This window comes from Mauremys mutica, chromosome 3 (assembly GCF_020497125.1).
Source record: "Mauremys mutica isolate MM-2020 ecotype Southern chromosome 3, ASM2049712v1, whole genome shotgun sequence".
NCBI classification, from domain to species: Eukaryota; Metazoa; Chordata; order Testudines; family Geoemydidae; genus Mauremys; species Mauremys mutica.
In genome coordinates this window covers 144,033,679-144,105,767 of record NC_059074.1, presented here as the reverse complement: position 1 = coordinate 144,105,767, position 72,089 = coordinate 144,033,679, and the positions used below count along the sequence as shown (strand labels likewise).

General features: G+C 41.9%; 1 long non-coding RNA gene across 1 annotated transcript; it reads right to left on the bottom strand.

Moving 5' to 3' along the window:
* Positions 1-44,200: 44,200 nt before the first annotated feature.
* LOC123367696 lies at positions 44,201-45,238 on the bottom strand. The gene is made up of 2 exons (XR_006578596.1): positions 44,816-45,238; positions 44,201-44,699 (listed from the first exon to the last, which is right to left on the bottom strand). It is a non-coding gene; the product is annotated as an uncharacterized LOC123367696 (long non-coding RNA).
* Positions 45,239-72,089: the final 26,851 nt, after the last annotated feature.

Below are 72,089 nucleotides of genomic sequence, written 5' to 3'. Positions count from 1 at the left end.
ACTATACCTGAAGAAGACCTACAGCAGCAATGCAGGGCACTAGAGAGAGTGCTGACACATGATGACATGCGCGATATTGATGCGAGTGATTTAGGTGATGAACAGAAAGCACTTTCAAGATCCATTTCAGCAGGATCAACTCCAAAGGCTGCTCTGGAATATATGTGCGCAAATAAGATGACCACCCTCTTTTCAAATGCTTTTGTTGCTCTGTGCATACTTCTAACACTTCCTGTAACAGTTGCCAGTGGAGAATGCAGCTTCTCCAAGCTGAAGTTAATAAAAATACATCTACGCTCCACAATGACACAGGAGAGGCCGGTCAGCTTTGCAAATATCTCAATAAAGCATGAGCTAGCCCAGACTGTGGACCTTCAGGAAGCAGTTCAAATCTTTGCAACCAAGAAGTCACGGAAAGCACCACTTTGATTATTCAAACAGATAAAAATGCCAGTGTTTACTATGCAGACAAGAAAAGTTACATTTGCTGGTCAGGCATTTGAAAGTTAAGTGTTACTTAAAATTTTTGAACAAGGCATTTTAAGTTGTTAGTTCTCCTTTATTGGGGTAGGTAGCAGAGCAGTACCATGAGAGGAGCAGAACAGGAAGAAGGCAGAATTGAGACCTTTCAAAGTTTTGGCCCAAGCGAGGGGACATGGGGGCGTCATTTGAGCTCCACGCCTCAGGTACCAAAAATGTTGTGGGCCGGCCCTGATGCTCATGACTGGTGAAATATTGAGATGTACTCTCTGGGCCTGCCAATCAGAGAGACCCATAACTATTAGGAAAATGGGCTGAGTTTGATGGTGTCAAATGGCTTGAAGTTGAGCTAAATGTTTATTCATGGAGGGACCCTGTAGGAGGTGCAAGTGGGAGAAGCAACAGATCTTCACTGAGAATGACTGACTGCTTCCATCCCCCAAAACATTGCATCTGAAACCAGAATTCTAGGATCTGGTGGACAGCCACACTAGTGCTTTTGAGCCGAATAATACTTGAGTTTGAGAGAAAGAAATTGGAGATAGGATATAAAAGTCTGGCCAACTTGTAAGGACAAAACAATCTATGAAGCGTTTAACATTCCATCTCTCAGAGGTCTGTTTCAAGAGAACCCCCCTGCCAAGATCCAGGAACAACAAAACAGCACCACAGAGTTATACATATCATTGTGGAAGAAACCTGAACTGTCCTTCCCTATCTGAAAACCTCGTACCTGCCAGCTGTGAAATTGAGCTGGGGAATCCAGCTCCGTGAGACATCTACCTACTAAGTACCAGAGACTTTAATTCATTTTCTTTTGAGTAATGGCTCAATTAATTGAAGTTAATTGAACTTTGAGATGTATTCCTGTGCATATTTACAGGAAAGATTTATTTAGATCACCAATGCCATAACTGGACTTTGGTGTATGATAAGTGTCAGCAATGACTATTGTACTCTGGAAGAGGTAGTTTTGAATTGAATGGGTATCTTCAGTAAATAAGTTATTGGCTGGAGACCTCAATTCTTCAACTTGTTGCCTGTGGGCAGACTCTGGAGCCCACATGGAGCCCCACTGATGTCAGTGGGGCACAGGTCAGCCCAGGTGCACCAAATTGCAGAATTGAGACCTAAGCTTCTTTGGAGTTATTTGGCTGATTTGGCGCAATAAGGCCCATAGCTTGGAACTGGCATATTAAACTGGAGTGGCAAATTAGAAAAGGACTTGTATTAAGGATCCATGATTTTCATTGATATTGACATTATTTACCTGAATAGGTTAAGTTTTAGCTGGGATAAGGCACTGCTATCTCAAAAGATTTGTGATAAAATGTTTATGGAGTCTACATAAAGACCTAGTACTTCATATTCAATTCATTATTTTAAAACTCTATATACACTCATTTAACTATTTTTATTTTCCATTCTTCAACTTAGCACCATAATATTTTGTATAACAAGATTTACAAATTTAGAAGAATTCTTGCGTCTGTACCTTAGATTGGATTAACCAAACAGCCATGAAAACTATGATATGGATAATTCATTAATTCAGATTACTTAACCAATGTGTGTCTAATCCCATATGTAGTCTATTGTTCTTATCTGGGTAAAATGTAATTTAAAACAGTTACCGCTAGTCACTTTCAAACTGTAAGAGTGTTTGTGACAGCTGTTAAATTTCTGTATTTATAGAAAAAAACTATCACTTGATAAATATCAAACTATACAATTATTTATAAATATGCCTCTTACAGAACAATAGAAATATAGCAAATGCCACTAAAACTATTCATTAAAGTTCAAAAATAAATAATGAATAGGCATATCCTGTCACCAAAATTGAGTGACAGATTAACGAATCCAGCCAAACAGCTCAATATATTTAAAATACTGTATATTTTCACTGAACACCTACTCACGACACATCTGTGTAGGATGCATTTTTGAAGACATGAGTCTAGCAAAGAATAACTTGCAGAGTAATAAACCTTTTGGATTGACCACTGATCCATCTAGTCTTGTATCCTGTCTCTAGCAAAGTCTAGAACTTCTGAGTAAGCTGCAAAAAATCCCATAGTGGACATTTATGGGATAAGCTACCTACTGAAATTTCATCATAAGACCCATCAGTTAGAGGTTGTTTTATTCTCAGAGGTAGAGGGGTTTATCTCTTTTAAAAATAACCTTACATAATGCAATTATAGATGCTTTCATTACCAATATAGTTTTATTAGTTTCATATAAGATGATAAAAAGTACATATCTAAGACTCTAGGCACCTTAACACATTAACTACATAATACAGTAATCCCAGCATCATCAAAATAACCATTCCAACAGGAACTCAGCCATCCAGAGCTTACAGGGAATGGGACTCCTCTCTACCCCTTGAGTATTATGGGATAACATATACCTCTCTGAATGTTATGGAAACTCTTGGCCTCGTGATATCTAGTGGCAATAAATTTTACAGTTTAGTTATGCATGGTGTAAAAAAATATTTCCTTTGATAAAGTTACATTTATCCCCTTACAATTTCATTGAGTACCCTTGTTCTGTTATTGAGATGAGGCAAATAAAAGCACTCAACCTATTTTCTCTGTACATTTAAAATTATTTTATACCTCTATCATATCCACTTATCCATGTAAAATAATTTTTAATTTAAATCCAGGTTTTCAATCTTTCTTCCTGTGGAAATCTTTCTAAGCTTCTAAGCATTTATGTTGTGCATCTCTGAACCTCCCCACTCTATTTCTGATTATTTTTTTAGGACATGGTGATCAGAAGTGAACACAATGGGTGAAATCCTGGCAGAGCAGCGGGGTGTGATGTACTCGCGGAGGAGGGGGAAGGAGGAGAGGGGGTATCAGGAGGGTTGTGGGAGAAGAGGTGCAGGGGAAGGGGGAGGTGCGGGAGGAGAGGGCTGGGGGAGGGCACGAGGGGAGAGGTGCGGGTGAAGGGAGAGTACAAGGGGAAGGGGTTTGGCGAAGGAGCGATGGGGGGAGGTACAAGTGAAGAGGCTGTGAGCAGAATGGGGGGGTGCAAGGGCTGAGGGGGCAGGCGCTGACAGCTGCTTCCCCACCCCCGTGCAGACAGAGCTGAGAGGATGGACACTGACCCCCTGGTGCCCGAGCCGCAGAGGTCCCCCGGTGGGGCAGTATCCCCAGCTGCCCCGCTCGGAGCCGGGCTCTGCCTCTCCCCGCCCCTAGCACTGTGGGGGCCCGGGGCAAGCAGCGCGGGGCTGAGGCGGGGGAGGTGTGCGGCGAGCGGTGTCCGGGGGGCGGAGAGGGCAGTGGCAGCTCCCTGGCAGCTCGGCAGGGCCGGCTCCAGGGCTTTTGCCACCCCAAGTGAAGGAAAAAAAAAAAAGCCGCAGTCGGCATCTGTTCCACCGCGCCGCTTTCTTCTTTGGTGGCAATTCGGCAGCTGGTCCTTCCCTCCAAGAGGGACCAAGGGACCCGCCGCCGAATTGCCGCCGAAGAGCCCGACGTGCTGCCCCTTCTCCTTGGCTGCCCCAAGCACCTGCTTGCTGAGCTGGTGCCTAGAGCCGGCCCTGCTGGTCTTAAATCTAGTGATATCTTTTCCTCTCAGAGTCTCTTGTGTCAGAGCCTCCAACTTAGACAGTACCTCATCTTCATTACCTGCTAAGAATAGGTTTGAGGAAGGTATTCCCCACCAACAGCAGCCTCTCTTGTGAAAATGGATACAAATAAATCCTTTATCTTCCTGCAATGCCGTTATTCTCCCTAATTATGTTAACTTGCACACTTGAACCATCCCATACAATATTAGAGATCTGATCAAGGGTCTTGTCTCTCTGATGGGGGAGCCTTCCAGTCAAAGGTCAGAGAAGGAGGTAAGGGCTGCTTTAAAAGTGTATCCCCCACAATCCTTATATGCCAGTAGCAATAGCAACTTGAGCCCAGGAGCTACTGCTCTGCTGCTGTTCTATTTCATTGATAACTGTAGCAGGTTTTTAAATAACTTGCTATTTATCTAACAACCAAAAATAATATAACCACAGTCCTCATACTGATTTTGCTCCACTGTATCCACATCCTAGTTCTAGGACTTTATCATCAGTGCTGATATATAGGACTATTGAATAATAAATAATTTGATGTATATATTTTGCTCCCACAGTAATGGATTATTTATCACAACCTACAAGATTCTGAGCAGAATAAAATAATATTATTGAGTATTTAGAGGTTGTTCTGCTGATCAACTTGATTGAGAACAAAGAAAGTTAATCAGCTAACACTCAGCAGACCACAGCTTAAAATCTTTTAAAAAAAGACTTCACCATATGCCACCTGATCATCACTGTTGTGACTAAACATATTTAGCTATTTTTATCTAACACCTGGCAGCAACTTGTGCATCACTACTGAAGTCATCAATTGAGCTATTAAGAATGAAGACACATTTAGTAACCACTGCAGTTCTCATAAAAAGCAGGGCAAAGGGTAATGGTGATGTAGTTCTTAGCACCAGCACTGAATTCTGATATAGTTTATTATCTTGTCCATTATTTTCCGATAGCTAGAATCTGCATCAGACTTACAAAACATACACTTACCACTACAAATATGAGAGGTTTCCCAGTTAGCAGGAGTGGTCATAAGTCAGTATAATAATCTTCTCAGGGAGTACAGAAAGAAAAAAAAATCTGAGGTTGTAAAACATGAGGTGGCTACAGGACCTACAGAGAAAATAATGGAGGCAGTCTCTTCCACTGAGCCTGACAATGGAATCTCACAGTGGCATGAGACATCTTCTCAGTGGTGTTGGAACAACTTTTATAGTGAACAAAACTAAAACCCTCTATATGATGGAAGGCACTTAATGCCAAGGGGTGCTGCCATGACCCCAGTATTCCTAGTTCCAACACCCCTGCAACTTCTTCCCCTGGTGTAAGCAGCTGGAGAGGATTGGCATGTTCAAAACAAAAGTCTTTTGATGAGGGAGTCTTTTATCCAAGGTTTTATTCTGGCTCTGTTATGTATAGAAACAACAAAAGATTCTTACTTAAAAAAATTCAACCCAGGGTTACGCACAACTGCCAGGTTATCAGGAGCACCTGGAATCATTGTTCACAGAGGAAAAGCAAGTGAGCAAGATTTTACTAGGGAAAAATAATGTGCCTCAAGGGACAAAACCATGAGTTTGGTCCCACCTCTTTCTCCCACTTCCAGATGCCCTCACTTACTTGATGATCCCTACCCTTGATGGGACCCAATGTGTTAAGCCAATGTATCTGTCAACTTTTCCAAAGATGATGGTAAGACAAAGGTTCACACAGTACATTGGCTCTTTACAAGAGCCTGAAGGTCAGGCATGTATTGCTGGTGCAGCTCAGATGCTTGGGCATCTTGGGGGATGCTGTCCGCAGGGACTGATGGAAATTGTTATGCGGGGAGCATGTGACTGAGATCAGGTGGTTGCAGACTATATAATGCAAGCTGTTTGGTCAATTGGCAGTATTGCCAACCCCAAGCATTTAAAAATCATGACTCAAGCCCTGAAAAAAAACAAAAATCCAACCCTCCCACCCCAACTCCCACAGGATTGGCTTAAAATTGAGCTTTTTTTTTTTTTTTAAAAAAAGGTTTGGGTGGGTTTTATTTTCTATCTGGTTCCTGAGTCTTTGAGTACACTTGATTCACATTAAAACTTCTCTGCCACCATAAGGGCTAGAAACTTATTTTTTAAGAAAGGTTCTCACAGAATCATTTGGCCTTAGGAGCTGAAAAAATAAAGTTGTTGGTGTGGCAACACTGATTTTAGAGATATCAGGGATAAGGCAAGACCAGGAAAAGGGCTCTCCTCCAAAGGAAAGCAGCCTGTGGGGTCAGGCCTTTGGTGAAAAGGCCTATAAAGAAACCCAGGAGGAGGTTTACAGATAAGCAGGGGAAGAAAAAGGACCTCCAAGGAAGAGTAAAACACTTGATGGAAAAATCCTGGGGCATCACAATAATGGTGCTCACTTGAAGCCTGGTGTTAGCGTGTATGCTCGTTTAAGGCACCAGGCTGGAGTTTCCAGAGTTCTGTTGGCAGCTCAGCTATAGACAAAGATGTGAGGATACTTTTTATCCAGAGAGTTTGGAAGAAGTCCTTTGTCACCCCACCTGCAACTATTGCAGTAAAAGCTGTAGCCTGGGATGGGACAAGGAAGGTTTAGCAGTGCTTTAATAGGGCAAGAGACTAGCCTGTGAGGGAATTGCTTAGCTTTGTGTCAGTGGTGTAAGAGACTGTTGAGCCTGGAGAGAGCTGAAGGACTATTGAGCTGAGGGAAGAGAAAATTTGAAACAGTCTCAAGGTTACGAACATTTACATTTTGCAATTGCCATTCTTTTAAATATCAGCTGAAACCTAGAATGTTGAAGGCTGTGAAATGTCTTAGGTTTGAATGAGTCTTACTTTAGCTGCTGGATGCTTCAGAATTAAGTGCAAAAGAGGAGAAAAGATTGACTTTTGGTGAAGACATGGCACTCAGCTAGGAAATGAGAGTTCCATTGCCAGCTCAGCTATAAACAAGGGGATGAGCATACTTTGCTTGTAAAATTATTGATATAGGGTAGAGAGAAATGTGTACCTTCAATGACTTTTCAAAGTCCATCATGGAGCAAAGAAAGAGCAGTGCCTCCCAGGCCCAATATAAAACTATATTCTCCACTTCAGTAAAAGTAACAAAAATACCATTGTTACTCAAAAAAATATTCTCTCTCTCCAAACACAAATGTTCTAATTAAAAATTTAATCAAACTCAGGAAGAAGCTTCTGCTTAGTCTCAGAGAATGTCAGCGGAACAGTGTTCCTCTTGCAAAGAAAAGAATACATTTTAAAAAATATCTTTCACACGTTATCTTTAACTTTCACTATGTTTACTTCTATAGTTATCAAATTCCTTGTTCCACATCAAACACGGTGTGAGAACCAAGACTAATTAGGGGAAGTTGATCAAGCTTTTACATTGATTGGCTGTTATGCATCCAACTCTTCCAAGGTTGTGACCCTACATTGATTATTGAAAGAAATGAGATTCATAGTGGGATTTTCAAGAGCACCTACATACCTATCTCATAGAACTGGAAGGGACCCTGAAAGGTCATCAAGTCCAGCCCCCTGCCTTCACTAGCAGGACCAACTACTGATTTTTGCCCCAGATCCCTAAGTGGCCCCCTCAACGATTGAACTCACAACCCTGGGTTTATTGGGCGTGAGGTGCCCAGGCACTTTTGAAAACCCCACTAACAGTATCAGTTTTATAAAAAAACACTTGATATGTTTTTTTCTTGATTTTTATATTTGTTCACCAAAACCAAGCTATTATTAATGTTAAACTAATGTAAAAATGGAACAATACGAAAACTGAATTAAAATCAAATTGGCAAGTTAGTCTTAAGATTTGATTGAAATGAAATAATCAAATAAGTAAAAATCATAAAATTAATCAAATTAATACTAAACATCATCAAATCTAAAGAGGATTTTAAGTAGGTAGCTGTTTAATTATAAAACCCAACTAAAGAATTTTACCAAGGTTAATCAAATCTATGATTTACAGCTGGTCACAGGCTTAATACTGAAACCAAGTTATCTAATGTCTAAGGCCTGGTCTATACTACATGGTTAGGTCAACATCAGCTGCCTTCATGGACCTAGCTGTGGAAGTGTCTTCACTTAAATTTGGCTCCTATTGATGTAAGTGCCTCTCTACACTGCTTTAGTATCACCACCTCCCCGAGTGGGGTAGAGTTCCGGTTGATGTAACTAGGCTGACACAGTGACAGCATAGACACTGTATTGCTTACATTGACTATTATTTGCTTTCAGGAGTTGTCCCACAATGCCCCACTGGCAATACAATCAATACCAGGACTCCTAGTGAGGACACACCACCGACACAAGGAGCCAAGTGTGCACACACAGCTGATTTAATAACCGCAGTGGGTGTATGCTGGTGTAAATTAGGTTGGCATAATTTTGTAGTGTAGACATGGCCTAAGCCACATCCTCAGAGCCAGTTATAAAACTTCCTTAGAATTCTATTCTTGTGTGGTGGGTAACCCTTTCCTCCCTTTTCTCAACAGAGATATTATGGTCTAGACTTTAGCAGACTACTTAAGCAGAAGTTAGACAACTCTTATTACCAGAAATTACAGATGACAATCTCAAGTCTCTCAGGACAAATAACCACAGAACACACTTTAATGAATAATTTTATGAGCCAATATTTTAAGCTACTAAATCTAGAGAACTTTCTGTCACCTTTCCGAGGTAGACTTTATGGGTATTCATACATACCCGTACACAGCCACACGTTCACATCCTAAGGTTAAAAGAATATAAAAAGGCTGCGATGTCTCCCAGCTACAAAAATATTCAGACAAGAAAAACAAAATACTTAAGATAACAGAAGCTTTGCAAATTCTTCAACTGATGTCTGTGACACACATCCCCTCAAAATATAATAAATTCAGTTACATGAGACCACTTTTGAATAAGCTGGCACAGTCTTATCTGTATGAAAGTTCTTAAGAGGACATTGTGTCATCAGTTTATGGAAAGTTCAACATCAAAATTCTTTAAAAATACCTGACTGAAAAAAACAAACAAAAACAAAACACCCTAACAACAGTCACTCAACATTCATCCATTAGTAAAATTAAAAATAAGTTCAAACAAATAATCAATTTCATCCCTTCAGTTTCTCAGACAAAACAGAGTAAATGCCTCGTTTGTATTTTAGAAGTGGGCTATAAGTCAAACAGCTTGTCTTCTGCAATCTTCATCTTGAAGGATAAAAGTTATTGTAAAGCCTCTGAAGATGAAACCCATCTAAAACATAAATACCGTAAATTTCATATAAAGGTAACTATACCCACGAAGCTATTCTTCTCACAACGGTATTCCAGTTCTGTGATTTTTCCATTTTGTAGTTTCAGTAACTCTATTTTTTATGCCCTTGATCAGAAAGTTTGTGTGTGTCAGAGTCATTGTCAGATCTACTATATGGAGAAGACAGGAACAAACAAAAGTAATCCTGATTCTTGTGTGCAGAATAATAATTCTACACACCACTTCAAATATAGATCGATAAAAAATTCTGAGGTGTACAACACTTAATTTTTATATTTCTTTTCTTCTGTGACTGGATGATTTTTTTGTGTATCAACAGGCGGAGGTGTCAACATACTTAAGGTTAGGAGTATGTATCACCCACCCCCACCATGCTTATAGTTATACTTCTGGCCACAAGCTTTCTGTTTGATGTTGGGCAAGTTATTTAGCATATTTGACTCAGTGTCCTCTCACTGTATAACAAATACAACATTTACTTATCCACAGCCATACTTTAAAGCTTACTTTGTTAATATTTGCAAAGCTCTTTGAAATCCTCTGACTGAAGATGCTATACAAGTACAATATTCAAAGTAATGAATTAAAAAATATTAGACGATAAATTTATCCTAGTGAGGATATGTGTAATGTTTCTTTAAAACTGTAGCATGAAGCCAGAAGGGAAGGGCCCTGGAGAAGTTTGTAGGAAAAGCTCTACAGTGAACCAGAAAGACAGAATAGTTTCAGGGACTAATACTCTCATTCTAATAAAGTTCCTTTTTCAGTGTTAAAAAAAGATGTACGTTACCATTTTCACATGACAATACCTCAGTTAAGGTCAAGCCTGTAAAAGGCAAGCCTACCTTAAAGGAAATCATATAAATAACATGAATTATATGGACATTTACATTAAATATTTCAACTTGCTTAGTTTCATTTAAGATTGAATCAGAGCTAGCGTGGGGTAGAACATTGGACAATTTCAAACACTAGCACATCTCAAACTCAGGATTGCCTCAAACTCTGGATTATTTAAATAACTTCTCCAGTGGAAAGCAACTGAAACAGGAACACATGAAAAACCTCTGAGATTATTACAGTCTATGGACCAGCTCAAATTTGGGACCATCTCAAACTCCAGGCGATCAATTTGAAACTTCACTACTTTAAAACTACTGAACTGATTTTCTTCACATTTGGCTTGTTTTGTAGATATCATTGAAAAAACAAGCAAGGCTGAAGCTTATAAGTACTACACTGTGATTTACTGTATGCAAGTATAAGACATTTCAGTTGTGTATCATATTAATTTTAAAATAACTAGAATTCTATAAGGGACAATACTTAAATATAACCTGCGGGGGAAGGAGTTAAATTTGAGCCTTAAGCTCAGCATTTCTTGATTATATTTCTCTAGTTGCAGAATTACAGGTGGTTCAGAGAAGAGTGACAAGTGATAATAAAGCGCCTGGAAAAACTCTCATCTGCTGAGAGATTGAAAGGATTGGGATGGTTTATTTTAGAAAGGAAATATGAGAAAAGTATATAATATAGTGAATGGTTTAGAGAAGGTACATTGGGAGCTTCTGTTCTCCCAATCTCATTACTCAAGAACACAGAGCCATTCAATGCAATTAAAGGACATGAAATTTAGAACTGATAAAGGGAAATACTTTTTCACATAATGTTTGATTAAACAGTGGAACTTTCAAAGATTAAAAAAAGATCTTACAGAAAAATGCATCGTTCTTTCCCTCAAGTGTGGATTCTTCACCCCCTCATCTGCAAAAATTACACTGGTCCATAATCAAGGATGGGCATTACACAACTGTAATTCCCATGGAAGAGGCAGATCAAAGCACAGTCCAGAGGTCAGAGTTCATGCAAGGATCTGATAGCCAGGAGATCCACTCCAAGGGAAAGGTTCAGCAAGGCAGCAGAATGGTCCAACTAGCAACCAGCAGGCAATGGCTTGTTGATCAGACAAGGACAGAAAGGAAGCAGGAAGTTTATATAGAGTCACTAGCCAATCAGGGTCACGACCATGTGGCCAATCAGGGAGAAGGATGTTGACCCACTCAACTCTGTAAAGTCCCTCATAGCCTGGTGCATGGGTGTGGTGTGATGGGTAAGGCTGTTTTCTGAGTTTCTAACGGGCTTCGCTTTGAGACTACATTCCTGACAACAGCCCTGTTCCAGTGATAGATTAAGGTCCAATATCTTACATGTCTTCTTGGATAGAAATGTGAGTTCAGCCCTTAGATAGAGGATATTATGGCTTTTCCAGAGGAACACATAACACTTTCTTCTACTCCTTGAACATCTCTGAACATACCTGGACTTACAAGGTGTATCATTTAAATGCATAGAATAGCTACTTTAGGTTATTTTCAGAGATTTCTAAAATGTATTTAAAAGTTGCATTTACCATTTTTATTAAGGTACATTTCTGCTCTTCCGCTGATCACTGTACAGTTGGATTTGTCATACTAAAGCAATCTGGCTTTTCAGGCAGAGGGATACAAAAAATAATAATTCTTTTTCAAAACAACTTTCTAAAATACTTTTCCTGTTAAGTATGTGGCGCAGAATTCATCGTTATATGCATCTATATTATATCATATGCACACACAAAATAGGATAAAGTTCATATAACATCAACATCTTACTATACCCATCCATATCTTTCCTTTTCCATAAATGTGATTATTCAATTGTAAAAGTGAGATGTGCCTGTATTTGCTTATTTAGCTTTCCTTTTCTGTTTTTGATGTAAAAAACAACCAACCCCTCTACTTTTAGCAGACCTGTTACCCCAAAAAGGTAGACCTGCCAGAGATTCCATGCAGTCCAAGAGGCACTTTACTTGTGCTTCCCATTTATATGGAAGGTGCTCGGATACTACACTGATGGGCAACCATATAAATCCGATGATGGATAGAGAGATTGATGTAATAATTAACTACATCATCTGTCCACCTTCTGGGCAATGTAAAGTTATTATTAGTGCTTTACTCTTTCCCAAAGTGAAATAAAGGGGTTGCTGATTAATAAAAAAGGCAACACATTGAAAAGAAATATATTTTAACATTTTTCATAATCTAACAACAAAAAGCTATCTTGTAAGGGTTTCATTTTCCAAATATTACTGATCTGAGACTCTTTTTTCCTCTAATTACATTTATGTAACCTGTTTTAATAACTGCTGAATCACAATAGCAGCTACCTCCTATGACTGTGAAGACTACTTAGAATGCTTTCATTCCATCAAAACAATAATTCCAATAATTGTAATCACCAGATTTCTGCAGATGTTTATTGCAATACAAATGCCTGATTCATTGAAGTGAATGACAAAACTCCTATTGACTTCTGTAGGAGCAAGATTGGGCCCTTGATTTTCACTAATAGCAACATTATTGTTGAGATATTCCTTGCCCTGTTCAGTTTAAGAAGAATTTGAAGACAAGCTTCCTTTGATCAAACAGTTTTGAAACTTTCCCAGAATCACAAGCAAAGCAAGTCTGGTCATCTCATACTTCATTTTATCCCAAGCTATATAAATGGTCCTCAGATCCTTCTGATCATATTTTAAAGAATGACAAAAGAGTCTCACAACAGTTTTTCTCAATATGCCTTTAAGAAAATGTTACACACCAAATTCATGAACAAGTTCTTGTTTGGATCATAGATGTCAACGAATGCTATTGTCAGTTTATGAACTGCTCCTATTTGTAAAATTACATCTATTGTTACAAACTGACAAACTACTCAAGGCAAAAAATTACTGGGCACACTGGCTAATTCAGCTGCTTTATGTGGCATTTCAACCCCCTCCCCCTCAGTGTGATTATTGGAATTTTTTTCACTGATTGTTAAAATACTGGCTAATTATATATTATCAAAACTGCACATAATAGCTGAGTTTGCCTCACTGCTGATGTCTATAAAAACAAGCTGGCTGAGTCAGAGAGTCAGGTTAGTGATGAATGTGTTGCATGTGTCACTCCACCTGATGCCTGTGCTAGCATTTATTTTTGCCTCCCTTTTGTGTTGCACTCCTATTGCATTGTACTGCTGCACAGCTAGAATGAAAGCATCTACCAAAGGTCATCATGTGTTCTTCTCTGGAAGAAGTGCCCAATACTTCAGAACCTTGTATCTTGGATTATTTGAACTTTAACGATTGTGATAGAGATAACTGGGTGCTAACTCAGTTTTTTATTGGTGCCTGCTCAGTCAGTTATTTCCAAAAAAGAAAATGGAAAATCCCTGCCTATCCCTCCATATTTGAATGGGTTCAACAGACGTGGAATGTCGTGATACAAATCCGCAAAGCTATACTTTGAGAAGTCATATAACTCTGCACACATATGGTGTTCTTTTGCAAATTATTTATCAAAAATGAGAAAAAGACCAAGGCTCACTTCCGAGGAAGCCCAGTTCATTAAACCTAACACCTTAGATTATGAAACCACAGAGTTTTTAAATTGCTGTTTACTTTTTATTATGTACCAGTTGTTTACTTCTTCCATTTCTCTCATCTTAAGGAATGATGACAGACTAAGGCTATGTCTTCACGACGACCTAGGGATTTGATTCGCCTGCTCTTGTGCACATACATGCACTAACGCTCATTAAACTGCCAGGAGTGTAAATAGCAGCGTAGCTGTGGTAGCACTGGTACAGGCGGTGGAGGCACAGCTGAGCCATGTCAATACAAACCTGCCTGAAATCTGTGGGTAGGTACCTGACATGGCTTAGCCGTGCCGCTGCTGTGGCTACTCATGCTCCCATGACTATACTGTCGTTTAGACTCCTGCTACCTCTATGGGAGCTGGTGTGAGTACGTGTACATGAGCAGGGGAATCACATGCCTAGCTTGTAGTGTACAGATAGCCTTATTTTCACTTTTGTGTCTAGTTCGCATCACTCCCCACGTTTTAGTATCTTGCTGCAGCACAGACCAGTTTCAAGACAGTTTCTGTTCCTAGTGAAAGGGTTTATGTACAGAAATATGGTAAGACAATGTCCTACTACTTCCTGGCTGCAACCTGCAACTGCCCAGTCCTGGGTTCCTTTGTTTCTGCTCCCCAGCCGGAAGCTTGTCCCAGGAAACCCAAATACTGAATGAAGAATGTACATCAAGTGTGACATTGCTACACATCCTGGAGGACATATAACACATGTATCTCATGCACCTGCAGAATGCTGCAATGCTTGGGTTGCTGGCGTTGCAAGCAAATTCTTATTTTCCCTTCAAAAGCTGTTTCCATCTTAATTTTTTAATTATAAGGAAACATTTCTCTTGGCCTTCTGTTTTGTACAAGCTGGGTTATACGAACCCTAAAATCAGGAGTTAATTGGACATGACAGTGTTCCTATTAACTGTTTCATTGTATTTATATAATTCTTCATAATGAGAGTAATATGCAAAATCCCAAGAGGGTGGAGATTACCCATTCTCTGGCACCAGGCTGGGAATTGTTCAAACATGTTGCCTTTTATATTCAGCTGTCACTATTCACAGAGAGATATAGTACTTCCAAAAGCGCACAACCTATAATTACCAGACCTGACAGTTTTGTTTTCTGCTTTGAACAAACTGAAAAAAAAAATGTAGAAAAACTAAAAATTCAAAGAGCTCAGGTTATGGATACTCTTTCAAACAATGGCTTATTCCATGTGACAAGGCACTTATTTTACCAACTATAGTATTTGAAACAAATAGTGGATATTTCTTCTGAATCTACTATGAACAGATTTTATACCTGAATCTGAAACTATTGTTAGCTTTTAAGTAAATTAGTGCATCCTTAACTTTAGAAATCTTTATTGCAGCATGTGATAAGTTTTTAGTTGGAATATCACTAACTAGGACTTGTTGAGCTATTGTTTTCCTGAGCATTAGCCACAAACATTTGCCCACAGTGGCAGAGGAAGTTGCATAGGTTTTTCCTTAATATCCTGCCCTAATTCTGTGGACGCCAATTGTTCTCTTTGTGTGTTTAACAGAGATCGGCATCATTTGTGAGTGCAAGTAATGCTCTACACAATTACCAGAAACATGGCCTGGTTGTCAGGCCCCAAGAAATTCACCTTGCAGACAAAGAATTAAAACCTTTGGAATTGTACTTTGTGGTAAATGAAATGGGAGATCTATTTAAACAATCAAGTTTGTCTTTACACAGTCTTCCTGTTAGCTATTAATGTGAAAGAAAAGAATTGATTTTTTTTATCTGTGCCATCCTATTTTCCCTATTATTGCAGATTTGCATTAAAATGGAATATATTATATTCCATATAAAAACTCTATTCAAATGATATTTGTTAAGTGAAGTACTAAAGTAAGGAAATGTCAAATTTAAGGTTACATGTAAAACCGTAACTCTGCCTCCTTGTGTATGAGGATTGCATCACAAACAAAGGAAAATAGGAATTGGCATACCCTATCAGATTAGTGCCTTGCCTTTGAAAGTGGGTAGTACCAGATACTTCAGAGGAAGATGCAAGAAACCTTATAATAGACAATTTTAGAATAACTAATTTATTATTAGTGATTGGCTTGTGCCGTAAGCAAATTGGTCTGTATCCTTAATTATTTTTAATCCTGTGTAATATCATTGTGGATGTTCTCACTGTATGTACAAACATCTAACCTTTTTCCAAATCCTCTACTAAGTTGTTGTTCTCCATGGTGTCTCATGGCAATATCTTCTTGCTTCTGCATTCTGAGAGAAAGTAAACAGAAATTCCTGACTTACCTTCCCCCTACCATTCATTATTGTATAGACTTCTTATGTCTCCTCTTATTCACTCTCCTCTCTAAATTAAACAGATCCAATCTTTAAAAACTCTCTTCATATGGATTTTTCCCCATACTTCCAATCTGTTTTTCAACTCCTCTATCTCTGCTTTATCTTTTTTTTGAGAGATAACATGAGAAGCAGAGCATTCCGGGTTTAACACTGATTTATATAATGACACTGTAACATTGTCAGCTTTATTTTCATCCCATTCTTTATACATCTCACATTTGTTTGCTTTTATGCTTGCCACTGTGCATTAGGCAGAGGTGTTTATTTAACAACATGCGATGACATTGACATCTTTTTCCTGAGTAGTGACAGTTAATTTAGATCCCAGCATTTGCAAATATGAAACTCTACAGCTAGGTCCAGAAATTAAAAATAAAGAAATAAACCTAGGTACATTCATTGACCAGAGAATACTAAAAAATGCATAACAAAAAGAGACTTTTCTGTGATTCATGGCTTTGAAATAAAAGTAAATTAGCACTGGAGGAAAATAGAGCCATAACTTCAGTTGGAATAAATCTGTGTAGCACTGTTGAAGTCAGTGACTGAGCATCCGGACAGTAATGTGCATTCGAAGTAGCCACTTACAGCTCTGTTCATCTGGAAGCAGTCTGGAGAGCAATAGATCTGCACGATAAAAACAAGACACAGTTCATTAATAATAACATCTAGGTCTTCTCTAGTGCTTTTCATCATTAGATCCTAAAGCACTGTACAAAGGACGGTCAATATTTTTATTGCCATTTTTGTCTACAATAATAACACACTGAATACAGTAACTGAGAAAAGTAATGCTCACCTCTATTAACTCTTACATGACTTGACATTTGTATGGTGATGGAGCTTCAGCTAACGGGCTGAACCTAACACTTTAGATTAGAGGCCTGGCCCACACTGCCTTGCACCAAGGAACTTAATTATAATAAACAATAGTCTCAGCATTTCAGCCTGCTAATGGGAAAATTCACATATGAAAACCAACCAACCTCTAATTGATGTTTAAAATACAAACACAGCATGTAATGTTTAATAAAGAGTAAGGTCCCCGTGCAGCAAAGCACTGAAGCACATGCTTGACTTTAAGTACATGAGTAGCCCCACTGAACCCCGGGCAACTGAAGTCAATGGGGCTACCCACATGCTCAAAGATTAGCACACACTTAGGTGCTGTGCTGGCTCAGGCCCTGAAAGAGTATGTAGAAGTGTTTGTAATGGGCTTTACAAGCCCCATGCTGAGCATAGGTAGCAGGGAGAGGAGAGTCTTCCTGGCTTACAGGCTGTCAGGCTGACCACATCCCTGCACAACCGCCAGAACTGACAGGGGTGGAGGCATGTAACCAGAGCTGTGATCAATCAAGAGAATAAGCTCAGCTATAAAGGAGGCAGAAAGGTCTGGGATAGCAGAGGGACAATAGTGCCATGTAAGGCTGCCTCTAAGAAACTGAGAAGGAGAAAAAAGATGACTGTAAGCCCTGGAGTGTAAGGGTTGATAGACTCAATTTAGGTTAAGAATGTATGGACTGGTCTAATTGTAGGCAGATTGAAGGGGACGTGTTAGGAGAAAGCTGGGACCCCTAGAGAGACCGCACCAAGAACAGCTGACAGCATCTTACCTCTCCTGTCAGTGCAACCCAGTGACTTCCCTTTTCTTCCACTTCTATTGTCTGCCTTTGTCAGGTAGATACTTTGTTGTCAGGCAAAGTGGCGTGCCAGTATCCTCTGCAGTCACCACTCACATCTGCTTTGGTGTGAAGGTGTAGTACTGGTGCACAGGAGTGTAGGAGGCTCATGTTGGACCGATAGAAGGGTAGCTGAAACACACTCTCCTAGACCCTGGATTGCAGAGAAAATTTAATTCAGACAATCACCCATTAAAGACATTCCTCCTGGGCCAAACAGAGTGTCAGCAAGTATTACAATAATGGTCTCCATCACTTGTATACACTGTGTGCTTGGGTAACCGTTGACATTATTTCACACTCTCTGTGGGTTTTCCATACCTGATGGGAGTCAAGGAGCTGTTACCCCAGCTGTTGATGGAGAAGTAGCGGAGTAAGTGTACACATATTGCCCATGCAGTGTGGATGTGTTAATGTGCGGTTTTCCCACTTCCCCAGAGCACTGTAGCAAGAGAGGGTGTGGATGTGTTCAGTTACAGTTGTTACTGTTAGTTTTACAGTAATGATCTTTTAATATTTGCTGTTAAACTCTGTCACATAGTTTATTGCATCTTCAACAGATGCTAATCTCTTTTCAGAAACAGCTGAGCATTTGGCTTTGCTCAGCTGTTTCCAATTAGAGCCAAAGACAGTCATGCAGCAACTATAGCATTTCATTTTGAAAATTGGCTATGGATATTTAAAAGGAAATGCTGCAGTTTTTCTACAGCATGGCCAAAAGCATTTCTCCCTCTGCATCAGTAATACCCACAACTCCAGCCTGAGGCCTGTTTGCTAATTTTGCTGTTTAAATACATGCTGAAAACTCAATGGGCCAAGAAGGAAGGAGAGAATAGTCTAGTGAGACTGCTTGTAAATGTGAACTCTTGCAGGGACCTCAGTTAGGTCATGGCTAACTGCAGTGAGGTATGGGGGAAAGGAGCATCTATTTATTTAGTTTTAATTGGTGTTGGTCCTGCTTTGAGCAGGGGATTGGACAAGATGACCTCCTGAGATCTCCTCCAACCCTAATATTCTATGATTCTAAACTAGATCCTGTCAAACTAACTTGACACCTCTTTTTGATGATATTACAAGTTAAAGGTAATAATGCTGCTTTAATATACTTAAACTTCTGTAAGGTGTCGGCACCACACAACATTTTGATTAAAAAACTAGAACAATATAAAATTATCACGGCATATATTAAATAGATTAAAAACTGGCTAACTGATAAGTATCAAAAATTTAACTGTAAATGGGGAATTTGCATCAAACAGGTGTGTTTCTAGTGGCATCCTGCCGGGATCAGTTCTTGGCCCTCTGCTAATTAACATTTTTATCAGTGACCAATAAGAAAACATAAATCATCACTGGTATAGTTTGCAGGTGACACAAAAATTGGAGGAGTGGTAAACAATGGAGAGACCAGGTCACTGATAAGAGAGCGATCTGGACCACTTAGGTCAGGGTTTCTCAAACATGGCTTGCCGTTTGTGTAGGGAAAGCCCCTGGCAGGCCGGGCCGGTGTGTTTACCTGCCCCATCCGCAGGTGCGGCCGATTGCAGCTCCCACTAGCCGCGGATCGCTGCTCCGGGCCAATGGGGGCTGCTGGAAAGTGCAAAAACAGGGGAAACTCGAGTAGGAATAGAGAGGTTATTTGTTTCTGTATTTGGTACTGGTATGACCACTGTGGGGATGGTGTCCAATTCTGGTGTAGACAATTCATGAAGGGTGTGGATAAATTGGAGAATATTCAGAGAAGAGCCATGAGAATGATTAAAGGATTGGAAAACATGCCTTATAGTGAGAGACTCAAGGAGCTCAACTTATTTAGCTTATCAAAGGAAAGGCTAAGTGGTGACTTGATCACAGTCTGTAAGTACTTACATGGGGAACAAATATTTGATAATGGGTTCTTCAATCTAACAGAGAAAGGTAGAACATGATACGATGGCTTGAAGTTGAAGCTAGATAAATTCAGACTAGAAGTAAGGCATATATTTATAACAGTGAGGGTCATGGTGGATTCTCCATCACTAGCAATATTTAAATCAAGATTGAATGTTTTTCCTAAAAGATCTGCTCTAGGAATTATTTTGCAGAATTTCTGTGGTCTGTGTTATGCAGGAGATCAGATTAAATGATCACAATGATCCCTTCTGGCCTCAGAATCTATGAATCTATGAATCTCACTGACAAATAAGGTCATCTGTACAGATGTGAGGATGACATACATGATGTTATAGAAGTTGAATTACATGTTTGACGCTAATAATTGTAGAGTCAATTACCCAAGAAAACATCTCTAATATACCTGAAAGTTAGACCTCAAAACAGTAAGGAATACATTCTGTATATCTGCTAGGGAAACAAATTCTCAAGGTATAAATTCATACTCTGTCTGCCTCCCTCACAGCTTGTGATTGCCTCTCTCTGACTCCATCACAACTTTCTTCACCAAATCATCCTGTTTCCTCACAGAACTTGTCTACACTTGGAAATAACATCCTATTATAACGTGTTAGCTAACAGGTTAAAGACACTTTAGCACTCAGTGTAAAGCAGGACAGGTGTATTTAAAACCACCTCAGACATTCATGGTCCACCAGACTTGCTAAGTGTAATACATGTCAAGTGACATTCATGCATTTGACAGGCCTGTTATGCCTGCTCACATCTCAAGTACATTTTTTATTGGAGGTGTGTGGGGGGGGAGGGACTTTTTCCGTTGGAGTAGGGCAGGGGTAGGCAACCTGTGGCACGTGTGCTGATTTTCAGTGCACTCACACTGCCCAGGTCCTGGCCACCGGTCCGGGGGGCTCTGCATTTTAATTAAATTTTAAATGAAGCTTCTTAAACATTTTAAAAAACGTATTTACTATACATACAACAATAGTTTAGTTATATATTATAGACATAGAAAGAGAGCTTCTAAAAATGTTAAAATGTATGACTGGCACACGAAACCTTAAATTAGAGTGAAGAAATGAAGACTCGGCACAGCACTGCTGACAGGTTGCTGACCCCTGTAGTAGGGGAAAGGGGACTAGGCTTAGAGCCAGAAGACCATAGGTTCCAGTCTTACTATTTTTACTAATATTGCTGTGAAGTTTACAACTCCTAAAACTGATCAGACCTGCAGATCCCTACGTCTACATTCCTCCTTATGTAATGATGGGTTGCACAAGGTCACTTCAGCAAGAGATGGAAATAGAACCCAGATCTTTGCTGCGGCAAAACTAGGTCTCATCCACTCAGTCACACTATCTTTCAGATTGTGCCATATATATGTGTTTGGCTGTTCTGCCTTTGACCGATACTCTAAGCACTAGATTACACTTCCCTCCCAGAGTCAGGAATAAACCCCGGAATCATTTCATTGCTGTCTCAAAAACTGCTGTGAAACCCAGTGGCAAAGTGCATGTCATGACCCACCTCTAGGGGCTGGCCCACATACAGTATAACCGCCTAATTGTGCCAACAGTGGTTCCATTCACTTAATTAGAAAAAGGTGCCAAGTTAAGGTTGGAAGTACCTATTAGTAATTTAGGGAAAATACATTATGTTTAGGGGAAAAATTAACAGGATTCAGGGCTGTAATTATCAAAAGAAAACTAATAATACTTATAATAAATACCTAGCTCTCCTACAGTGCTTTTCATCTGCGGATCTCAAAAGTAAAGATCTTAAAAAGTAAACCTAGGAAATACAAACCTAGGAAATTCAAATACGTAAAAGTATGGAAATGCATATGTAGGGCACCCAAACAGTGTTAACTCTACCCTGTAGTGACACCAAGCAATAACCATGGGACTTTCTAACTGTCAGGGTGGTTAAGCACTGGAATAAATTGCCTACAAAGGTTGTGGAATCTCCATCATTGGAGATTTTTAAGAGCACCTGTCAGGGATGGTCTAGATAATACTTAGTCCTGCCATGAGTGCAGGCAGAGGTGAAAGTAAGCTGGTACGAAGTACCGGTAAAAAAAGGTGCAGTAGTGTACTGGCAAATAAGTGGAACATTCAGTACTGGCTTACTTTCACCTCTTTTGGCTGCATAACAAAAAGTTCAAACTCAAAGCTAATAATAGCTTGGGAAGGGAAAACTCACTGTCACATTTGTTTGTTGTTTCTCTCCCTCTCCTCCTTGAGCCAGGCTGCCCGACACACCTAGGCTCCATGTTTCCCCACCCTCCCACTCAGCAGGGGCTGCAGGGGCTCCCCTCTAGCTTGTAGCAGGGAGCAGGGGGACTGGCTAAGGGAGAAGCCTCCCCAGGTAGCCTGCTGCCTGCATAAGAACAGTTTAAATTTAGCTGTTCACCCCCTGGTATGAACAGCGGGATTAGGGGCTATTTCTGGCATCCTGTTAATTTCACTCACGGTTGTTGCGGGGTGTGTGTGTGTGTGTGTGTGACCAAAGCTGGAAATAGCCCCGAATCCTGCAGTTCAGACCATGGAGTGAACAGCTAAGTTTAAACTGTTCCTATGCAGGCAGCAGGCTACCTGGGGAGGCTTCTCCCTTAGCCAGTCCCCCTGCTCCCTGCTACAAGCTAGAGGGGAGCCCCTGCAGCCCCTGCTGAGTGCGGGGGTTGGGGGAATGTGGAGCCTAGCCCTGTCGGGCAGCGTTGATGGAGGAGGAGGAGGAGGAAGAAGGAGGGGAAAAATGTGACAGTGAGTTTTCAGTTTTTCAGGCTTATTCCAATAGTAAAGTTTTATTACAGGCAGTACTGGTAGTAGTAATAGTAGCTTTATTTTCTATATCTAAGTCATGCAATGGGAGGGATCCATGAAGTATGTAGGAGAGGTGGGTTGCTTGTGTTTGGACTGTAGAGGTAAGAAATGTAATTTACTTCCACCCTGGCCCCGCCCCTTCCATCTGAGGCCCCGCCCCTTCTGGGGGGGGCAGAGTGGGACCCCTACTGGTAAGAGCTGTATTTTACTTTCACCCCTGAGTGCAGGGGACTGGACTAGATGACCTCTTGAGGTCCCTTGCAGTCCTATGATTCTATTAGTCTATGATTAAGCAGTTTAGCATTTGTAGTCCCAAACAGGATTAAACTGATTTTTAAAAGCACATTAGAATTTTTCCTTTATCTTTTTTTCCTCATGGTGTCACTACAAGGAAAAAGAAAAATGAGTGACAAGTATTTAAAAATCATTTTTAATTAAAATCAGTTAAAACCAAACTATCAGAACTTTTGATGATTTTATTTACAAAAACCTATTAATTTGGGGTGCAAAGCAGACATAATCAGCAGAGGATTCCTCTTGCATGGAGAAATTCTTTTGCCATAATGCAGGACAATTATGTATTTCCCCCCTTGTATTCACACCCTATACACTATTGTAGTACTCTTTCTACAAAATATGCCTTGTGAGGATTAGTTGAAAACTAATAACTCACTGATCATTAATATTGTGATGTATGTACGTGGAGGGTATTAAGAGTGATGGATATATGCTGGAATGATGACTAAAGTGTGTTTAAACCAGGCCTGTCAGGGGGAGTTGGTAAACAGGTCTGCCTTAGACAAATGAATGAGTATTTCATTCTCTGACCCACCCTATATTCATGCAAAGACAATGAAGGTCCATTTTGTACATATTAGGTAAACAAAGCTATTAAGATAACAAGTGGGTGAAGAAAGAGCATGGAGTTACCTCCACCACCGGACTCCATGCCGCCTTCCTCACAGCTTGAATAAACTTTACTTTGAGAGGTAAACCCTCAGAAGAATCCATTTCTTGGTCTATAAAGACAGGGGGTCTGAACCGCAAATGATAAGCAGTCAAATCAACTGGTTGTATACGATATTACGGTACTATAAAATTACATAGAATGAATGCCTATGGCACACTGGTAATTAATATAATTGTGAATTGTATGTATTAGCACTATCATGGATACTCATTGATATTAGGCATTCCCGTCTGTGACCAAACAAAGGGAGACACAGGCTGTCTCTCAGATTGGAGCAAGGGTACCTGTCTCCAATGAAATTAGGCAAAGACCAGAAACAATGGAAGCTCCATTACATAAAAATCAGCAGGGGATGAGAAGCCCACAGGAAGGGAAGAACAGCGTGAGGTCATCCTGCCTCTTGAAACAAAGTCATTGACCTCTGGAAGATATAAGCAAAGACAGAAACCATCTCTGGCATCCATCACTAGACAGACACAAGGGAACAGAGCTCTTGCAAGCTGTGAAAGATGGGTCCTTTAACCAAGGGGGATGCTGAAATCTTTGGGAACTGAATATAGGTGAGAAAAAACATCTTGAACAAAGCCAGAATCTTAGACTCTTAGATGTGTGTTTTCACTTTTATTTGCTTGTGACCCTTTCTAACTTTATTCCTTGTACTTGGCATCAGTAGGCATCACTATGTTCTGTTGTTAATACATTTGTTACTCTTTTTACTATAAACCAACTCAGTTCTGTGTTTCGAGGCATGTATTTACTCCAACTAAGAGAATAGCTGTGATGTGTTTTTGTGCCTTTAGAGGAACAAACAAACCTTTTTATTTCTCTGAGCTCTCCAGGAGAGGCTGGACATTAAAGAACACACAGTTTTAGGAAAATTCGGGACTGGGAGTATGTTGAGGTCACCTTGTGGGTGGTCACCCAGGCTGGTGGAAGCCAGAGTGGGGCTGTGGGACTGTAGACAGGCTGCTGAGGTTAGAGCTCTTGAACCAGGGCTGGCTACCTAGCACACAGACACTCAGTGTGTGACCTGCATGCAGTAGGCTGGCTGTAAGAGTCCCAGGCTGGGATCAACAGCAGCAAAGCATTGTAAAGCACCAAGGGTTGCAGTGCAAGTGGTAACACAATCCTTTTCTGGTCTAGATTGCACTCTGCCACTAGACTTCCGGCTCCTTGGCAGTTACCTTTCCTGGGCGGAGATCCATATCTCTCTCCCCCAGACCAGGATCTCTCCAGGATGCACAGCTCTCTGCCTACACTGTGAATTCCCCAGCAAAGTCAAACTACCTAACCAGGCCTGCTTTCCTTTTTTCTTCAGAGATATAAACAGTGTAATTGTCACAGGTAAGTAACTACACAGCTCTTTCTAAGCATTACAGAGAAAATACAGTAAAAGATAAAAGAACATACATGCCAGCTAATAAGTTTGCCAGAGCTCACTCCTGATTCCAAAAGGGACTCTGGCTGGTGAACAGTTCTTCAAACTCCACCCAGGGGTTTTTGTGTGGTTACAAATTCATACCCTCTTTTGCTCAGAAGAAGAACACAGACTGAGCCAAGTCCTTCCAACCTTCCCAGAAAGTATTGGGGCCCTCCTTGGACAGAAGGTCCTGTCTGTTTGTTGGATCAGAAAGAAGGCCCTGAGTTGGTTTAAATTCAGGCTATTTATTCAAAAGTCCTTTCTCTGTCTGTTGTCCTCTGGAGAATCTAGTATGAACTAGTATATTGGAGCATCCCCAGGAGGTGGTACCTCTATGGAGGTATTACAACTGAGTGAATTTGCCTAATCACCCTACACTGTTCTTCGCTCCTGAAGGGGCTGTGGTCAGCTTCCCTCATAGAATTACATACACTCCCTGGCTCACAATGATACACAGACTTAATACAATAAGATCTCCAAAGATATTGCAGGAAATTGCCATGTCTGTCACTTTTCTATTAGCCAGGAGCTGGTCCTGCACTAACCCCTGGGAGCCGTTGGCATGGTGGGAAAGACAAGGGTGTGGCCAAACATCTGCCATGGTCTGGTGACCCTTCATTGCTTGAAAGGCCCACGGAACTATTGCAGCCAGTAGAAAATTAGAACAGCCCTGAGTCTGCTTTAGTATATATCACCTTTCCCCAGCTCCCAGGTCCTGAAACAAGCAGAGTCTGGATGGACCTAAAACCTAGCCTCATATTTTTAAATATATATATTTTAAAAGTCTACACTCTATATTTATTCCTACGTTACAATCTGGCACTCTTGGGAGAACATGTCCCCAAACTTCTATTCTTTCTTCCTGCTTTACAAAATGTTAGTGCTATTGGGAAAAAAATCTCATTAGGTCCTGAGATGCAACCTAGATATTGTAAATAAAAGACTAATAATCTCACACTTATCCTCACAGTGGGAAACCGATGTGTATTACGCAGTTACACTAGATGAAAGCAAACGAAATTGGTATAATAAGGTTCTAGGTATTTGCGAGTTGGCAGTAAAGCAATGCAGAACAGCACAACAATTACCTCAAATATTTCAGTGTCCATGTTTGAGCCGGTTGCAATCAGTTTTTCTTAACCCATTTAGCCACTGGTCTTCTGCATAGCATTGAGGTACTTGATTCAAAATGCATGTCCAGTTTAGCCTAATGTATGCAATTCATCCTTTTAAAATGCTGGCTTTCTAGTGGAACATCAGTTCTTCAAGGAGTGCATGCAAAGCCCACTGCCACGCAGCTGCAGCAGCAATCAGCAGGAAAGCAGTTTAAAAAATTCATCAAATTGCTATACTTCAGAGTGATGTTGTTGAAGAAAACTGCATCATTGTTCTGTAACTGGGGTCTGAAACTAAAGGTTTCTTTATAAATATCTGCAAATCCCATCTGCCAGTGCAAAGCAAGCTGTGTTCTTTAGATCAATACCTTATAATGTGCCAAAAGTCGGAAAATAACTGCTGGATAGAATACATCTTAAAGTTCTCATACTTTAAGAGCACTTCTGATTACTAAGAGAAAACACAACACTGTAAAGATATCCACTATTAGTCAAACTACATGATCCCCATGTATCATTTTTATTTGCCAGGTTCTACAACTTGGGGATGCAGAGCTAAGAAAAATAAGGGAATTAACAACAATTTTCCAAGAACATGCGACTAGGAGAAGGGAAGCTGAGTGCCACAGTGGTTTAGTAGTACCGTTTTTTCATGTCTTGAGTTCAAATTTATCTTGGGGACACTTAGGGAAAAGCCCCATAGAGATTAAACAAATAGGGTTCTATAGGAATTAGTCTAAAAGCCTATAGAATTTAAAGGAATGACATCCTTTTTATAGCATTTTCAACTTCTACTATTGGTTGATTACTATAAGTCAATGTCTGAAATGCTGCCTAGAGGTGCAGAGCTCTTCTGCTGACTCCACCAGATCAAATGGGTTTCATTGGCTCCAACCACGGAGTACAAAAGTTGGAGAGTTTCTCTGAAGCAAGAGCAAACTAGAGGCAGAGACAGAAGGGAGGGGGGGGGAAGCTGGGAACAGCTGTAATGAGGTTGAGATTATGTTTGCAATTGGTTAATTTAACAATAAAGGAAAAGCTAGGAGGGAGATAAATTTGGACCACATTCAGCCTGTATGTGTCAGAAAGTATAGGGTGGGAATACTACCTGCTGCTTGTAGAATTTAGTACAGAATTATATCCATGCTGTAGGTTTCTATAAATAGGTTAAAAAATTCTCTAGAGAAGCTAACATTCTTTATTAAATTCTACAATATGTTTCCATTGTGAAATGTGGCTGGACACCTGCATGTTATTCCTAGGTAACATTTGTCAGAGTTAGAAAATTAAGATAGAGTTTGGTACAAAACTAAAAAGCAGCTCTTGCCCAAATCTTGATTCCAATGACTTCAGTCAGAATCCTGTTTATGTCTTCAATGGGATTAAATTTTAGTCCTTTTAGTCCCTCACTGCTTGAGACTGTTGCAGGTATTAGAACAGGAGGGGTGTTGTAGGTCCATATTGCAATTTAACCTTAATTTCTTCACCAACTCATCTGTCTACTTTCTGCCTGCTTCAAATCCATGTTATTGTCTCTTCATGCAGCACTTAAAGTTTCCAAATTCATGGGGGGAAAATTGAGTGTTGTTGACAAATGTTAATGGGGAACTATCCAAAGACAATCAAGCACATTTTACTTTGGAAAATCCTATACAATTGAATATAAAAACTTTTTACAGAATTTTTAAACCATCCTATAGAATTATCCCAGAAAATTACTCAAAAAGGTTACTTTTGATAAAGTGTCAAGAGAAACTACATTATTCAGAACATTTTTCCATCCTTATTTCTGCTAGATCAGTGGTTTTCAACCTTTTTTCATTTGCGGACCCCTAAAAATTTATGAATGGAGGTGCAGACCCCTTTGGAAATCTTAGACATAGTCTGTGGACCCCGGTTGAAGACCTCTGTATTGGAGCTTTTGTACTTACACACATTACATGAGAAGACTGTAAAAATTATAGGCAAAATACTTTTGTATTAAGGGTCAAGATATTGGAAAAAAATGCCTGAGTTTAGCTTGAATAAAGATTCCCTCTCACCTCCCTTTGGCTGAATAGAGATGTTCATTAGTGTTATTCATACTGCTGATGCCCTTTGCAAAAATATAGTTATTATAAAAACATTTCTTGGCTCAAATAGTATTCCAGAAATTGTTCTTAAAAACACAGCGTGTTTACAAATCAGATCAGGCTTGAAGAAAAAGTACAGAATGTCCGAGAAGTAATCAGACAGCAGTAAGAAGAAAGAGTATTATTTGCAGAAGACAAGTAGTGCAGTAGCACCTTCACATTTTATTCCTATTTAATGTAACTCTAGAGAACATGTGCCACTGGGTAGCTCATTAAAAACCCATAAAAAACGGTAGCAGCAAACAGCTAACGTAAAATATACGATTTTGACACCTAGCTTAGCATATAATATACACTTCCACGTGCTGGAATTTGCACAGCATCTTAAAAAAATGAACTGTGGGTAAATTCCTTGTGCCCTGTTTCTCCTCAACATGAGCAATTGGGGAAGAGTCAGGCACAATCAGGCTCCATATGTAAAGATTATTTTACCCATCTGTGACAAAGTGCCAGGAATGAGTAGGTGAGCCTGCACTCTGGTCGTTTAGATGCTAGTTAGTGGCCCAGGAGATGCTAATAGGGGTAATTATCTGATCAGGCTGGTGATCTGGGTGGGGATAAAAACTCAGTGGGCCCCATCAGCCGAGGGCTGATAAAAGAGAAACCAGAAGGCAGCGAAAGGGAGAGAGAGGGAGGAATAGGACTAGCTGAGTCTAGTCATATAGAGGCCTCAGAGTAGGGAGACCTCTGTCCCCCTCAGGCCCTGCTGAGAGGGCCTAAAGCTCAGAAAATATAATAAATAGGTGAGAGCATGGGGGACTGTGGTGATATTGGAGAAGGGGAATCGAAATAAAGTGTCACTCAGAGCACACACGGCGGGGTCTGTATGATTTCTGCAGGGAAGAGGATGGGGGCGGTGAAATGCTGCTGTTACACCATCACTGAAGTGTAGCCAACTCTGGGTGAAATGCAGCAATTGTTTAATAGTGCATGGTAAAATGCTACAAACATTTGTCAAAGGAAGCACTGACAGGGTATGTCTATACTATGGGATTATTCCGATTTTACATAAACTGGTTTTGTAAAACAGATTGTATAAAGTCGAGTGCACGTGGCCACACTAAGCACATTAATTTGGCGGTGTGCGTCCATGTACCGAGGCAAGCGTCGATTTCTGGAGTGTTTCACTGTGGGTAGCTATCCCGTAGCTATCCCATAGTTCCCACAGTCTCCCTCGCCCATTGGAATTTTGGGTTGAGATCCCAATGCAAAAACAGTGTCGCGGGTGATTCTGGGTAAATGTCATCACTCAATCCTTCCTCCGTGAAAGCAACGGCAGACAATAATTTCGCGCCCTTTTTTCCTGGATTGCCCTGGCAGACGCCATAGCATGGCAACCATGGAGCCCATTTTGCCTTGTCACTGTCACCGTATGTGTACTGGATGCTGCTGACAGACGCGGTACTGCAGTGCTACACAACAATATTCATTTGCCTTTGCAAGGTAGCAGAGACCGTTACCATCCCTATTGCACCGTCTGCCATTGTAAATTGGCGATGAGATGACGGTTACCAGTCATTTTGTACCGTCTGCTGCTGTCATGGGTGCTCCTGGCTGACCTCACTGAGGTCGGCTGGGGGTGCATGGACAAAAATGGGAATGACTCCCCGGGTCATTCTCTTCTTTATGTTTTGTCTAAAAATAGAGTCAGTCCTGCCTAGAATATGGGGCAAGTGTACTAGAGAACCAGAGAGCACAGCTGCTCCGTGTCAGAGCCCCAGAGATCCCGCAGAAATGATGAGCTGCATGCCATTCTAGGGGGTGCCCCTGCAACAATCCCACCCATTGCTTCCCTCCTCCCCCAACCCTCCTGGGCTACAGTGGAAGAGTCCCCCCATTTGTGTGATGAAGTAATAAAGAATGCAGGAATAAGAAACACTGACTTTTTAGTGAGATAAAATGAGGGGGAGGAAGCCTCCAGCTGCTATGATAGTCCAGGCAGGATATTAAAGGGTGTGGGGGGGACAGGAGCGCAGCATCCCGCTGCTATGATAGTCCAGGCAGTACAGAATCTTTTCTTTAGACATGAAATGGGGGGGCTGATAGAGCTCAGCCTCCCGTTGGTATGATGAGGACGGTTACCAGCCGTTTTGTACCATCTGCCGGGAATGACCGGGAGTCATTCCCATTTTTACCCAGGCGCCCCCAGCCGACCTCACCAAGGCCAGCCAGAAGCACTCATGGGCTGGTGATGACGATGGATAGCAGTCACATTGTACCGTCTGCCACCAGGAAGGAGATGCTGGTGTTCAGCGCTGCAGCACCCCGTCTACCAGCAGCATGCAGTAGACATAGGGTGACATTGAAAAAAGGCGAGAAACGATTTTTTTCCCTTTTCTTTCGGGAGGGGGGAAGGGTGTAAATTGACGACATATACCCTGAAACACCCAGGAAAATGTTTTTGACTCTTCGGGCATTGGGAGCTCAGCCAAGAATGCAAATGCTTTTCGGGGACTGTGGTCCTCAGTACCCCCTCCCTCCCTCCCTCCATGAGCGTCCATTTGATTTGTTGGCTTTCTGTTACGCTTGTCAAACAGCACTGTGCTGTGGACTCTGTATCATAGTCTGGAGATTTTTTCAAATGCCTTTTCCCACTACTTGCATCCGAAGAAGTGGGTATTCACCCACGAAAGCTCATGTTGCAAAACGTCTGTTAGTCTATAAGGTGCCACAGGATTCTTTGCTGCTTTTACAGAACCAGACTAACACGGCTACCCCTCTGATACTCAAATGCCTTGGCATTTCGTCTTCTGTTAACGGAGCTCTGATAGAACAGATTTGTCTCCCCATACAGCGATCAGATCCAGTATCTCCCGTACGGTCCATGCTGGAGCTCTTTTTGGATTTGGGACTGCATTGCCAGGGGCAGCTCTAGGATTTGCGCCGCCCCAAGCAGGGCGGCACGCTGTGGGGGGGTGCTCTGGCAGTCGCCGGTCCCGCGGCTCCGGTGGACCTCCCGCAGATGTGCCTGCGGAGGGTCCGCTGGTCCCGCGGCTCTGGTGGACCTCCCGCAGGCACGCCTGCGGATGCTCCACCGGAGCCGCGGAACCAGCGGACCCTCCACAGGCACGTCTGCGGGAGGTCCAGCGGAGCCGCGGGACCAGCGGACCCTCCGTGGGCATGCCTGCGGGAGGTCCACCGGAGCCGCCTGCCGCCCTCCCGCGGGACGCTGCCTCAAGCGCGCGCTTGGCGCGCTGGGGTCTAGAGCCGGCCCTGTGCATCGCCACCCATGCTGATCAGAGCTCCACACTGGGCAAACAGGAAATGAAATTCAAAAGTTTGCGGGGCTTTTCCTGTCTACCTGGCCAGTGCATCCGAGTTCAGATTGCTTTCCAGAGCGGTCACAATGGTGCACTGTGGGATACAGCCCGGAGGCCAATACCGTCGATTTGCGGCCACATTAACCCTAATCCGACAAGGCAATACCGATTTCAGCGCTACTCCCCTCGTCAGGGAGGAGTACAGAAATTGGTTTAAAGAGCCCTTTATATCAATATAAAGGGCTTCGTTGTGTGGATGGGTGCAGGGTTAAATCGGTTTAACGCTGCTAAATTCGGTTTAAACGCGTAGTGTAGACCAGGCTACACTCTAGTTCAGAATTTAACTACCCGATCTGGAATTTGGCCAGGACCAAGACCTCATCTCTTCTCATTCAAAATTTGCCATAGGATCTTTCATGACCATCAGAAGTCAGGATGCCTTTTATCTGAAAGATGGTAGGGGACTTGGTTCAGTACTGTTTCCGAGTGTTATACTGCTATAGACCTAGCATCACTCCTTGCAGCAGCTTTGTGGTTCCATTGAGGTATCCCTTGCAATTACTCACTAGGCTTGACTCTGTTTAATGTCAGAGCTCTTAGACGATCATAGCTATTGTGTCATATTTGTGCCTCTGGTAACACTCATTTTTTATCCAATATTTTGAAGACACAAATATATATTGTGGGCCAGATTATACCCGGCCCTGCACATGTGAGAGAGTTTAAGGTGGAGAGGGATACTAGAAGCCTTTCTACTCTTACACTCAGGCGCAGGTGCTAGGTACAATTGCAGTCCTTGTGTTCAGGGAGTTCAAGGACCATGCAAGTCTAGTGACTTCAGATGTTCTAAACTCTTCAAAGGGAAGGGGTAGAGGCAGAAAGAGAGCGGGGACCATGGAATCATTCCTCACCTCCACACAGGTTAGCAGACTAGGATCTACAAGGATGGGATCACCTGTTACAACCTTTCAAAGGGAGTTAAACTAACAGCTTCTCCTTTTCATCCCAGGAGTTCCTGTTGGGACAGTGTAGCTCTGCACTCATTCCAACACAGATAGTAGGCTCTAGGCTTGATCTAACACTAGGGCTATGTGTACACCCAGCCACTCCTGGTGGATTTTAAATGTTTTTTTTAAACAGTGTTTGATTCTGTCCACACTGGCTAGTTAAAAACTTCTTGCAACCATTTTTTCCTGATGCATTGTAAAGTTGTGTTGACTGGAAACCCCTTCAGCTGACATTGGTGTAATGCAAGTGTAGATGAAGCCAAAGACTGTTCACATTAGAACTTTCAATAGTTTTTGACAACGGGTGTCAAACATGGCTTGCCCTGTTCTCCTCCTTTAACTGTTCCAGTGGGTAGATAAGGTCAATAAAGTTCCTCAACCCTTTAAAGGAAACATGGTGGACCAACTGTTCTAACAGGGGAAGCAATCCAATACATTTGCACAGGTCCCTAGAATCCAGTGATAGCTTATGTGGAGGAAAGCTGAGTTTTCCCTTCCATTTCCTCCTTCTATTCCTGCCTCAATCCTCTTGTCCCAAAGCCAATCACATTGGATTGACTCTACTACCTGGCCTTCCTCCTGCACAGAAGATGCTTGCCCAGGTCAGGGGAAGTGATGCTGCTAGAAACTGGAGTTAGCGCATTTACATGAAATTATAAGATGCAGTGAATTGCCATAATATCAGTTTATGATTCACGATATCAGGCATGATTAACAAGTTAGCCTGACAGATGAGAAGGGCAAACATGGTCTCGCTGGTTTAAGAAGCTCTTTCTTCAGTCAAAAGAAAAAATGAAACCTTCAATAAACAAGGCTTTGGGGTTGCAAAAAGCTATTAAAGTTAGGATTTTAAGGCCACACTTATCAATAAGAATCATCTTTAAGAATCATCATGGGATCTGAGGATCTTCCATGATACATAGTTTTAATACAAGGACTATGTTGTTCATAAGAATTGATTTTTTTAAAACTGAAAATAAGAAATGTGTTATATTAAAATAACTTTAATTTTAATAAAGTTGTCACTAAAACTTGACTCATTCAGTCAGATTTATTCCCAGAAGTATCTTTGATAAATAACTGCATTTTGCTAATTCCCCCTGAGTACTAGCCATAATCCAGATGTGCAATATCAAATTGTTATCAGCATAACACAAATGCTACTCACTGCAGAAAAAAAGTCTTAGATGCGTGATTAGTAAGGCTGGCTGTTCAGTATGATAAACAATGAGAAACACCATGGCTTTGTTATGGCTCAAAAATGCAAACTTCATCATTTTAGTTAAAAAAAAAGAAGAGAAAAGGAAAAGTCAATTTTAAATAATCTGAAATTGTTTGGCCAGGGAAATGAGAAGTCAAATAGCCTTTATTTTACAATGAAAAGATTTGGGCACCATTGGATAATATTTAGCTAATTCTTTACAACCATTTATTATTTATTATTTGTAGTATGCTAGCATCTAGGAATCCCAGTGATGGATTAGGACCCGATTATACTAGGTGGTGTATAAAAGGATGGCCCCTTTGCCAAAGATCTTACAATCTAAACAATGAAGTAAACAATAAATTATAGTAATATAACTAGTAATTAATTTATGATGCCACAGTCCATGACATCTGACATAAAAAGAGCCAAATTTGTAAAAATGCATGACAGTCTTGCTTAGTAGCAGGCTGACTCCTATGATAAAGATCATGACTTTCTATTGAAATACCATAAAAGTCACTTTTTGTCATGGAAGTCTTGAGCATGACAGACATACCTCCTTATGACCAATGCTGCCATAATATATGTAAATCCTAGTTATGCCCATGTGATTTTAAAATAATTTTGTATTTGTGTAAGGCTCTGTGCTAGCAGGTCATGTTTGGGGATTGGAATCTTAATGAATAGCTTTTAGTTAGTTTGGTGCTTATATAAAGAGATAGCTAATAACTTTTGGAGGACTTTTTGTCTATTATATGCTGCTTATAGAAACATTTCCACAATAATAGAGCTGCTTCCTATAATTGAATCATCACAGAAGCAAATAATTAGAAACAGAAATGAGCAGTTGGATCATTCAGCACACCCATCTTCTAAAGCAAAAATATTTCCTATAGTACATATGTTTAAATGACTGAAGTCATGGGGATTCTACCTACTATCATCTATCAAGTTGTTAGGAAAGTTTCCTTAATATTCATCTTAAATTTACTTTTATTGAACCATTATTCCTAGTTTTACCACTTTGTTGTATTCTTACTTATTGTTAAAGATGAGTAGGAAGCAATAGGCATTAAGCAGGGCTGGGCAAATCAGTATGAAATAAGAATTGGCATTCCCCAATGCCCTGAATCTAACATTTTTGAGATATGAATATGTTTAGTTGATTTTTCGTCTTACATATATTTTCATTTTTGCATGCTTTGGCCAGGATCAGAAGCAGAAATTCTGAAATTCTGAAATATTGCAACAAAGGCTTTTCTTGTGGTATTTAAGGAAGTAAGGAAAACCAGAATTCTTTGAGGAAAGACTCTTCTAAAGTGATTCCAGCCCAGTTTTACAGACACAAAGGATCTAGTGGGGCTTCATGATCTTCAAAACAAGCAGGGGTTTATCCCAAGTGGTTTTTGGCTCTATGCATGCAGGTAGACATCCTCTTCATCTGATCTTCAGGATCAGCCTGAAAAATTGAGTGTAAAAACACAGCCTTTGTCATGGCTAGGTCATTCACTCCAAGATAAATTATGGGCCTGTTACTTGTTGAGTTGGAAGACATTGATGGTTTATCCTAGAAGGCTAGTGCATTCTAGATATGTTTAAGGAAGTAAACTGCACAGTCACTGAACCACTCTGCTAACCGTTTAGTGGAATAGTCTGACAGTTTTCTACTTACAGTATCTATGGACCTATAGATCTTCAGATTATTAAAACAATCCACTGATTTATTCATCTGTAGTCAGGTGACTCTAATCCTTATTACCACTACTTGAATTACTCTATTTCAACCTAGCCCAGACATTTTGATCAAGGTATAGACAGCAGCTGGCATTAAGGGCCTGATCCAATACCCATTAAAATCATGGAAGTGTATCTATTGCCTTTAATAGACTTTGGATCAGGCCCTAACAGTAATATTTTCAGAAGTGCCTAATCAGGTCAGGCACCAAGGTACTTAGGTATCTAAGTCCCATTTTTAGACCCCACTGTGACAGTGGTGCCAATTCAGACATTTCTTGATGGAGTGGAGAACAAATTCCTGTCCCTGCCTCACCTCTCACAGGGACCTTGTTCTAGGTTCTGCTCATCCTTGCTGGCCTCCTGCAGGGACCCTGGGTCTCCCTCAGCCAAGAAGTCTCTTCTGTCTCTTAGCTACACCATGCATGAGCTGGTGCCACCAGGAGTTGAGTTCTTGGCGGACTCCCCTGTGCTCTGCTGTACAGAAACTGATTCCCCATACATCAAATTACAACATTACTCACTGAAATGTGGCCAGACTAGCTCTCTGTATGAAGAGGCAGCCAGGTCAGATTTCAGTGACATGGCAACCATGCAGTCAGAGTGACTCTCCGGACTACTCTGTTGGCAGTTGTACTGAATTAGTACAGGACGACTGTTTGAAAGTGGTCGGGGCCATGGCCCTCTGACTTTGCAGACTATGGAACTTTGAGCAAATGCAAAAACTGCGGGAAGGATGTTTACAAAACTGCGGGAAGGGTGTTTACAAAAACTGTGGGAAGGCTGTCCACAAAAACTCCTGCTTGGCTGCTGCCTAGCACTGTAGTGCCTAAAGTCACTCAGGACATTCAGGTGCCTATCTCTTGCCTGAGCATTCACACTGCTGCCTCAGGATAGACATCTGGATGCCTGCCTACGCCCCAGAGCAAGTCACAAATTGGGAAAGATAGGCATTCAGCTGCCTAAGTTGGGTGTAAGGGCCCACTCCGGTAGGCATCCTCTGAGCACACCTCCCAGATCGGGTCCCTCAGACGAGTCCACACAAAACATAGCTGGGGTGGGAAAGGGGGAGGACTTCCCTTTTAACCATTAGACTAGTGGTTAGGGTACTCATACAGGATGTAGGACAATGGTTCTAAGCCAGGGCTCGGGCCCCCCAGGGGGCTGCAAGTAGGTTTCAGGGTGTCCGCCAAAATAAACCAGAGATCAGGGCCAGTATTAGAGCTGGAGCCCAGGGCAGAAAGCCAGGGGCAGCTCCAGGCAAGCAGTGCACCAAGTGCGTGCCTGGGGTGGCAAGCCGTGGGGTGCGGCCTGCCGGTCTCTGTGAGGGCAGCAGTAAAGCTGACTTCGGCGGCATGCCTGCGGGAGGTCTGCTGGTCCCATGGTTTCAGCGGCAATTTAGTGGCGGGTACGCCAAAGGCACGGGACCAGCGGACCTCCCGCAGGCATGCTGCCGAAACTGCATTACCAGAGGACCTCCCGCAGGCACACCGCCGGAAGCCGCCTGACTGCCGTGCTTGGGGCGGCAAAATACATAGAGCCGCCCCTGCAGAAAGCTGAAGACTGAGCCCTACCACCCAGGGTTGAAGCCAAAGCCTGAGCAACTTAGCTTTGCGGGCTGCCTGTGACGCAAGGCCCTGGGCAATGCCCTGATTGCTACCCCGAATGTCAGCCCTGGCTTTTAATCTACTGGATATGCAGAAAAACAGTTGTTGTGGCACAGGAGGGCTATGGAATTTTTATAACTCAGAAAGAAAAAGGTTGAGAACCCCTGATGCAGGAGACTCCTGCCCCAGTTCACATCCTCCCTCCTCCTGAGGGGAAGAAGGGATTTGAATAGGGATCAGCACTGCTCAGTGAGTGCCCTAACAACTAGGATATGGGGTAGGCTGATGTGAGGCTCCCTCAATCTCTCCTGTTGAAGTTGTTCCACTTTAATTAAATAATTGACTAATTAAATATTAACTGGGCCGGTGAAAGAGGTAGAACCACTAGCCTCATGGTTAATGTCCTTACCTGAGAGGTGACCGATCTCTGTTAAAATCCCTTCTCCCCTGGAGGCAGGGGGACTTGTACCAACATCGCCTCTGGTACCAGGGGTCTCCTACATTCTGGCTGAGTAGCCTTGCCACTAGGCTGAAGGTTATAAAGGGAAGTCATTCTCCTCCCCCACTTTTTGTTCTGGGCCCTGCACATAACTTAGGCAGCTGAACACCCTTTTTGCCCTGGTTGGTGGATCATAAACGGAGCTAGGCACCTCCCTGCATTCCAAATTTAGGTGGCTATCTCTGTGAGAGGAATGAGGATTAGCACACACCTCCTGTGGTCAACATCTCTCATTGGCTAGCTTAGGTGGCTCCCACCTAGCGTGCTGGCTCTGAATCAAGTCACAGTCTAAGGCGCCTTTCTCTCCCCAGTCATTGTATAGAGGCCTAGGCTCCTAACTCAGGCTGTGTGGCTTGCGGTGTTAGTTTCTGTGACTTTCTAGGAGCCTAAAAGTTAGGTATCATGCCGCTTAGTTCCTTGGTAGTTCTGGACCCTAACTCCCACTGTGTTTGGCTTTTAAAATCTGTGTTTTTATACATTTACAAAAGAAGGAAGCATTTCTTAGATCCCATTTCTTCACCTTTCTCCAACTGTCTAATTCACATATTTGAGAGGTAGATTCAAGGGATGAAAGCCTTACATAGATTTATCTGAAATGCCTTAAGTCCTTTAAAAGGATGGACATTTGCCACAAGCAAAATATTACATGAAACTGGATCTCTTGTTAGACCCGAGACCTGGGAGGATATCTCTGGACAGATGACCAAAACTGGGATGAAGTAATACAGGCAATCCCTAAAATTTACCTTGCAGCTGATATTGGAGAAACTCAGTACAAAATGATATACAAGTTCAATATCATTCCTGCTTTCAGGGGAAAGTGTGTGTGTCATTTTGATTTAACAGGTTTGAAATGTGGTATACAGATGGCAGACTGAACCCACTGTCATTGGTGCTGCCCAAGGGTGGACTTACATTGGGAAATAGCTTTTTAAAATTGTATAACTTCTTCAATACTTCCCCCCCGCCCCACCCTGTCAGATCCAGTTATAGGAAACACCTCCATATTCAAGGGGATTCATTTGGCACAGGAAACTGGCAGGGCCTGACTGCTCTAACTGAAAGGTGGAGTAAATGCCATTAATTCAGTGGTAGTTGAATTATCACTTCATTGGAAGTGTTCTGCAACTTGCAGGATTGAATCCTTTGAGACTAGGTGGATGAGGTAATATCTTTTATTGCAGTGGTTTTCAACCCGTGGTCCGCAGACCATGTATAAGGGATCCGCAAAAGGTTCTCGTTACCATAGGACAGTGGTTTCCAACCTGTGGGCCACAGATTCCTGGGGGTCCGCAGACTATCTCTAAGATTTCCAAGGGTCTACACCTCATTCAAATTTTTTTAGGGGTCTGCCAATGAAAAAAGGTTGAAAACCAGTGTTTTATTGGACTAACTTCTCTTGATGAGATAGAGAAGTTTTGAGTTTACACAGAGCTCTTCTTCAGGTCCTTTTGAACAGGGAAAGAGTCTGAAGCAGTTAGTGGAGAAGATAGGTGTGGGTGGGGGCTGTTTCTGCTATTTCTTGGGTACAAGTCTGGGTATCTACAGGGACAACTTGGGCCAAAAAGTGAAAGATGTGTGTTGGTGGCAGAAGAGGCAGGTTGTTTTATGCAATTCTAGTATGTTCGACATATTTCATACCCTTTGTTTAAAACCTGACATTCAGAAATCTTACAGTCCTCACTCAGGCCAAACTCCATTGAGTTCAATTCTGAGTAAGGACTGCACACTTGGGCCTCATGTTTGAATAATTCATCAATGCAGTTTGGTTTTTCCTTTTTCCATTTTCCAATGAGTCAGCTGTTATGCTGAATGTGGAGATCTGACACCCACAGTGAGTCCCCCTTAGACAAGGTGGTTCTCCCACTCAACTCCTCCGTCCTTCATGCAACAGCTCTGTCTATTGAGACAGAATCAGGACAACAATTCCTTTCTTTAATTCAAACACACTTCATAGTAAGTTGGATAAAATTTAATGGAGGTGATAATGACTTTTCCCATTTATAGTATTCTTAGTTTTAATTTCATTCTTGGCTAATGATCTGTCTATTCTTTTATCTTGTGTATCTGCAGGGCTGAAGAAACTGCTCCTCAAACTGTTCCCAGATGAATAGATTAGCAAGATGCTACTTCCTATGCATTTTATATTCCTCCGAAACTAATTACATTTATTTCAGGAGATGTAAATCAGGGAAGGGTTTATCTTATATTGTGCATCTGAAATCACCTTTACAAAGATAGGGAAGTATCATTATTTAATTTTGTCTTCTGAGGCCTGGTCTACACTAGAAACTTACATCATCATAGCTACATCTCTTAGGGGTGCAAAAAATCCACACCTGTGAGAGACTTAGCTATACTGACCTAATCCCTGGTGTAGACAGTGCTAGGTTGATTGAAAAATTCTTTTATAAACCTAGCTACTCCCTCTTGGGGAGATGGATTACCTACGCTGACAGAAGAAGCCGCCCTGTCAGACTAGGTAGTGTCTACAATTAAGCGCTATAGCAGCGCAGCTGCACCCCTGTAGCCTTTTAATTGTAGACATTGTCACATTGTCTAGAGTGGCTTATGACTGCAAGTGCCTACCTCAGGGCAGATAGTCAGAAAATAAGGCAGACACCCTAAGCTGGTGGTGTGTTCTACAATTAGATTTCACCAAGCCAGTAGCAAATGTCAACTCCTGGATCCCTATACTAGGATTACCATGAAGTCACAGAGATTTCCCTTAGACTCTCCAGTCTATCTTGCCGCCCAGGCAAACTGGACTTGGTGATAAATGGTCACTTACACCAAAAATCACACCACATTCATGCTGCATCCAGTCCCAAGAGATCAGTCATTTATCCCAGATCAACTTGTAGTCTAGATCCTACACCAAATACAATGCCTGTAACCAGTCCTGTAATAAACTATCTAAAGGCTTATTAACTAGGGAAAAGGAATGAGAGTTATTTACAGGTTGAAGCAAGGAAACATATCCACACAAATGAGTTACCATCTAAATCCTAAGAGTGACAGAGTTGTACTGATCTGTCTATTCGAAGTGTCTTTCAGGGCAGACCTAGGAGGCAGCCCATGGGGAATCTCTGGCTTCAGTTTAGAGTCTCTGGCCCTTCAGAGTTCAAACAGCTAAAAAGGTGCAGTTTCTTCTTGTCAGGGATTTTTATTCCTTTCCCCCAGAGTTCAAGATAATGGGATGAGTTCAGGTGCATGTCTCCTCTTCATGGGTGGGGGGAGGGAGCAATCAACGAAGTGTTTTGTCCTCTGAAGTTCCACAATGGTTTGTCTGGGGTCCATCGGCGTTCTTCTGTTGGGCCTTCTATGGCAAGCTAGTTCACACTTGGGAACATTTCTCTCCTGACTGTGGGGGTTTACAGTTTTAGAGCAAACACTTCTACAATTATGGAGCAAACACTTATGTTCTGGCTACACTAGAGAGCTTACAGTGGTACAGCTGCATCGATGCAGCTGCACTGCTGTAAGCTCCGTACTGTTGCTGCTCTAAGCTGATGGGAGAGAGCTCTCCTGCAAACTTAATTAATCCACTCCCAACAAGCGGCGGTAGCCATGTTGGCAGGAGAAGCTCTCCTACTGACATAGTGCAGTCCACACCAGTGTAACTTATGTCATTCAGGGGGGTGACTTACTCACACCCCTGAGTGACATAATTTATACCGATGTAAGTGGTAGTGCAGCCATAGCCTTAAATATTACCTTACAACATGGGATACAGTTATTATAAGTGAGATGAATACAAGCAGCAACATACAAGCATTTCATAGAGTCTAACCACTAAATACATTCTTATAAGACCTATTTTGAGCAAAATTAACATACAGGTGACCTGATCTTTCAGTTCTCAGCTAATGCCTGCAGCCTGGGCCAGAGTTGACATCTGGCCTGCCAGTATCACAGACATACGGTTAGACTTCTGTTAAACGCTTTCTTTTATTCTTACATCATCTTTCCAACCAGCCCCATATATCTGTTTTCATCCACCTGTTTGACATATAAACTGTAAGGTCTCTGGGGCAGGGACTGTCTTCTTTGCTAGTTGTCTATCTAGTGCATAGCATAATGGGCTCCTGATCCTGGTCTGTGGTTCCAAGGCAATAGCATAGCACAAATAAATAATAATTAATAATAATAATTTATAGATGGATAAAGTGAGGCATAGAAATGCTAAGTGACTTTGCCAAGATCACAAAGAAAGTCTCTGGCACAGTCAGGGCTCCTTGCTCCCTGTCCTGTGCTTTGACCACACCATCCTCTTTCCTCATGTCTAAGCCGCCATTTTTACTTGTATGTTTTCTGTTGTACTGAAAAAACCTTGTTCAGTGTCTGTTTCTGTAGTACTTTACAGATAGAGTGCAGTGTGTCTGAAACTGGACATTTCTATTAGTGAACTTTTAAAGGGCGATATGCGCTCCAATCTAAAATGTTATCTATCAGTCTCATACGCTCACCTGAGGCACAGAGAAGGTCAGTGTTGACAGACGTTAGCTTTGTCCTTAGGGTTCCTCAGCCGGAAAACAGAGGTTACAAACTAAACTTAGAAATCGTGTGATTGGTTAACTGGACCTTTGACTCCCCTCCTTCCATTGGTCTTCCTTGAGGACACCCACCTATGGACTCTAGCTACCTAGTCATCACCTCTCTCAGGCAGAGACCTGCATCAGTTTCCCTAAGGAGGAGTAGACTTGCAGTCCCTGTGCACCTCACTCTGGGGTCCAGTACCTGAAGCTAACCTTTCTATGCAGGCTATGACAGTGTGTACCAGTTAACCACCGGCCTGTACAAAGCATGATACATTTACTCTTTGGATAAAAGCATTACAGAGAAAACATTAAAAAAACAACAACAATAAAAGTTCCTACACGATTACTAAACATACCAGGACTCACCCATCAGTATTAAGGGGCCCTAGTAAACCAAATTCGTTCCAACCTTTCAGTAAAGATTGGGTCCTCGTAGGACCCAACATTCTGTCTGTTTGTTGAATATAAAGGCAGATTCCGATTTTCCCCAAATTTGACCAAAAGCCCTTTCTCTCTGAAAAAGCCAGCCTGCCCTCCCTCTCACACACTGTTTTTAGTTCCTGGAGGAGCTGTGGTAACCATCCCTCCGCCTGCCTGCCCCGATAGAATGGCACACAAACCCTGGCCCCCAATGAGACATAAACCATTCATAAACTTAATACAGTCCCCCAAAGATACTGCATGTGGTTGCGATATCCATCACAGACAGGCTACAGTGTTCAAAGGACATCTAATCATGCCCCAGAATGAAGATATGGATCTAGAAAGAGGCTACAATATTGGGGCTCTGTGACACCCATCAATTAATTTGCAGTCTTTAGTTTATGCCCCAGAGTGCCTTGAAAGACTATTAATCTTTTTTCTGTGATCACTTACGTGGTACCATCCCACTCTTTTTCCATTTCCAAGATCAGCAATTTTCTGAGATTGTGTGTGTCAGCACACACTGTTCTAATAAAATCCAGTGCTTTTAAATTCTAAAGAGCCAGAGTTCTGTCCTTTTCAGCATGCTGCTGGCTCCTCCTCCAACATATTAATGGCATCCTCTCTGTCCATCTGGCATGCTTCCTTATAAACACATAGGATCACCTTTTCAAAAGAGCTATGCTCCATTTTAGGCACCTAAAGGAGATGGCTACATGTGGGAGCAGGCTACGTGCTAAGCACATTTGAAAAGCTGGCACATAATTCTCTAGAATTATTTTTTGTTATAGCTCTAGTTAAAGATAACTGCATGCTCAACCTGTCTCTTTAGCCTCAGTGCTGAGCATAGAAGTTTTGTGACTGAGTGTCTGTGATCCTGATAAGGCATGACCAAAGGAGGTTGGGCCCAGGAGTTTGAGTATGCTGTTGAACCAATCTTTTTAGACACATGAAAAGGGGAGTAATTGCAGCTGTGCACCACTTGCCCTTCTGAGAAACCATCAATTCTCCATGAAGTACTATGACAGAGGGGCTGGTATCTGTCAGTTAGAGATATTTAGTGTGAAATACGTGTATGGTAAAAACAGAGTTATTGACATTTGTAAGTTACTTTTGCAATCTCAGAGAGATATGGAATGGGGCTCAGGAAGTTAAGCATTTGAAAGGAAGCTATTTAGCAACACTCAAGGCCCTTCTTTCCTTCCCTAAACAATCTCCTGGAGGATGGGGGTGGGGGGAATTCAATGCATATGTTTACCAATATCTATTCTGTGTCTTTTCTCTTCAGAGGATTTCTTGGGGAAAGTTTTGCAATGATAATGAACTCTGGAAAAAAACCTGAGCATCAAAGAACTTGATAAGGACACAGAGACTTGAAAAACTGAAGCCTGGAACATAGGAGAGATCTCAGAGACACAGCAGGGAAGCCAGCTGATCAGGGAATGGTCAGAAAAGGTTGATTGCAACAGGTGTAAACTTTTCTTGCCTCTGAGACAAAGTTAAGAGGAAGCCTTTCTCACTGGGCTTTGCAAAGTATCCAGATAAGGCACGTTATACAAGTTCTTTTTTTGCCTTACTACCACTTTCTTTCTGTTTTTAATAAATCTTGTTTTGACAAAAGCAAGTGTTGCATTTGGTCATTTCATACAGGTGGCTCTCCTAGAAATGAGAGCCCCTCAAACACTAAGTAGAGATGCTGAAGAGTAAGGCATTTTGGGAACCTCACCCCCCACTAGATATCTTGGCCATAGCCATAGGTGTTCTCTCCCATTGTTGTGTTGCCAAAGGACTGTGGTCAGATGCGCAATCAAGGGAAGAAGCCTAAAGACCAAGGAGGAAATGAGTGTTGGCAGGGGTGCAGCTAACAGTTGTGATCAATCACTTCTTTCTATAACTGGTGCTAGAGGAACTTCAGGACATTTGGTGTCTGACTTCTTTACTCTGGTTTAAATTTCCAGTTGAACTCACAAGGTATAACATTTTTTGGGTGAAACCCAAGTGCTATCTTCATATGGGCCATCCCAGTACAGAACTTCATATCACTTTCACTCCTGTCATATCCCAAAACATCCATCCTCCCCTTCTCCCCTTTCACCTTCCTCTTAGCTCTTCTTTTTATTGAAGAATGTGCCCTCTCCCTGAAGGATCTGGCGCATGCTCTCCTCTTTCTCTCAGTGCCTCAGAGTGAGTTTCTGCCAGTTTGGATATAGATGGGAGGGAGGCTCAGTGGCTGCAGGAAGCTGCACTGTAGGAGACATTGTGGAAGGTTGTAGTGGGAATGAATGAGAATGGGATGTTCACATAGTACAGTAAGGAACAGGAAAGGAGAAAACAGTAGTTGTCCCAACATGTTCTATTTACCATTTTCTTCCAGTGCTGGTATCTTTACTGTACTTCCTATCTTATCCTCTAAGCCCCTCTCCCTTAATTTTTTCTTTTTTAAAAAAGGAATGTGTCTTGCTATAGTTGTGTGAGAGCCATGGGTCATAGACCCATTAATACAATAAAGAGTGGGGGGGGGAGGAAGAAAAGTGAGGAAACCACTAAAATGTAAAAATATATTACTCTTAATTGAAGTTCCCACAGGAAATAAGATAGTTTAAATTCCAGAAACAGCTGCATAAGAAATCCTCTTTATAAACTACCCAATGAAGGGGGGAAACATTTTAACTACAACCCTTTCTAAAATTTCCTAATTTCCCAGACTGAAATAAGCTTCTTAAACTCAAACAAACTCCTGAGCTAAGTTACAACTCCCAGATGGAATGAAACCCTGTGTGACCACCCCAGACCTCTACTAAGGTGAGTTCCCCAGCCATAGAGCAGACTTTATAATTCCTGAGCCTTTGCCCTAACAGGTTCTGTCCAATCATCCCCCAGCATCTGACTCACACAGGAGTTTTAACTCTGAGACTCAATTAAACCCATTTAGAAACCAACCCCTCAGCAATGCTCCACACCTGCCTTGAGTCCTATAACCCTACTTTAGTGCTGTCACCAGTCCTGCTGCTTAGTTTTTGTTCTTTTAAGTTTTCTATTATGCTGTCTTTCTCTCTTTTCATTTCTTCATGTTTCCTTTACTGTTTTCTTTCTTTCTCATTGCCCCACCAATCTGTCACCTGCTGATACCCCCCTCCTTTTTATTATATCTCTTCTTCTTCCTTGCTTCTCCATTCCGAATACTATTTTCTCTTCTTCACCTCATCTTGTCTCCTCTTCAGCCAGGTGATCTGGATGCCTTTCCTCCTAAATCATCCACTGTGGAACAGCAGCAGCATGGGTTTTTAAGGTGGAAAGGGGTTGGAGAGCAGGAGAGCCTGCAGCTGAATCTGTGAGAGCGGACACCTACCCTGAACTCAGCAGGTGTAGCAGTGGTCCCTAAAGAAAGTGGGTGCATTATGACGGCAGGATTTATGTCTCCCAAGCCCTACTATGTGATAATATGCAGAATGATAACTAGATCTTTTAAATTCACCGAAACACTTTAGCCCATGCTTTAAGTACATTCTTATTCAACAAAGTGTAGCATGTACTGAACTTCAAGCATACATAAATCTCCCTCTCTCCCCACATGCACATTAATGTTTCAGAATCTCGGACATTATCTGCATTACCACTGCACCAAATTTTATTTCTGGTGGGTAGAAAATGTGAAAAAAATAATTAATGTTCTGGATATCTGTGTAAGACTACATGTTGATTCATTGAAAATGAAGCTATGATTCGAAACAGAGCAGCTATGTCTTGTCAATCCACCCCAAGGAAAAATCCTCTCTGACCTGTTCTTTCAAAAACTTCCACACTCCAACAGGATTAATACAATCTATCTATCTATCTATCTAAAATATGGAATGTTTGTGGAGACTTTGTTCCCTTTATGACCAAAATATAAAAATTCTGGGAAGTCATTTTTAGTGCTGGAATAAAGAAATGACAGAGATGGATGATCTACCTGATGATCCACTGGTGATCCTACTGATGCGTTTGGCTAAAATGAAAAGATGAAAAGAAAAACATGAATCTGATATTTCACATGGTGGTGGTTGCATACTGTGAAGCTGCAACAAAATGCATGAAAAAGAGGCCCCAAGCATAAAGAACTGGTTAGAAAGTGTTTGGGAAGCATTAATAATGGGGGAACTAACAGATGCAAAAAACAGCTTCTTTGGAGTCCATCACACAGTTTTCCTTATCCCTTTATATGTTTGTAAAGAAAAACAGACACAATTAATAGTTAGATTCTCCCCCCTCACAAAAAACCCCCCAATAACCAAATGTTAAATATTTTAAAAGCATGGTCTAGGTTTATATATGATGGATTATGGAATCACAACATACATGAGTATCTACAGCTGTTTGAAGAACTTTGGTGACATGCTCTCATAATTTCCTCATTCACTTTTTTGTTCTCATCTGAAATTGTTGCATTGCAGTATTGAATCCTGTTAAAAGAAAAAAATCAAGGTAATATAATGGAACAATAGTAAATGAGATTCATTAGGTGTTAGCATAAAGTAACTCTACTAAGACATTAAGTTTACGACTGTATTAAGAAACAGGGAAGTAATTATAGAAAAAAGGCCTCCTGAAAACTCTACATATGTTATAAAGTAGCTTGGAATTAAGACAAAGCTACGCCATGAGTGTACTATGTGTCTTAGAAGGCTTATGGATCCCTGCCATGAACCTTAAGAAACCCATGGTTCCCCTTGTGAGTCTCCAGAGGCTCTTTGGTGATCTCCAGAATCAACATCACTCTCCAGAAGTGATAGGGACTGCTTGGCAGCTTTGGAACACCCATCTGGGCCTCTTTGGCTGCTTTAGCAGCTTCATCAGCCGTCAGATGATCCAAAAAGTATTGCAGGTTGCAATTTTCTGTGAGAATTCCCAGGATACTTGCTTGAAGATGAAAGTAATGGTGGTTTACACAAAACTTGCTATGAAATTTATTGGATTGCTTATTGTTTTTGTTGAAGAATCAGTTGGTTGATCTAAAATAAGCAAAATATAGGCTCACACTTTAGTTTAAGTGCCTATGCAATTCATGGTACATTGTGTATCTTGGCATGCAGGCCCTTAAATATTTTAATCATATTGTTAATCAAGGATAAAAATTTAAAAATTAAAGTAGATTCCACTAGAGATCAAGGAGTTTTAATTGGATGAGTAATCAAGAGTGGTTACTAAATCCTTTAGAAATGTGTCTTTAAAGGGCATTTTTTCCCCATTTTCATTTAACATCTTTGGCCTTTGTACACACTTTGTTGAAGGTTTATGCACTCTTTTTAAAAATGAAAGACTGATTCAAAAACTTGCACAATTGAAAATAATTGCACAGGCAATTTACCCACATTACTTTAAATGAAACTGAGCTTTTACCATCTAGCCTAATAGGCTGGTTAGAGAAAAGAAGAAATATTTTAGTATCTCATTTATATAATGAGTAAGAGTTGAAATAAGCTTTGTTGCAGACAAGAATTCTGGAGATACTGTTTTTCCATGATCCATAAGGTATAGGAAGCCAGGAACCAACTACTGTTCTCAGTCATAGCAGCATAAACATAGAGTAACCCCATTAAAGTCAATAGAGTTACTTGAGAGTTAGACTGGTGTAACTGACAGAAGAATCTGCTCCTACTATTTTAACTTGGATGTGCTCTTGCAGAGAAGAATGAAAAAAAGAAACTCAATTTACTAACAATTTGCATGGAACAATTTCCATAAATTTTACTAATAGAGCAATTTATAAAAATTGTGCTGGTATATTAAGGAGCCCAATTTACCAAATGCATTTAGAATCATAAACTGAGGTTTGTCGGTAATGCAGCTATATTTTCAAATAGTGATTTATGTATAAAACAAATTGTCTGTCTGTTTTCATTCATGCTACATTATGTTAATACCTAGTATAGACAAGAGCAAATAATGAAATACTCGGATTTTTTGTTTATCTACAGATTGTAATGATGGTAGCCACATATTCTGGAGGCATTAGACTTTGTTGCTATTGAAAATCATTCTTAACTAGGGCACTGTGGATATTTTTGTGAAAATTATTGAAAAAATTATTTTCTAAAACTCTCTAGCTTGTCAGTCAAACAAATAACTCAACATATAGACGTGAATACATTAGCACCTTGCTAATCCACACTTAGCTAAACCTTATGATTTAAAAATCCATTTGCAAAATGAGCGGTCTCTGCCCACCTATCAGCAAAGATTTAACAGCAGATGTTGTGGTGAGGTCTTTTATTGCTAATACTGCATTATTTAAAATATACACTCTATTACATTTACTAGTATGTTATGAACGATCATAAAGAATGAATGAAAAGGATACATCTGGTGGATACACTATCTTTGTTCATTTAGGAGCAAATCCTGCTCCCATGCTCTTTGGGCATGAATGGCAGTCCACTTGCAGGGGATCCTATGTGGTTCTCCTAGACAAGGAGGAAGGGCAGAATGTAGGAAAGCCATGGAGGATGTGTGTGTATTCCCTGTGCAGAATACCACCAAGCTCCATAGGTGCTTCCTCTGTGCTGTTTACAGGGTAGGGGAAATATGAGGTGGGACTGAAGGATCCACTAATGCATTGGTCTTCCAGTTCTTCCCCTTGCAGGGCATGTCTGTGCACATGCACACACAGGTGCTACAGTTAGGCTGGAGCAGCAGCCATGGAAAGTTTCCTTTGCCACTACTGCCTGAACTGGGAGAAGAAATTGTTACCTCCCCCCCACACATACACTGCAGCGTTCAGCAGCACCCAGACAAATTAGTTGGTTTGGGTACTGAGGAGAGGATTTTAGCCTCATTTGCTATTCATAACGTTTGTCCCATCCGATGCTGCGACTCATTGAGCTTCTACTGCATATTAGCCTCTGATGAGTGGCAACTGTTAATAACAAACACTGGGAGATGAGAAGGAAAAAGAAAAAAAATCAAATATGTCTACATTGCATGAGAAGTCCTTGTATTTTAATCATTTTAAACCCCTTAAATATTACTGAAGTAGACGGTCTTCTCATTATGTTCTAAATAGTTTTAAATGCAGCTCCATTTAGGATTAACCATATTTTTTTCCCTAGGCGCCATTCTCCCACCAGCTTCCCCCAGGTGGCATAGCAGGGAACTTACTCCAACATGCATACGATCAAGTTGCATTTATAAGCCAATGCTCTACTGGGTTGCTGGCTGTGCCTTCTAATGGTGTATTTCTCTAGTTCAGTAACAATGCTCCAGGGTCTTATTATCCTGGAAGAGTTTGCTAAGCTTAATGCTCATAGAATGTTATTAAAAATAAGTTGTGAAAATTCTAGTAAAGTAAGGAAGGTTTGGACTTTTCTAAATTTTGGTGAATGGATGACTGTCTTACTTATGTGCTAATCTCTGTATTTCTCATGTTAAGAATAATCTCTCTACATTTGTGTTTCATAACTTTCACATGGCTGGGACAGACCCCATGTAACAAGAGATATTAATCATTGCTGAGTCTCGCCCTTACAAAAGGCTACACCCTGTGGGAGAGAGAGTGGTTAATTAATATCCATTAAAAAGCAACAGGTCCAGAGGAAACTCCTCAATTCTCAATGCAGCAGGTAGAAACCACTTTACAGGACAACAGAGAAGAGGAAGGTCTCAGCCAGGGATGAGTCACACAGAATGACTTCACCAAAGAATTACCTCATGGACCTTTGCCCTGCCCCAGGCCTTTGCATCTGTGAGCCTAGGGGTCGGAATGGCCACATGGCAGGGTTTTCAAATAAAAGCCGTCTAGTGGAAGGGAACAAGGTTCTTTGTACCAGACTGGATCCTAAGAGGCAGGGACGTTGGCTATGTTTATACTACAGCTTATGTTGGCATAACTTATGTCACACAGAAGGGTGAATAAATCACCCTCCCTCCCCCTCCCGAGCGACATAAGTTACACCGACATAGGCATCGGTGTGGACAGTGCTATGTTGGTGGGAGAGCTTCTCTGGCTGACATAGCTTCTGCTGCTCGTGGGGGCTGGAGTAGTTAAGCCAGCAGTAGAGAGCTCTTCCATCATTTTAGAGCAGCTACATTAGAGAGCTTACAGCGGTGCAGCTGCGCGGCTGTACCCTCTAGTGTAGCCATGTCCTTTGTCTTCCAGATAAAGGACCCCTAGCTGGGATAAACCTCAGAAGCTGAACCTATAAGACTTTTGTTACATTGCACAAAAGTTTTATAAGATAATAAACTTAAGTTTATATCTGTGTCTTTAGTATTCTTAGCAATGTGCAATTATGTCTGGCTACATTTTTACTGAATTAAGCCTACCAAAGTTCATTACAGGACTGGACAGAGCACTGTCCTGCTGGGTATAGGAGGGAGCTCTAAGGAGGAACTGACATGTGGTATGTATCTGGTCCTTTTGGAACAGTGGAACTTGGATTTTCTGAGCCATTGTGGTAAAAGGGCCTAATATGATAGGGGGGTTCACTTACTTGATGTCAAGAGGGACTGGGCTTTCCAAAGGAACAGTTTAAACTTTACACTGAGGCTGGCAAAAGCCTCAGGAGTTAATAAGCAGTACACTATTCACGTAGCTGAAGTTGCGTATCTTAGATCGATACCCCCCCCCCGCAGTGTAGACCAGCCCAAAGACACTTATAGTGTAAAAAGGTCCTGTGGCAGGGGAATTTTGCTAACTGTGCATATCAACTGACTAAAAACTTAACAGGGAAGAGAGGTGGCAGTACATATTATCTGCTGAATCGATGAGGGAACATTTACTGTTCCTTTGATTGACTTAGTTACTGAAAGTAAGAAACAAGACTCCCTTGGAAAATATTGGGATCTATTAGGGGCTAAACCCAAAACAAAAGGCAGAGATGAAGGTACTGCTAAAGATCACAGGCAGGTATTTTCCAGTCAGTCAGATTTAACTGACAATACAGCACATTCATAGGAACATCAGGGCCCCATTCTGGGCTGAGTCAAGCCTACAGAGCCAAGGGAGAAATGCAGAGGCAGATTCAGGAAGAAGTACAAAACATGTTAAAAATGGGATGATCACTAAATCTGGGAACCCATGGGTTTCTGCTATTGTAATGGCACCTGAGATGGGATGGTACCATGAGATTCTGCATGGATTTCAGGAGGGTAAATGCTATTACCATACAAAATCCTTTTTCCACACCATTGGCAGAAGACTTGTTGGGGAGCACTAAATGGATAGGTACCTTAGATGTGACCTGAAAGTACTGGCAAATTCCATTAGATGCAGATGCCCAAGAAAAATCCACTTTCCTAAGGAATCTGGCCTATATGAATTCAAAGTTATTCCTTTTTGTTTGATCAGTGCAGGTGCAATATTTCAAAGCCTGGTTAACGGTGAGTTGCAGGGTTTACAAAATTTTGCCCAAGTGTACATAGACCACAGGGCCATTTTTAGCGACACATGGCAAGACCACTTGAACCATGTGGGTGCAGTGTTGCAGAGACTTAAAGCAGCAACCTACTGGTCAAGGTGTCCAAGTATAAAATAGGAGCGGCAGAGGTGCCTTACTTGTGACATCGAGGGAATGGGGGATGACTGATCCCAAACTAAATATTTTGTTTCAGATTTCCTAAAGGGAAATTTTGATTTTAATGGAAATTGTATTTTCCATTGAAAAATCCTTCTTACAGAAAATTCTTGACCAGCCTTTGCCATTAGATTGGCTGTGATGTGGAAATATTATGTTAAATTCTACTGATGGTGCGGAAATTCCAGACAGGCAAATTGAGGGGAGGTTTGGTCATGAATCAAATAAATTCTTCTCTGATTTACCTCCTTGTTCAACCCTACTGAACTGAAACAGGTTGCAAGTCAGAGCAAAATTTATTCCTCCTCCTTTTTCCTTTTTATGTCTAAAACTATTTATAACATGTCTAGCTTGATTGTACTGAAATAAGTTTTGAATTGGCAGGCTAAATTTATTTCATATATCATCAAATGATTTAACTGCAGATGAACTGAAGTGCATAAACACTTAACCCATTGTTGGAACAACACATCTATCATTTACACTGGAAATGAAAGGCTCCCTAGCGGGGCAATATCTCTGATGTTTTATAGAGATATTTACAATTTCTTTTCCTCTTCTTCCAGATACTTCAAGAGCCAAACTGCTGGGTTTATTATTCAGTACATTGGTCAATACTGTTTACATTTATAATCTAATGAGGAATAGAAAGATAAGAGAGCTGTGCAGTGGGAGTCTATCACCAACTAGGTACAAGATGATATCTCCACTCAACTAGTTAGAAAACAGGACTGTACTGCTAACAGCTTTGCTTGCTGAATCCTCTCCAAAGCAAATAGGGATCATTTATGTTACACATCCAAGTCTTAATTTGAGAAAATGTATTATCTTAATACAATTAAGTACCATATTACCACTATGACAGATGTTATATAACTATCTAAATATTTACAGAAACATATATAAAGGATACAGTAAATTGGAAAGTACATTTATCCTAATCAGGGAGAATATGTCCATCAATGGGCAGATTTGTCCAGGCCACCAAATCTCCCTGAACAGCAGAAAACGCTAAAGAAAACTTTAGAAAAGTGTAATGGGTGGGGTGATTATTAATGCTGAGATTGAGCTTTGAGGCTTGCTCTGGAAATCCTTATCAAGGAATCTATGTGTAGCAGCTGTGGCCATTTGATGGTCATCTCAGGATAACCAAAGGGGGTTGGGTAGAACACTGCTGCTCTGTGTTTGGCACACAGAGGCTCCAGGACAGGAGAGAGTTGTAAGTGCCTGAATCCTTTGATTTCTGTGGTAATGAATAGAAGATGTCAAGAAAGGACTAAGGAAGAGGTGTAAACCAGGTCTCAGAGATTGCATTGGTTTTGCCTGTAACTATCTCTTAGGAAGTTGGGGTGTCAGCGACAAGGATCCATATCTTTCATTCATGCTCATTAATGGAAGACTAGTGGTCAGTAAGGTTCCCACCACTTGTGATTTAATTAAGGCTAAGACCCTGACTTTGCATATATCCCTGAAACCTGATTGGACAATACTGCAGGGCACAATTAGTAGCATAATCAGTGCTGTCTGAGTATACAATGCAGCAGCAACTGCAGGGGGTTCATTAAGGAGGTAAACTGGCAGTGTTATCTATATCTGACCTAAAGTGCAGGAGGTCATTTACCCCAAAACCAGAGTGAGGACAGTGTGTCCATCTATTTTGAAAGTCCGGTGATAAGTTGGTATTGAGGCCAGTTTTTGGTGTATAGATTTCCCCAATGCACTACAGATCCCTATGTCAGTTGATGGAATCCTGAGTCATCTCAGGATTTTGTGGCCACCATGGTAACCATAAGAGTATTGGCTCAAATCATGTGGCTGGCTGCTTTCTGGATCTAGTGTTTGGAAGGGGATTGGAGGTAGGCCAGTTAGTATTTTACCCATTTCACAGACTAATCATTATCATTAATTAGAGGAGAGGAAAGTGATCAGGAACAGTCAGCATGGATTTACCAAGGGCAAGTCAAGCCTGACTAACGTAATTGCCTTCTATGAGGAGATAACTGGCTCCATGGATGAGGGGAAAGCAATGGACATGTTTTTCCTTGACTTTAGCAAAGCTTTTGATACGGTCTGCCACAGTATTCTTGCCATCAAGTTAAATACATATGGGCTGGATGAATGGACTACAAGGTGGATAGAAAGCTGGGTAGATCATCGGCTCAATGGGTAGTGATCAATGGCTCCATGTCTAGTTGGCAGCCAGTATCAAGCGGAGTGCTCCGAGAGTCGGTCCTGGGGCCGGTTTTGTTCAATATCTTCATTAATGATTTGGAGGATGGCGTGGATTGCATCCTCAGCAAGTTTGCAGATGACACTAAATTGGGAGGAGTGGTAGATACGCTGCAGGGTAGGGATAGGATCCAGAGGGACCTAGACAAATTGGAGGATTGGGCCAAAAGAAATCTGATGAAGTTCAACAAGGACAAGTGCAGAATCCTGCACTTAGGATGGAAGAATCTCATGCACTGCTACAGACTAGGTCCTGAGTGGCTAGGCAGCAGTTCTGCAGAAAAGGACCTAGGGGTTACAGTGGACGAGAAGCTGGATATGAGTCAACAGTGTGCCCTTGTTGTCAAGAAGGCTAATGGCATTTTGGTCTGTATAAGTAGGAGCTTTGCCAGCTGATAGAGGGACGTGATCATTTACCTCTATTCGACATCGGTGAGGCCTCATCTGGAGTACTGTGTCCAGTTTTGGGCCCCACACTACAAGAAGGATGTGGAAAAATTGGAAAGAGTCCAGCGGAGGGCAACAAAAATGATTAGGGGGCTGGAGCACATGACTTATGAGGAGAGGCTGGGGGAACTGGGCTTATTTAGTCTGCAGAAGAGAAGAATGAGGGAGCATTTGATAGCTGCTTTCAACTACCTGAAAGGAGGTTCCAAAGTGGATGGATCTAGACTGTTCTCAGTGGTACCAGATGACAGAAGAAGGAGTAATGATCTCACGTTGCAGTGGGGTAGGTTTAGGTTGGGTATTAGGAAAAACTTTTTCACTAGGAGTGTGGTGAAGCACTGGAATGGGTTACCTAGGGAGGTGGTGGAATCTCTTTCCTTAGACATTTTTGTTGTGTATTTGGTTGTCATGGTTTTTGTTCCTATGGCAACTGAGTTAGATTATTAGGGGATAGCCCAGCCGGTTTTGACCGGTTGGGTGAGCTCTGTGTCTGTAAATAAAATGGTAGTTTTGTTAGCTGTCTGCTGTCTGGTCTCAAGTGATTTCTTCGTAAACCGGCTGCCCCCAAGGATATAACAAGTGGTGACGAGGGTGGGATTCCGGTGCTGCTCCAATAACAGAAGGAAGTAGAAGTCAAGGTAAAGAACAAACAAACAAAAAAGCTGCTTGTTTGCACTGACTGTGAAAGTGAAACTAAAAATCATGGCTACTCTGACCAGGCCATTGGAACCTTTTGATGAGAATATAGAGCAGTGGCATGTGTATACTGCGTTTTGAGCGTTTTGAGCTTTTTGTTATTGCAAATGACATTACAGAAGCGAAGCAGGTGCCAATATTCTTAAGTGTTGTAGGGGCTAAAACCTACTCCCTGCTACGCAGCTTACTACACCCTGTTAAGCCAGCGACTAAATCTTAGCCCTGGTCTACACACAGCCCCGGGGTCGAACTAGGGTACGCGAATTCAGCTACGTGAATAACGTAGCTGAATTCGAACTACCCTAGTTCGAATGACTTACCCGTCCAGACGCCGCGGAAGTGAACTCCGCGGCTCCAAGGTCGACTCCGCCAACTCCTCCTGCCGCGGTGGAGTACCGGAGTCGACCACGGCGCTTCCGGAGTTCGAACTATCGCGTCTAGATCAGACACGATAGTTCGAACTCCGAGAAGTCGAACTCGCCGCGTCGACCTGCGCGGTAAGTATAAACGTACCCTTACAGTGACATTGTGGAAATCCTGGGGTCCCATTTTTCCCCAAAACCACTGGTAATTGCTGAAAGATATAGGTTCCACAAAAGAGACCAAAAGGAAGATGAAACAGTTGTACAATTTGTAGCAATTTTAAAAAAGCTAGCAGAACACTGTGAATTTAAGGAGATGTTAAATGATGCCCTGTGTGACAGATTAGTGTGTGGCCTCTACAGTGAAGCTATACAGAAGCGCCTACTGACAGAGGCTCAGCTTACCTTACGGAAGGCTGTTGATATTGCTGTCTCCATGGAACTGGCTACAAGGGAGACGCAACACATCGGTGCATCCCCTAGGGTGCAAAAAGTGTCACAAGAACCGACCCACAAAACTGTGCAGAGTCAAGAATGTTACCGCTGTGGTAAGCCGGGTCACCAGGCATCAGAATGCTGGTGTAAGGACCTGGTGTGTCGACACTGTGGGAAAAGGGGACACACTGAATGTGCCTGTAAACAAAAGAAAAAGAGGCCTGTGGTCTGGCCGACAAAAAGAGGAACCCTGCATACCCTAGAGCAGACCCAGGAAGATCAAAGTGACACCTCATCGCAAGAGGAAGTGCCACTGCATGTTTTGTCTTTGGCAATGGGCTCACATGAATACTGGGTAACCCCGTTGTTGGATGGCAAACCTATACGCATGGAACTGGACACCGGTGCTGCCGTCTCGCTGGTCTCCGAGACTGTGTATAAAGAAAAGCTACAGCATGTTCCGCTTAAAGCAACAAAAACTGTTCTGAAGACGTATACAGGAGAAGCTGTGCCCATGTTGGGCACTATTGATGTTAAGGTGGAGCTCAATGGACAGGCTGCTAAATTGCCACTGTTTGTGGTGAGAGGTAACTACCCAGCCTTAAAGGGTAGGTCTTGGCTTGGGAAGATTCAACTGAACTGGGCAGAAGTGCACCGGATGACTAAAGAAGAAACCAGTCTAACCCCTATACTAAGGAAACATGCTGCTGTTTTTGGAAATGATTTGGGAAGTATGAAGGGAATCACTGTGACATTGAACATTAAACCTGACAGTCCACCAAAATATCTGAAAGCCCGAACTGTGCCATATGGCATCAGGCCGAAAGTCGAAGCGGACCTGGAGCACCTGGTCACCAATGGAGTCCTAATACCAGTTACCCATAGCTCATGGGCCACTCCTATCATTCCAATAGTGAAGAAAGATGGCTGTCTCCGGATTTGCGGTGATTTTAAAGTCACTGTCAACCCAGTGTTGTGTGCAGAGCAATACCCCCTTCCCCGCATCGATGACCTCTTCGCAGGCCTGGCTGGGGGACAAAAGTTCAGTAAGATTGATCTGAGTCAAGCATATTTACAGATGCACGTCGACGAAAAGTCCCAAGAGCTGTTGACTATTGTGATTCATAAGGGGCTTTATCGATACTGTTGCCTACCCTTCGGAATAACGTCTGCTCCCGCCCTGTTCCAGAGGGCTATGGACCAGATCTTGTGTGGCTTGTCAGGAGTTCAGTGCTATCTGGATGATATCCTGGTCACTGGAAGAAATGAAGAGGATCACTTAAAGAATTTAGAGGCTACCCTACAAAGACTGGAAGAGTATGGCCTACGAGTTCGCAAAGACAAGTGTGAATTCTTCAAGCCCTCTGTTGAATATTTGGGACACATCATTGATTCTGCAGGTCTTCATAAGGCCCCTGCAAAAGTTAAAGCTATTGTGGAGGCTTCCCCACCTTGAAATGTAAGCCAGCTGCGCTCGTTTCTAGGACTACTGAACTATTATGGAAAGTTCATCTCAGTTAGCCACACTGCTAAAACCACTTCATGAGCTCCTTGGGCAGAACAAGGCCTGGAAGTGGACTGAAGCCTGTGATGTTGCATTTAACAAAGCTAAGGATGCATTGCTAAATTCTGAAGTTCTAATGCACTTTGATCCATCCTTACCCCTGCAATTGGCCTGCGATGCCTCCCCTTATGGAGTGGGAGCAGTCGTGTCACACATTATGCCTTCAGGAGAAGAGAGACCTATTGCTTTTGCTTCACACACTCTAAGCAAAGCAGAAACTAACTATGCCCAAATCGAACGTGAGGCATTAGGAATTGTTTTTGGAATTCGGAAGTTTCATCAGTACCTGTTTGGGCGAAAGTTTACTCTTCTCACAGACCATCGACCTCTGATGTCAATTTTTGGACCCTACACAGGCATTCCCCCATTAGCTGCTAGTCATATGCAATGTTGGGCATTGTTACTTTCAGCACACACATATGAAATCAAATATTGGAAATCCACTCTGCACGGCAATGCAGATGGCCTCTCAAGGTTGCCTTTGCCGGTCAAACATCAAGATAGTGCCCAAAAGGAAATCTTCTACTTTGAACAGGTAGAGAATACACCCATCACTGCTACTCAGATAAAGAAGGCAACTCGCGTTGACCCAGTATTGTCCCAAGTTATGGACCTGGTGATTCATGGAAAATCTCGACAAACCTCTCCGGTCTCACCTGACTTTGTTACTTACATGTCCAGGAGGACGGAGTTATCGGTCCAATCTGGTTGTTTGTTGTGGGGGAGACGTGTCATTATTCCACCACCACTGAGATCACAGATGTTAGAACAGCTACATTCCAGTCACTGTGGAATAGTGCGCATAAAGGAAATTGCACGAAGCTATTTTTGGTGGCCTGGATTGGACAGCGCTATTGAAGAGAAGGCAAAAGCTTGTATGTCATGTCAGGGTGTGAGGAATGCACCCCAGTGGGCACCCCTACACCCATGGGACTGGTCTGAAAACCCGTGGCAACGTATTCACATTGAATTCGCTGGCCCCCTTGAAGGAAGCATGTTCTTGGTGGCAGTAGATGCCCATTCTAAATGGCCAGAAGTCTCTATAATGCAGTCCACTACTGCAGAGTACTATCCAAAAACTACGAGGACTCTTTAGTCATTTTGGTCTGCCAGAACAACTGGTGACAACGGACTGCAGTTCGTCTCTCAGGAGTTTCAAAATTTTATGAAGGCAAATGGGACGCACCACATCACGTCACCATATCATCCATCCACCAACGGATTAGCTGAAAGATTTGTGCAGACAATGAAACACGCTTTGAAATCAGCAAGGGGACAACACTCCATTCAAAAGCATCTGGATACCTTCTTACTTTCCTACAGAAACACACCTCATGCTACGACCAAGGCATCTCTGGCCTTTCTAATGATGGGACAACAGCTGTGCACTTGCTTTGATCTGCTGAAACCTTCTGAACCCCAACAAATTGTGCAACATCAGCAGCAAAATCAAGTTATCAGACGGGTACCCAGAGCAAAAGAGTGAACGTTTAGCCCAGGACAGCCAGTTTTGGCTCGGAATTATACTTCCAGAGCTAAATGGGTCCCTGCCAAAATCATCACTCAAACAGGACCTGTTTCCTACACAGTCCGGACTGCAGAGAATCTTACCTGGCGGCGACATGTAGATCAGCTGTTGCCAGGTCATGCCAATCCTCAGGACACATCTGCAGTTGAGTGGTCTGACTTCACCACTTCTGGTGAGACACTGAATCACAAATCACCTGTTTCTGACTGTTCTCCTCCATTACTGCCGGCGGCTGAGATACCCCTTTCCCCAGCACGAGCTAATACCACCTCCTCACCTGTTCGTGCTGCGGACCCAGAGCCCATGGTACTTTCGGTTGCAACAACACCAGAAGTTCGCCGTAATCCACCTAGAGACAGAAGGCCTCCTCATCGGCTGGATCTTTAGTTAGGGCGAACCCACGGTTATGGGGCAAAATAATCCCCAGGGTTTAGCCGGGAATGGAGGCAGTCTACCCTCCTTCTCTAGTCTAGTGTGTGTTTTATTTAGGGGATGTTCTTATTAGGGGGGGAGGAATATGTTGTGTATTTGGTTGTCATGGTTTTTGTTCCTATGGCAACTGAGTTAGATTATTAGGGGATAGCCCAGCCGGTTTCGGCCAGTTGGGTGAGCTCTGTGTCTGTAAATAAAATGGTAGTTTTGTTAGCTGTCTGCTGTCTGGCCTCAAGTGATTTCTTCCTAAACCGGCTGCCCCCAAGGATCTAACAGTTTTTAAGGTGAAGATTGACAAAACCCTGTCTCGGATTATTTCAGAGTGCAAATATTTTTTTGTCAATGAACAGCAGGAGTGACTGCTAGGTCAAAATACAAGGAATATCCTTCAGGGACTATCCTAATACTTCCATATTTAGTGAGGATATCAGAGTATATATTTTAAATTGGCTCTACATTTGGTACCAGTTCATCAAGCTTAAACTTAGAATAAATATGACTCCAAGCCCATACTTGATGGAGCGCAGTTATCCACAACATAATATTCTAGTGGTTGTATTTACCCTTCAGCTTGCATGCACACAGAAAGATTCAAAAGGGATCATTTATCTCATTAGAAAAAATACCCCACTGTGATACTGCATTCTAATATTAGACAAATATTGTGACTTATTGTGAGAAAGATAATATTGGGTTAAGACAAATACTGCCTTCACTGGGTCAAATTTTCAAATAAGTCTTAGCATGCCTGTGTTTTTGCACATAAAACGTGCAGTCAGCTGCCTGTACACATTTTTGTGCATTATCACTTCTATTTATATATCTACCAAAGTATTTATATGCCCCTCCATCACTAAAGGGCTTGTCTTTACAGAATGGGGGGTTGGCGGGAGGATTTTGTTGTAATTTTTGTTTTTCAAATTAAAATGCCCTGTGTCCAAATGATGCAATTTTTCCAAATTAATTGGCCAATTTTTGCTAAATGGATAATCCACTTCTTTGAAAATGGATTAAGTAAATTTCAGGAGGAGTTTGTGCGCAAAAAGGTTCACGGGGATGCATCTGTATTTTGGAGTAACTTGTCAGTTCTCCCTGTTCCATTGCTTCACACCAGGACCAGGTCTTTTTACCTGTGTGCTCTCTACTGTTTTGGGGTCGTGTTCACTGCCTCTCACCTCTCTCTTTAAATGCTAATGCACAGCCAGGAGTATCCTATTTGTAATTACACTCCTGGAGTAATACAGCAGTCATACCCCATGCATCTGTGTGGAGCCATGCAGAGGTCATAGATTTCCTTGCAACCTGGGGACAGGAGATGGTCTAGGCTTGTTTTAACAGCAGCCACAGTAATGCGAAGATATGTGAGCACATCGCAAAGCAAATGGCAGAGAGGGGTCACTCCTGGGACACTTCTCAATGACACAACAAATAAAATGTTCTCTGGAAAGAATGATACCCTCCCACCCCCAACAGAACCAGGACCGCTGATGGTGCTCCAAGTACCTGTCCCTATTTTGAGGAGCTGGATCAGATTTTGCCAAGGCGGTCACCATCAAAACCCAGGGACATTATGGGGAGCACTGAAGGCACCAAAATGTACATCTACACACCCAGAAACCCAAACAAACCTGTGACAGAGAGTCTCAGAGACTGGGTCAACTGACGTGGGCTCTAGGATGCTTGCTTCCACTGGCCTAAAAACAGCAGTGTAGACATTCCTGCTTGGAGTGGAATCTGGGCTCTGAAACCTGGCAGACAGCTCCCAAAGCCCAAGCAGATACCTAGCATGATAGTGCTGGGGTGCAGACCTTTGCCAGTAAGTTTGTGTTATATCACTATAAAATTGTATGGGTAGTTTTAACATTTTTCTCCCCAGGTGCCTGGTAGATGCCGCAATTTTGTGTAGATATGATCTAGGAGCTTTTTCTGAGCCTGCTTGATTCCACCCATGTTCAAAATGGCATCGGTGCCAGAGAATTTAATCTCTACAGCAGTTATGTTCCTGATATTTTCATATCCCACAGTTATCTGTCATGCTGGCACCCACCTCCCAGGCCCCCTTTCCCTTCTGTCTTCATTTTCTCCCACCCTCCACCCAATTGCCATGGATTCCTGCTAGTGGCACCACAGCGGTAGTGCTGGAACTAGGGGTGGTTGGGGGTACTGCTCTACCCCCTGCCTTGAAGTAGTAATAACAAACACCAAACACATGGTTTCCATCATCAGCACCCCTCCTATAAAAATTTTTCCAGCACCCCTGCACCACAGTGATTTAACATATAAAAAGCTTTGTGATGCAGGAAGTTTATTGAAATGTCACAGATAGAAAAAAATAAGACAATATAAAAAGTACTTTGCTTCACGGTTTTGACTAATGCGCCGAGCTTTCGGCGATCTAAGCATTTTATGAGGTATGCTTCCCAGAGTGAAGCATCTAAAATGCAGAGAGATTATAAGGCGCTCAGCTAGTTGTAATCAGACTCTCAGCATTGACAATCCCTTTGGTTCAGAACAATTCTGCAGAGCTCTATTTATTTTGCAATGCACTATGTGCGTGGCTGCAGATGATCTAAAACAGAATTTAAGGCAAAGATAGTGCTTTATTTTGGCACAGACATTGCAAGGCAAAGCATCCCTCCCTGGGCTGCCTGTATAAGCAGTGTTGTCCTTCCAGACCTGTAGCACCTCTGGGGGCACCATTCTGGTGAGTAACATCAATGCATATCTTGTTGGCCTTCCCATTGCCTTTTTGATCAAGCTCCTTCTCTGCCTCTTGGAGGCTCTTATCAGGGTAACATTCTGCAACATAAGGACTGCCTCCAGAGGGGCACATGTAATCTCTAACCTGCTCCCAGCAGAGGATAAAGCTGGGTCTCCCTGAATGCCAGTGGGAATCAGAAAACTATTAATGTCTGTGGTGGTCCTGGGATCAAAAGTTCTATTTTTCATTAAAGAAAAGACACTTGAATTTCTAAAGATTCTAGGATCATGGACCGTTCCAGACAACTCCACCTTAATATTGGTTAACCTGCCACAATGAACAACCAGGTCTTGCAGCACAATAGAGAAATACCCCTTTTTGCTGATGTATTCTGAGGCTTGATGCGAGAGGCAAAGAATGGGGCCATTGATGAGACCCATGTGCCTAATACAATTCAAGAATCCCAACCATTCAAATCCCTCAATAATCTCCTATGCATTGCCAAGCTTTATGACCCATGACACCAGCAGATTCTTTATAGCACCACACACACCTCCATGATGACAGTTAATCTACCAACACCAAACTGGTTAGTTACTAACTGTTGGCAATCGGGAGAGTGAGTTTCCAGATGACAATGGCTACACGCTTCTCTATACTCTGAGGAGCTCTCATGCTGGTGTTCCCCTGGTGCAGCTCCGGCGGGAGCTCCGTGCAGATCTCTAGGGAAGTGCCTTTTGTCATCATGAAATTCTTGTGCCACTGCTGGCATCCCAGGACTGCATCACTATCTTTTTCCCACCAGTCAGTGCCAGTTGCCTGAGTCCAGAAACAGCGCTCCGTGGGGCGAAGCTACTCCAGGAAAAGTTACCCATAAGTAGCTGCTTGATTTCTTCCTCCTCCTCCTCCTCTGTTGAAACTGGCTCAGCAGCATCTTGGCTGGCTTCCAAATCCAAAGCCACAGAGATGTGTGATTGTAGCCTCTGTATATTAGCGATTGTCAGGGTCGTGGGGTGCAGCAGTAGCTTGTCCCTCCATACTGGCTGACAGTAGTTTAAAAATAGCATTGGCTCACAAAAGACAAATGAACTACGGGGGTGTCAGGAGATGAATCCTGGGAATTTACTAGTTTGACTCCAAATCCCAGAATTACAGTGGCTTCCAGTACTTACCTTGGGATACCTATCCCACAATGCACTCTGAGAAAAATCTCAGAATGTAGAGATCCCAGCCCAAAATGCCATGGAAGACCTGTCTAGCATGCTGAGGGTTTATTCTGAAAAAAGACAGTGCCTTGTGTATGTACTGATGCAGAGGGAAGGAGGTACAAGCTGGCCGTTGGATGCAATTATTCGGAATAGCTATTCTTCAACATTCATGCATACGTCCCCCATGCAGACAAGCCTTAAGTGCCTTCCAAAAGTGTTTATGGATTTATCCACACAACACTTCCCTCTGTTAGGCAAGAAAAGTGTTAACCTCTATTGTACTAAGCGAAAGCTCTGATAGAGTGATTAAGGGACTTGCCCAAGGTCACAGGGGAAGTCTGTGATAGAATGGAAAATTGAACCCAACCTCCTGAGTTTCAATCTAGTGCCTTAATCATAAAGCCATCCTTTCTGTCTGTGCAAGAAGATGATACAGGCTAGTCTGGCACCATGCACAGTTCTGTATTACAGCATACAATGAAAATGCAGAACTTGCTGGAAGAACTGTTTTATTGCCACTGCCTGACAGAATTCACTGGGAACTGAATCCTCTTCTTAGTTATACGGTGAAAACGCCATAATACCACTGATCTACATCAGGCTAACTGAGAAAAGAATCTGGACCACAGAGCCTTGAAAGCAGGGATATTGCTCAAGAAGGAATGAAAATCAAGATATAAAAGCCCTAAACAGATCAATACAAAAAAACTGCTGGCACATTTCAGGCATAAAGTTCTGGATGTCACATTTCAGGAAAAATGTGGACAAATTGGAGAAAGTCCAGAAAAGAGCAACAAAAATGATTATGGGTCTAGAAAACATCTACTATGAGGGAAGATTGAAAAAAATTGGTGTAGTGGGGTGGATTGCCCCACTCCCTGTGAGAATGGGCTGTAGCAGGCCAGGGCGCCTGCGCAGACAAGGCTTATTGTGAGCCAATCAGAGAGGGGCTTATTGTGAGCCAATCAGGGCCCAGTTTAGAGCCAGCCAATCAGGGCCAGGCTCAGAGGTATATAAAGGCTGCCCAGAGCAGGAGCAGTCAGTCTGTCCCAGGCCTTTGACAGGGGAAGGTCAGTCTCCAAGGGAGGAGACTAGCACTACGGACAGCGCAGTGCTGGCCAGGCTTGGGGAGGCTAGGGAGCTTGAACCCATAGCCTGCCAGGCTGCAGGCCCTGAAGGGAAGGGCCTAGCGGGTGCAAGGGGCCGTGGGGGAAGCGGCCCAGGGAAACAGACAGCGGAAGGGGAGAGAAGGACAGCGAGGCTGACGCCAGAGGGTCCCTGGGCTGGGACCCAGAGTAGAGGGTGGGCCTGGGTCCCCCCCTTTGCAGTGCACCCAGCCATTGGCTGTAGGGAGTGGCCATCTTGCTATGCCAGATCCCTGACAGGAGGGATTAGACTCAGAGGGCGATTGCACATAGTGACTGGGGTGTGAGACTGCTGAGCACTGACCCCCCCGGAAGGGGGCGCAGAAGGACTAAGGGGCACTGCCGGAGGGCAGTGGCCTCGAAGAGGATGCCGCCGAGCACGCAGCAATGCGGGTCCAGAGATAACAGAGGACAGAACGATGGACAGGACACCACCAGGAGGAGGCGCTCCACTGGAATGAGCTAATTCCCAGAGTCACCAGGAGGAGGCGCCGCTGGGGTGAGTCCCAACCCGTTACAATTGGGTTTGTTTAGTCTGGAGAAGAGAAGACTGAGAGGGGACATGATAACGGTTTTCAAGTACATAAAAGGTTGTTACCAGGAGGAGGGAGAAAAATTGTTCTCCTTAACCTCTGAGGATAGGACAAGAAGCAATGGGTTTAAATTGCAGCAAGGGAGGTTTAGGTTGGAAATTAGGAAAAGCTTCCTAACTGTCAAGGTGGTTAAGCACTGGAATAAATTGCCTAGGGAGGTTGTGGAATCTTCATCATTGGAGATTTTTAAGAGCAGGTTAGACAAACACCTGTCAAGGATGGTCCATTCCCCTGTACTCATGGTAGGACTAGATGACCTCTCGAAATCCCTTCCAGTCCTATTATTCTATGCTAAAGCCACCTTTGCCATATTCCTACAGGCACAGCTTCTCTATTAAGCAGAATTCATCCAGAACAGAGAAGACACCTCTTCCAGTTAGGGAAAGAAGAAAACACAGTTGAGAGGGGAACCCCGCACAGCTCTGAATGAGAAAAAAGGGATGCTCATTCCATCTAGTGCTAACACCCTGAACTTTCCTCCCAGCAGCTAGAATCCTCAACCTACCCCCACCCAATGCACAAATCCCCTCCTCTTTGTTAATACCTCCTCTTAAAACACCCAAGTCCCATATTCCTGTTACCATACTCTCCCTCTGTCTTCTGACAACTGCTATAGTGCACTGTGTTGTTAATACTAAGTTTGATTGAATGCTTTTCCATTTCTTTAACACAGACAGAGGTTATTGCTTAATTAGATAATTAACACAATCAATACAGCACTGATTGGTATTCATATGAATATTTAATTAAATAATAGCTTAGTTCTTTCTGATTATTCAATGATGGCACAGAAAATCCAATTTGCTTCACAGTTCAGAGCTGGTATGATGTAGAAAACATAAAATTTAGGCCCAGCATGCTGCAGAATACCTGGCATGGGGCTTGCTTATAGTGGATAAAATAAATTGAGATTACAATTATAATGTATGTAGTTTTTAAGACAGGAATTTATTATTTATCTACTGCAGGGTGATCTTTAAGTCACATAAAACCATCCACATAGCTCACGGCTAAAACCTTTTTGGTGTGTGTATGTGCACGCAACTATCATCAAGGTAATAACTTGTTTTAGTAACCATAGCAAGAAAATGCATTCATATTATCAATATTAAAATTCCAACCCGTTCACCAGCATACTCAAGTAATTGAATGAGACTTTTACCAACACAAAACTAATGAATCTAAAGTTTGCCAGTGTGTTTTCTTAGAGAGGATTTTATGAAAAAAAAAATCAATCCAAACAGGGCTTAGATAAATGGGAAGTTCATCTTGGGGAATGGCTTGGCGAGTTCAGCAGGGAAAAAATAATAATAAGGACGAAATTTGCTCCTCATGATTTGTTTTAAATTAAAGCGTAAAAGCTTGGGACATGGACTTTAAAACAAATCTGCCACAGGAGCTGATTAGCATCTTTGGAGGGAAAAAACCCCTTTCTTAGATAACTCAGTCAATGCATGATAATTAATATATTTAAATGTGTGCCTTTCCTTAAGGGCAGATACTATGTTAGCAATTAGGGCTTTTGCAATTTTTGCAGAGGAAGCTGCATCTCATTACATAGTATTCTAGAATCGCATTAGTCTTTCATAAAGAAACCAGTTATCTTGTTTATGGATTCTTGAGAGTACAGAGCTGGGAGCATTAAGTATTTATGCAAACACTTAAAAGTACAATGCTGGAAACTTGAGTAAATTTTTTTTGCCATTTTCATGTAACAAAGTAGTTTTGGTTCATACACAATAATATAAATGTTTGATGAAAGCAAACGAATGCTCCATTTACAAAAATAATTTCCTGAGTACCAGATCCTGCCACCCTTAGCGAGTCTTAACTCAGGCGCAACTCCAGCACTTAGTATTAGTTTGGGGACAGAAACTTTCCCTATCAGGGTTCACCCTCAGTAAATGTCAGTCACTGAAAAAAAGCAAGTCATTGACATGAGACAAAATTAAAGTTAAAAATTAATATCATGGATCTGAAACCTTAACTTTAAAAGAAGGGTGGAAAGAATGCAATTACATTACAATGTTCAAAGAGCGTTAAGCATCTCACTTCAGTTCATAAAAATAATGGAAAGTCAGATGAGATTTTCAAAAGGCCTCACAAAGGGCCCAACTCTACTCTGAGTCAAGGCAATAGGAGTTTTACTGTTGACTCCAGTGGGGGAAGATTTAGACCAGTGTTGAGACCAGTGGCAATCTCATCCTCAGAGTTTTGTCTTTAGTTCACCCATACACACTGCAGATCTCTTAGAACTGTATCTGAATGATATCAAACAGGAAAATACTATGACTGTGAAAATAATTGATACAGAATGGCCAAATCCATCCTAATTTAGACTGAGGTTGGTTTTTTTGCGCTCACAAACATCAGCACAAGTTTATGAATGATTAACAAACCTGGGTTATGGTTTGTGTATGTACAGTTTTCCTGCACCTTTCATTTGCCACAGGCATCCTCTGTGGTGCCCATGAATCCCCCACTGAAGAGTTGTGAGAACACAGGAATTATACTGTGGTTGCAGCTGGGTGCTACAAGCCAGGACCAAGAGACACTCCATAATTCCTAGCATGGTGGCTAGGGGATCTCTGCCCAAGGGTGGCATAGGCAGGATTAGGGGGCATGTGTGCTATTGTGCAATTCCTAGGGAACTAACCAGGGTTTTCTAGCTACTATGATATGGATTTATGGAGGACCTCTCCTACAGGGCCTGATCCACCATCCATTGAAGATATAATGTTGGCATTTCCTGTTTTTAAGTACTTCACAGTTTAAGTTTTTTTAAATTAAATTTTCAATATTTTAAAAGCAAAATAACAAAAAAATTGAAATTCTTTGAAGTGGAACAGTTTGTCAGACATCTTCAGAACAATCACATGCACATTCAGTGATTTGGGGTTTCCTATTCAAGGAGACAAAGACTCCTTTCCTTATTCCGTGTTTTAAGAGTTTTGTCTCATTCCATGACTGAATGAGACTGAAAATTCCACTCCTCTTAATCATACTTGGGCAGTGCTGATACAACGTTGGGAGCACAAAACTCAACTCTTTTTGGATCTCAATCAAACAATCCTTCAAAATCAGTGGAGAGACTCCCATTAACTTCAATGGGCCTTGAATCAGGCCCGTTTTGGGGAGTGAGAATGCATTTTTTATATCCTTATAAAGTGGCCAAATTAAAGAAGATTTTTACCAAACCACTGAATGGCACGTATCAAACTCAGATGCCTTCTCTGTATCAATTTTTAATCTTTAATCCCATCCTTCTGATGGGTTAGAATTGTTGTTGTTTTTTTGAAGTCTCACTTATTAAAAATAATACAAGGTATATTTTTCCATTCTCTTTGTACTTAAAAAAAGTGATGGAACAATATTTTTTTCCAAATTTTCTATTAACCCTCTCCCCTTTCTATTTTGACAAACTTATATGGAACTGTGAAAGGGAATGCTTAGGGGAAAAATCCTGAAGTTGATGATGTACTCTCCTGATATAATATATCTCTCTCCTGAAAAAACAGGTATCTTTAGTTCAAAATATACTTTTTTATTTAAAAAAAGACTTCTTAAAAATTCAAGTAAAATGTTTTTGTAATCTGCAACATATCAGGAGAGAAATAATAGTAACTGGAGTTAGCAGAATATTAAAAATATGATTTCATGAATAAAAATGCCAAATTCAGTTCAGTGTAATTTGTTATTCCTTGTTAATGAATATTTGCCCAATCATTAGGTATAGGTGACTTTTTTTGTCAATCATGAAACTTTAACAAATTTCAGCACAAATAATTATTTTGTCTGCAAGTTCAAAATGGAAGTACCTAATTCCCTGTTTGCTACTTTTCACTCTGTTATTTAAAAAGTTTCAAAGCTGTCCAATCAGGGTGGAGAAGAAAGTATATTTGGATGAATTTAATAGGCCATCACAAATAATGAAGAGTAAACAGTAAGTAATCCAAGTGACATATTTGAGAACAACCCAAAGATGTAAATGTTTTTGTTCAAACTATTTATAACTAGGTGGTATACTTGGTCCTGCCTGAGCACAGGGGGTTGATCTGGACGACCAAGGTCCAGGCCTACCTTTTCTTTAATTCTATGATTCTATTCAAATAGTACTTATGAATAACAAATACATCAGCAGAAATCAGCATCAGTTTGTGGACCACTTAAAAATAGGAAAAAAAATAAATAAAAAGAATGAGGCCCTGATCCTACAAACACTTAAGAATGTAAATAATTTTATCCATGGGAGGAAGCCTGTTGAAGTCAACTTTACATGCGTAAAGTTACTCAAGGACTTAAATGTTTGCAAGACCGGGTTCTAAATGTGCAATAAATATTCACAACAAATAACCAACCCTAATGATAACACTATATTGTAAAGTTCACAAATATGTAAATTTCATTTTCCTTACACAGTGACTGTACACAGAACAGATGGTTTTCCTGCGTAGACATCCTGTGTCAGTTCTCCCTAAGATTTGAGATAAATGCATAAAAGGAGGGTTTATCGATGAAGTAATTTTCATATTGTATATAATTGTGTTTTGTGTCTGTATTTGCTTTTCCCTTTTACAGTATGTAATCAATTTACTTTTTATAGTCAGATATTTTTATTTAGTAAATGGGAACTTTATCATTATATTGCAGCCGTGTATCATACTTTACTTTCCTAGGAGGTCAGAGCAGTTGCTGGTGTTCCCTGGGAAAGGCTGATGGCAGATGGCTATTGATTTGGGTGTTTGCCTGCTTTTGCCTCTGCTTACAAAAAGCCAGGTAATTTTCAGCATTCACTCCTTTGCTTCCTCATCCACAAACATTTGCTCGTCACCCACAGAAGGTGAGGTCAGACATGGATTCTCATCCGTTACCAGGGAGATGCAGTGGTGTGATGTACTGCAGTTCACACACCCTACTGTATATTGACACCTCCTTATCACCATGGAAACAAACAATCATCCACATCCCTTTTAACCTGCAAAAGTCTGTTCATAATGAGAACTGGCAATAAATGATTTCAGGTGGATGGTACATTTTAACTTCATCTAATCACTGAAAAATCAAACTGATTAATCAGCATGGATTCCCACTGGGATGGTGATGCGAGGTAAAGGGCGAGATGATGCCTGTTGCTCATTGGTATTCTGAGTGACTTTACATAGACTGAATAATCCACTTTGACAGGCTACCTCACATATTATGGGCTGGCAGCAGCCATTTTAAGTGCATCGCTGCAGTATAATAAGAGACTGTTATTGACTTGCAACCAATGCATTCTCTTTCTGTGACAGTCTTCTCACGTTCCAAACCTGGGACTGGAGAAATCAGCTGCCCATCTAGCTGGGGTGCTTCTAACATGGGGAGCATTACACTGGTACTCCATGGACTGCAGAGGCTTTCAGTTCAATTCCATTGTAATCCAATGTTTGTTTTAACCTACAGAGCCCTTTGTGATTTGGATTCTGTGGCCTAAATTTTCAGATCTGATTAACCATTTTGGGTGCCTATATTTTTGAGTGCCCCACCTGAGCCACCTTAAAGGGGTCTGATTTTCAGACATGCTGTATACCCACCTGTGGACTATCAGGCCCCCTTAAAGGTGTGTCAATTTTGTGAACCCAAAAATGGAGGTGCCAGGAACCTCTCATCACTGCTGAAGATGTAGCCCGTTGCACCTGGGAAACTGTCCTTTCCTCTGAGATCAGCTGGAACATTTGAGCTGACAATCCTTAGTCTGGTATGTGGGCTGGAGACAGTGCATTCTGAATGAAGCCTGGATTTTAGTTGCAGCCTTGGGCTCTATGCTGTACTTTAAATTTCAAAATCCGCCTCTGGGCAGAATAAAGGAACTACTAACCCTTTGGATGTATTAATACAAACAAATAACCTTTACCATAAGAATAATTATACATTCATAGAACTGGTTTGTTTAAAAATCTGGAAATCCAAGACCAGTATTGGGACTGTTGGTCTTCCAGTTTTGTTGTTGTTGTTGTTGGGCTGTTGCTGGTCTCACAACTGCATAGGGCATTGTATTCTTGCCAGCAAGTTAAAGTATGGATTGGATGAATGGATTATCAGGTGGATAGAAAGCTGGCTAGATTGTTGGGTTCAATGGGTAGTGATCAATGACTTGATGTCTATTTGGCAGCCGGTATCAAGCGGAGTGCCCCAAGGGTCGGTCCTGGGGCCGGTTTTGTTCAACATGTTTATTAATGATCTGGATGATGGGATTAATTGCACCCTCAGCAAGTTTGCAGATGACTCTAAGATGGGGAGAGAGGTAGATATGCTGGAGGGTAGGGATAGGGTCCAGAGGGACCTAATCAAATTAGAGGATTGGGTCAAAAGAAATCTGATGAGGTTTAACAAAGACAAGTGCAGAGTTATGGATTTAGGACAGAAGAATCCCATGCACTGCTCCAGGCTGAGGACCGACTGGCTAAGCAGGAGTTCTGCAGAAAAGGACCTGGCGATTAGTGGACGAGAAGCTGGATATGAGTCAGCAGTGTGCCCTTGTTGCCAAGAAGGCTAACAGCATTTTGGGGTGTATTAGTTGGAGCATTGCCAGCAGATTGAGGGAAATGATTATTCCCCTCTGTTCGGCACTGGTGAGGTCACACCTGGAGTATTGTGTCCAGTTTTGGTCCCCACACTACGAAAGGGATGTGGACAAATTGGACAGAGTCCAGTGGAGGGCAACAAAAATGATTAGGGGTCTGGGGCACATGACTTACAAGGAGA